General features: G+C 48.8%; 3 protein-coding genes across 11 annotated transcripts; 2 read left to right on the forward strand and 1 right to left on the reverse strand.

Moving 5' to 3' along the window:
* Positions 1 to 2,457: 2,457 nt before the first annotated feature.
* ADRA1A (adrenoceptor alpha 1A) lies at positions 2,458 to 19,930 on the reverse strand. Of its 7 annotated transcripts, XM_038160531.1 has the most exons (4): positions 19,653 to 19,930; positions 17,986 to 18,494; positions 16,873 to 17,601; positions 2,458 to 5,829 (listed from the first exon to the last, which is right to left on the reverse strand). In XM_038160531.1, the coding sequence occupies exons 3-4, from the start codon at positions 17,498 to 17,500 to the stop codon at positions 5,318 to 5,320; spliced, it is 1,140 nt and encodes a 379-aa protein (XP_038016459.1). In that variant the 5' UTR covers positions 17,501 to 17,601; positions 17,986 to 18,494; positions 19,653 to 19,930; the 3' UTR covers positions 2,458 to 5,317. The 7 variants fall into 7 exon arrangements, with proteins under 7 accessions (XP_038016459.1, XP_038016462.1, XP_038016460.1 ...); XM_038160534.1 differs by lacking the exon at positions 17,986 to 18,494 and having other exon boundaries at positions 16,873 to 17,505; XM_038160532.1 differs by lacking the exon at positions 17,986 to 18,494.
* A 22,664-nt stretch (positions 19,931 to 42,594) lies between these two features.
* On the forward strand, positions 42,595 to 43,365 carry LOC119710935 (peptidyl-prolyl cis-trans isomerase A-like). Its single transcript, XM_038160489.1, has 2 exons — positions 42,595 to 42,959; positions 43,063 to 43,365. The coding sequence occupies exons 1-2, from the start codon at positions 42,610 to 42,612 to the stop codon at positions 43,196 to 43,198; spliced, it is 486 nt and encodes a 161-aa protein (XP_038016417.1). The 5' UTR covers positions 42,595 to 42,609; the 3' UTR covers positions 43,199 to 43,365.
* Positions 43,366 to 48,197: 4,832 nt separating this feature from the next.
* LOC119710934 (steroid 21-hydroxylase-like) lies at positions 48,198 to 55,138 on the forward strand. Of its 3 annotated transcripts, XM_038160486.1 has the most exons (10): positions 48,198 to 48,522; positions 49,110 to 49,199; positions 49,715 to 49,866; positions 50,303 to 50,398; positions 50,672 to 50,779; positions 51,472 to 51,558; positions 51,924 to 52,109; positions 52,803 to 52,963; positions 53,607 to 53,710; positions 54,256 to 55,135. In XM_038160486.1, the coding sequence occupies exons 1-10, from the start codon at positions 48,324 to 48,326 to the stop codon at positions 54,501 to 54,503; spliced, it is 1,431 nt and encodes a 476-aa protein (XP_038016414.1). In that variant the 5' UTR covers positions 48,198 to 48,323; the 3' UTR covers positions 54,504 to 55,135. The 3 variants fall into 3 exon arrangements, with proteins under 3 accessions (XP_038016414.1, XP_038016416.1, XP_038016415.1); XM_038160488.1 differs by lacking the exon at positions 51,924 to 52,109 and having other exon boundaries at positions 54,256 to 55,138; XM_038160487.1 differs by lacking the exon at positions 50,303 to 50,398 and having other exon boundaries at positions 54,256 to 55,134.
* Positions 55,139 to 69,561: the final 14,423 nt, after the last annotated feature.

The raw sequence follows: 69,561 nt of genomic DNA on the forward strand, positions 1-69,561 counted from the left end.
TACCTCTGTAGTGTCTTGTGGTTTTTGTAGCACTGTCATATATGAAATACCTTCACAAATATTTGAGTGTGTGAGAGGTGCAGGCAGAGAGCAGATGCTGCTGTGAGAGTAGCTATCTCACGACCTGTTGGATTTTTTCTGTCAAAGGATAATACTGGTGCAGGTCCCAGATTTGCCTGGAGCTAAGCGCAGCCCTTTGATGACCAACTGGCTTTTCTCTTTGGCTCTGCTGTCAGAAGAGATCATCCAGGAAAAATTGGTGTCAGCAGCCCGTCCCCTCGAGTTCAACATTTCAACATCCCCTCGAGTTCCTTTCCTAACATCTTGCTTATCCAAACCATATTAAGACAGGAAAGAGGATCGAGGTATCTCTGGGTAGGATGTGTAGGTAATTACCCAGTATGGATTCAGCCTGGAACAGCTGAAACCTTGCTGGATGAATCACTGAGTTGCTCTGTGCCTCAGTATCTTTATTTTAAAATGTAGTGCTTAATAAAACCCCACTGAGCCATGAGCAACAGTAGCTCAAGGCCAACAGGCACACCTAGAACTGGGCACTTCCACTTCAGCAAAGAAGTAAGAGCTTTTTAAACTGACTTCAATCAGTATAAGGTGTTGTAGCCTGTCAGCGTTGCCTTTCAGAAAATTGAAAAAAGTCAGGCAGACAAATTTTGTAAAGAAGCCTTTTGAAATCCATTTTTGCTTACTCCAAGTAGAGAAGCAAGAAATATTCCTGCCTTAATCTTTCTTCTTTTCAGTGCTATGGATTTCCAGTACATTAAGGCCTGGCGAAGGCGACTATTCTTTTACACGATGAAAAATTTATCCTTGGAGTTGGCAGAGAGAAATAAAGAATATAAAAATAAGAAGACATTTATTTGGATGTAGGGCAGAACTTAAATATTTTGGATTTGAAAAATCTTGCAAAGTACACGAAGCCTCAAAAACATCAGATAGTATATCGGAATTGAATGTGAAAACTGGACTTACCCTGCCCTGGGATGAAGAGGGGTTGGTGATCTCCTTCACCTCAGGCTGTGCAAATTAGGAGTCATCTCTGTGATGCTCCAGCTCTCAACCCTTTGCAGCAGAGACTGTGCTCCACCCAACATGGAAATCTTGACTGTCACTCCCAACAGAAAACCCTGACCCGTGTCGTGGTTTGAGATGAAGAGAGTTTTTGGGAGGTGGTGGTCAAACCAATAGGTGCTCAGATGTGAATATTGGCACCTGGTTTGGCCATTGAGGATATGGATACGCCTCTGAGAACACAGGGGTTAAAAGCAAGGAACTCCCAGGGGAACTCTCTCTTGGTTCCAGTGGATGGAGAGGTCAGACCTCCCCTGCCCAGCTGCGGGCTGGGCGGGGGAGGGGAGGCCATGAGGCCGGAGGGAGGTAGGCCGGAGCCTTGGGCAAGGAAGGGAGGTGAAGGCCCCTGGCCCCGGCAGGACAAGAGTGAGTTCCCCACAGATTATCCAAGGGTGGAAGAACTCTGAGAGGCATCGGGCAGCCCCCCTTTCCCAGGAGGGAGAGATAGAGAGAGAGAGCTGCCAGTGCTACCTTGAAATTTGATAGCACTGGCCTGGCCGAGAAGGAGAAGGGGGGGGCGGCGAGAAGAGTGCCCGGCAGAGCCAGCGTGGGAGTTCTGAGTGAGTAGAGACTGTGTTTTTAACCCTTCTATGGGATGATGGAAACCTTGCAAATGCTGATCCTCCGGGAGTTGAAGGAGAAGAGAGACAGGGATAAAATAAGAGGAAATGCGCCAGTGTGATGCAAGCTGTGAAGGTGAAGAAGGACCGAGAGAAGTTGAGAAGAATTCTAGGTGGGAGGAGATGATGGAGTGGCTTTTGGCTGGACTCTTCTTGTATGGCCATGGACAGAACCTTTCCTGTAATACAGAGACTGCATTTTAGGGGGAGGCAATGGCTTGGTGCCAAAGGAGTGATGTGAGCGGAGACGACGGGTGATGAGGTGATGGTGCTCTCGAGACCCCTCGGCCCCAGCGGGTGAAATATTGGGGGGGACTAGTGTCCCAAAAAGGTGAGAGACTGTCATTTTCTCCTGGAACTGGGAGAAGCATCCTTGAAAAGGGAACCCTAAAAGCAGCTCTGGTCCATGTGCAGTGGTGAGAGCACTGGACATGGAAGGAAGAAGTCACGAAGGTGGTTGCTGAGGGACATGGAAACACAACTTGATTTGGCTGTGTTTCCAGGGGAAGCCTGTGGTGCAAGAGGGACTCCTCTCTCCTTGATGAAATGAGAGGTGATTGTCGGAAGGGTGGAGATGGACTGAGTTGATTATTTGAAGGGTGATGGACTGGTAAAAATCTAAGGTTTTGTTTTATGCTGTGGGAAATTGAGTGGGGGGAGGAGAAATGTTTGAAAGGTTTCCATTTTGCTCTGTGTGTTCATTTTATTATAGTTGTAAGATAATAAAGTTGTTTTTTTTCTTCTTGGTTCACAAGTGGAGGCCTGCTTTGCTCTGTCTCTGATCGCATCTCACAGCAGATACCAGGGAGGATATGTCTTCATGGGGGCACTGGCATTGCGCCAGCGCCAAACCATGACAACCTGACAGGATGGTGGGATGTCAGAGCCATCCCTCAGAGGTTTCAGGCAGGACACATCCACTGCCAGGTCAGTGTGGATTCTGGATGTGGCTTTGAGGGGAACTCCTGGCACTCCACTGTTCTCACTTCCCATCTGGCCACTCTCTGATCTCTACTCTGTGCCCCTGCAAAGTTTCACATGACAGAATCCTTACGCTGGGAAGGTTTTACAAATGATGATTGATGTCCAGCCTCTGGGAAAACCTCTTATCCTGTTCATGCTTTTAGACAGACAGATACATTCAGCCTCTGTGACTGCAGGTCTTTCACCAGTGCCAAGTTCACTTTAAATAACAGGAAAAATTTGTCTGCTTAAATCTACACTCCTTTTTTTTTTTCCTGTTTCCTAGAGCTCCTATGGTTTTTGAGACTTCTCAGTCCAAATATCCACCAAAATGATAAGTGCCAATGACCCTTCTTGCAACAAGGGAACAGGGCAGTTTTCCTGCAGAAATTCTCTGAGGCAGCCAAACAAATAATGTGTTTGTTGTTGCTGGCAAACCTGGCCGCAGCAGAGATTCGGCCGGGACCAGGCTTACCTGATGCTGAGGACCAGGAGCTTTTCAGAGTCCCTGGACACAGAGACATTCTTTAGAATCTGTTTGGTGACAAAGAAAAGGATGAAGATGAGACCAAGACTTCATTATTCCAACCTCTGTCTCTGCCACGCAGGAGAACTGTGCTACTTCCATGTCCATCCTGACACTGCCAGCAGCAGATTGACTTATTTATCTTCATCTTACAGGGTCAGATTATATTGCTGCATCAGAATTGCTCTCAAGTTTAATTAATCCAGTTGTGGAAGCCTCCATGTGTAGCTCCACAACAACTCCTTGCCTGACACCGTGAAACCTCAATAAATCTGAAATTACTGCAGCAACCCTGTGTTAATCTCCCAGCTCCAAAGAAGATACGGCAAAAAGGGTCCTTCTGGTCATAAAACAAGTATTGGTTGTAAAATAAAACAGGGTTGGGCACCAAGAGTGTGCAGTGAAGACTTTAAATCTTGCCAGTCTTGCTCAATTTAAGGAGTATTTTTTCAAAATGTTTCAAAATTCAGGTTTTGTCCAAATACACATCCCACATATCTGAACCCTGTGAGACTGGAAACCTTGGCAATGAGTCTCACATGACTTTCTTATGAGATTTCCAGCTTTTCTCCTTCTGCTCTTGGCTTGAAGCACCATGAGAATATTTTCTTACATGGTATTTCCACACTTTTAGCTTCAAATTCTAGGCCTGAAGAACCTTAAGTGTGAGGTGGATTTCTTATTTAAGCTAAAACTGGGATCACGTGACAGATTTGTGTTCTGTGAGTGCATAAATAAAAGACACAGAAGACAAATCTTCTTGACATTGGGGACTTAATACTGAGTGAGAGATAAATAAACAATGAATTCTCATCAACTCCACCAAGGTGTTGTTTCAAGACCCTGTCCTGTGATAATGACCCTTATCTTGAGTCGTTTCCCTTTCCAAGGCAGTGGATCTTCAGCACAGCAGCTGACACAGACAAGAGTAGGGGCTCATGTTGTTTCAAGGAGCTGAATTCTTACTTAGCAGGCTCAGGAGGAGTTATGTCAAAAGCGGCTTATTTCTAATATTGTACAGAGAATTCCTCCCACTATTTCTTCCAGATGCTGACCATCTCATTTATTTATTTACTTGGATTAGCTGTATTAAAATATAACATGCTTCCAAATGCTTTGCTCTCAAATTCCCAAGGGATGGCCCTTTCTCATGGGAATGGACATCCTTAAGCCTTTTAACATGTTTAACTCCCCCTGCTTAGAACAAGGAGAAAATTCCTGACTCCAGAGTACCAGGATCTCACAGAAAGCTTTGAGCACTTGGTCACTTCCCGACTTGAAGGAGTCGGGAAAAGGAATGTAGCAAAACACTGGGCAGGGAGACAGGAAAGATCTGTAGTTTTTCCAGTGACTGTGGCACTGATCTTTGCTCACTGATCAGAGCAAAGAATTACTGAGCCTTTCAGCAGGTTCCTGAGGGACTAAGAAGATGAAACACAAAAGGATGAATGCAAGTGAGTTCTTTGAGCTTTGTTTCATAAGGACTTACCTAGTTTTGAGTTTTATTAGACCTGCATCAAGGCACACGCCTGAACAAACCAGGTACAGATGCAAATTTTCATTTGGTATGGTGTGGAGATCAGGGAGGCTGATTGTACAAAAAGTTCTCCTCCTTGGTCTCTGAAGCTTGGTGAGGTGCAGTCACTTGGATCAAGTTTTCCTTGGCAATGGAGTTGACTGAAATCCACAGATGAGGTTTGGCTTTATAGGGAGGGGTGGAATCACAAAATGGCTCTGAAGGTGGAGCTGCCAGAGAGTGTCGAGGCTGAAATCAGCACAGGGTCTTTGTGGTTCTCGCTTTCTCCTCCACTGCCCCTAAATGAGAGCAGTGTGAACTTAAAAGGAGAAGAATGAAGGGATAAAGCTTTTAAATGCCAAGGAAACACCTGGCAGATGCTGGACTCTCAGAATAACATCCACTGAAGCCTATCTTTGCGCTATCTTTGAGGGGCTCCATTCATGCTCCCAGCACTCACAGACATCCTTCCTCTAAAGCTTTGGCCCTGTTTCACCTGTTCATACCTGGATCTGTTCAACTTTCATGCCTATTCCTACTTCCCCATAAAAAGAGTGGCATCCTATGAGGCCTCCAAGCTGCCAGCCTGGTGCACTCAGCTGGTTATACATCCTCCCCACTCTCGCTCAGGGAAATTGAGTGGATTTTAATGGTTGGCACTTTGCAGTTCTCATGGACGAGACTCCCTGAAGTGCCTGCACAGCAGCATTCCTGCAGGAACCCTTTGCTCTTGGCTTTGGCAGCTGTGCAGTCTCTGGAAACGGCATTTTTGGTGGGCACGCCCTGCACGGCGGAGAAGATCTTCCACTCGCAGACCCCGTCTGACTTGGAGATCTTGTAGAAGGTTTCTCCTGATCCCACAGGGATCCGGACCACCCCTTTGCCACTCTCCATACTCTGGCCTGCAGGATGGTTGAGGTTGAAGCTGGGGGTTTGCTTCATTGCTGGCTGCTTCCTCAGGAGGCACTGAGCTCTCAGGACGTTATGGAACGCTTTCTTGAACTCTTGACTTGAGCATGGATAGATGATGGGGTTGATGCAGCTGTTTAAATATCCCAGCCAAAATGTTATTTTAAAAAGTGTGTCCGGGGGTTTGATTGCAGGAAAGAAAGAGCCTAAAATGGAAAATACGCAGAGTGTTAGGGCAGAGGCAGTGAGGAATTGCAGGTAACCAAAGAAACTAAAACACTGGAAAAAATAAATAAGATTCTGTTCCGTCTTGAAAAAATTATGATTGGAAACACAATTCCTGCAGGAACAACTGTTTCAGGATCTGTGGTGTCATACAATTACATGGATGTTCCATCAGAAATCAAGTCAAGAGAGCTATTTTATAATTACAAGGATTATATTCCCATTTACAGCTAGAGAGGCATCCAGAGGGCTAATTCCAGGGATAGAGGAAAATTCCTTCCTCAGGGAGTCCTAATTCAAGATTAATTACCCAAATGACGGCAATATCATGGAGATCATCACAAGGGGCTTCAGATGGCAAGAAAATCCCATCATTTCAGAAGGGTTAGAGAAAAAAGGGATTAGAGTTGGCTGTGTTACAGCTAAAAGTCTTTGAAATTAGAAAGTATTGGGTACTGATATTCCCTGAAACCTTCAGAAAATCTAACTATCCACACCCTGCCTCATGGAATGCATCTAAAACTGAGAGAAATTAAAGGAAAGTTTCCTTCTCATATCAAGGAACAGTGGGGAGGGTCTTATAGGCAGCCATGAGATGTGTGTATATATTTTTTAATTTTAATTTTAATATTAATTTTAAGTTTTAGTTTATTTTTATTTTATTTTTGTTTTTATCTTTATTTTTATTTTTTAAAATTTATTTATGTACACACATATTCTGATATATACTTGCAATGTTACCTTCCAAAGATGATTCAAAGAGGAAGAGATTTCTTTACTACTTCCTTAGTAAAGAAAGTACTTTGGCATTTCTTTTTCTATAGAATGATGAGTTATCTGCTGATTTAAAATCTTGCAAATGTTTTTCCTGATGCCAAACCTTTGGTTTTATTAAAAAAAAAAAACACCAAACAAACCAAAAAACCTCCCAGAAACAAAATTGACTTGTTTTGGAATTTATATTCAAATTTATAATAGACAGGACGTTTAACACTGACAAATGCTTGTCTTCATGCTTCCCCTGGAAAAACTGTAAGCATGTGGAAAGAAATACTGTGGAAGGTTCAGACATTGATGCATCCATCATCCTCTGCAGTTTAACCATGTCTGGGAGCAGCTCCTAAGCTTTACGGGGATTGATCTGTTCCCTGGACCTCTCCTGGCTGAAGAAAAGCTGATAATGCCCTCTAAGGGTGTTCTGACTGAAATCTGAGAGCTGCTCAACTGCTCCAACCTTTTTCCTCAGTCTTTGTCAAACAAAACTGCAGCACTTGCAGCAAATGCTTTCGAGTGGCCACAGCAATTCTTAGGGTGGTTTTCCCTGTGTGGGAATGCGTCAAAATCCTGCCTGGGCCAGAGACACTCCTGGGGCAGGGTGATTAATAACCTGCTCATACTGCTGAACACAGGCTCTATGGGGAAATGTGGACGGAACTTGTGGTGGCAGCACCTTCTGCACCCTGAGCAGAGCCCAGGGACACTGCTGCCAGGGAGGGGACAGGACATGGGGCAGGGTGAGAAGCCTTGCAGGGGTCTCTGATCTCAGACCAGATGGTGTGTGTGTGCTACAGCAGCAGAGAAGTGACACCAAGTCAGGATCATCACAGGATGGTTTGGATTGGAGGGACCTTAAAACCCATCCAGTGCCACCCCCTGCCATGAGTAGGGACACTGTCCACTATCCCAGGGTGCTCCAGCCTGGCCTTGGACACTTCCAGTGATCCAGGGGCAGCCACAGCTGCTCTAGGAATTCTATCCCAGCCTCTGCCACCCTCACAGAGAGAAATGCCTTCCCAATATCCCCTCCATCCCTGCCCTCTGTCAGTTTGAAGCCATTCCCCCTTGCCCTGTCCCTCCAGGCCTTGTCCCAAGTCCCTCTCCAGCTCTCTTGGAGCCTCTTTAGAGGCACTAAGCCTTTCCCAAAGCTGTTTCTTCCCCAGGCAGTGCAGAACATGCCACAGGAGCTCTGTCTCTGTACTGGGGCAGCTGAACCTCTGATTGCAACCTCAGATATGACCTGGGCACCAAGCATGGGTCTCACTGCCTCCATGGTAGATTCTGGTTGCTCCAATCTGGCCCAGGTAGAGGAGTTTCATTATTACTTTCAATATCAACCGGATTTTAAGACCAAAAAGGTTTTGCTAAAGAAAACAAATGCTGTTTTGCAGTGAAGCACAAGCAAGCACACATACCTACAACCTAAATTTTTTCTCAGCAAATTTATGCTTCTCTCTTTTAGTGAAAAACAACTAAATAACATTCTCAAAGAACTTTCTGGCTGAAGTCATTGGCAGATGAAAAATAACAAAAGGCTTCTAAATGCCCAAATCATGCTCAATTTTTTGGTTTGTTTCCTCATTTAAGTGCAGTGTATCTGCTGCTTTCCCATTTTGTGGTGTGAGAAAAGGTGAACCGAATCCCGGTTCAGGGAATCAGCTGTGTGAGGCCAAGTGTAAAAATGGGTAAACAATAACAATTCCTGTTTGCTGCAACTCCTTGCTCTCTCCAGATGGAATGCAAGGGCTGTGCCAAAGTCTGATAAAAATAGAAAACAGCCAGTGTCAGAGTCTGTCCCTTGCTCTTTTTTTGGGGTGGGATCTGCATGTTAATTTATTAATGTAGCCTTTTTTGGTTCATCAGTGGAGACACTCGTTGTTGCCTTGGAATAACACACAGTGAAAGAAAATGAAGTAGCTTTAACAGCACAGAGGCAGTGTTATCTACAGATCCCACTACGCACTGGCGTTCAAATAATCATGGAACGGTTTGGATTGGAAGGGAAATGAAAGATCACCTAATTCCAGCCCTCTGCCATTGGCAGGGACACCTTCCACTATCCCAGGGTGCTCCAACCTGCCCATGGACCCTTTCAGGAATGCAGCAGCCACAGCTTCTGTGGGAAATCTATCCCAGTCCCTCACCACCCTTACAGGGAGGAATTTCTTTCCAATGTCTAATCCAAGTGTACCCTCCTTCACCCCAAAGCCATTCCTCCCTCTGTTGTCAGTGTATGCCCTGGTAAAAACTCCCCCTCTGGTCTCCCTGTAGAGTGTGTTTGACACTCAGGGGCCACTGAACTCTCTGCCCTTCTATTGCAGCCACACAGTTACCTCTGTAGCTCAGAAATACTCCATAACCTTTCCTGTTGGCTACCTGAGTATCTAGGAAAAGGGGAAAAATATCTTATTTTCCAAATCCTTGAGGAATGGAATCTCCTCCCCACAGAATCCTAAGAATGTGTCCCTTTCTTGCAAACCTTTAATATTCATTGATGTTGTTGTGATCAATCTCAGTGGCTGATGGATCTGGTAATGAGCAGGAGGCATTTTCAAACCTGGTGACAAAGTAGTTTGTTCAGTGCTGAGCTCTCAGAATGGACAGCTCAGGTCAGATGAACTCAAAGGAGAAATAAAACAAAGATTTTGTGGTTTTTTTTTTTTTTTTTAAACAATGACCATAATTAATCATGAGATTAAACAAGAGTGGTGAATTACCTCTTTTTTAGGGTGTATGGTACACGTTCCCTACAGAGCAGTGAGCACAGGGAAAGCAGGTGGAGCTGGGATGAGCATTTCCATTCAATCCTTGACCATTTGGTGACTGCCAATTCATGCCAGTTAAAGTTTGGACACCTGGACACCATAAGCCAGGGCTGAGAAAGCAGAAGTTTTGTACCTAATTCTCAGAGCATATTTTTCCAATCCTCTCACTCCAGACCAGCTGGAATCACAGGTGCCATCCAGGTGTCCTCTAGGAGAGCTGGAGGGTGAACAGTAGCTAATATATTAAGTTTTCACCCTTGAAATTAATTCTCTGTGCTATTCACTGGCCTTAATATCTTCCTTTGCGCACTGTCAGGAATTAAGTCGTAAGTAGCAGCAAACCTGATTAAAGTTTAAAGGCTTCACCTTACACTGTCCCCCTGCAGTCTGTGCTGGAGGAACAGTAAAGAAAGCTTCAAGGGGTCTTTTAATGCATTTTGAAACATGGATTGAGTAAATGATGCTGCAATTCCTGCTTTGTTTTCAAAAGGTTGAGGAGACTCAAGTGTCAGTAGCACAATACAATTGCTTCTTGTAAAAGTAAATAAAATAAAATGTACTATGAGCCTCCCGAGATCTTTTGCCATTAAGTATTTCATCACTCATCCTTGGAAATGTCAGGATTGCATTTTCTTCCCGCATCTTTTATTTTCCTGTTTGTCAGCTGGAAGTTTCTTCAGCTCTGAGAGGTAAGTTTGCCACGTCCCTCCTGGTGAGTAAGTGCTAATTCATTCTCAAAACTGTAATTTGACTTTGTCATTTGTCACAAGAGCTGCCTGATTATGGGTTGTTTAAAAACCAGCCCTGATGTTGTGCATCATTTCACTGATGGACAGCAGAGAGGGCTTTGGAACCTGCCAGACTGTAAAAAACTTGGGTTATTTACTCTGCATCATCACTGTCAGCACCACAGGAATCAGATCCCATATATTTCTGTGACCCATGAACCCTTTGTGGTGTTAAAAACCATCTCAGCTACAAACCCATCTCTGCTACAAATCCTTCTCAGCTGTAAATCCATCTCTACTACAAATCCATCTCTGCTACTGAATCTTGCAGCTCTGTTTAGGTTTGCTGCTTTTTTCCCCTCTTTTTATTTTGTGCAGCTTAAATATGGTGTCTGAGGCAGAGCACAGAGGTCAGGTGGGGGTGATGCTGCTGCAGTGTATGGGGGAGATCAGGGTTGTGTCCATAGAGAATCCCAGAATGGTTTGGGTAGGAAAGGACCTTAAATCCCATCCAGTGCCACCCCTTGCCATGGGCAGGGACACCTTCCACTATCCCAGGGTGCTCCAAGCCCTGTCCAACCTGGCCTTGGGCACTGCCAGGGATCTGGGGCAGCCACAGCTTCTCTGGGAATTCCCTCCCAGACCCTCCCCACCCTCCCAGGGAACAATTCTAATATCCCATCTAACCCTACCCTCTGGCATTGGGAAGCCATTTCCACTTGTTTTGTAATTCCCTTGTCCCAAGTCCCTCTCCAGCTCTTGAAGCCCCTTTAGGCTGGGAACAGGAAGAGAGCTCTGGTTATGGAGAAGCAAAGCTCAAAACTCGGATCCTGGGATCTGCCATGAAGCAGTCAGTCCAGAGGGCAACAGCTCTTCCAGAGCCATAAAGACGCAGAGGATGAAGCACAGAGGAGCAATGATATTCCAAAGGGAATTAACTGTGTACCATGGCCTCCCTAATCTCTCATGGCTCTACAAACATTGATAAATTAGCTACATTTTGTGTTCCCAAGCCCAGTGTTAGTGCTAAACTTTATTCCCTAAGTGTTCTATACTGCATCTCAGGTCATGATTCAATCCACCCTCTGGAAAGTGTATTCATAAAAATAAGCATATATAAAGTTTATATAAGATACAACACACACACACACACACACACATATATATATATATATATATATATGTTGCTGCAGACATTGAAAGCTGCCCCCTGTGCACACATGACCTCTCCTATATGCTCTCAGTTGGACAGTAGGAAATGATCCTGGACTCTGCACAATCCAATTAACACAACCAGTGCAGAAAAAAGCGGTGATGTGAGGAAGTCTTGCACTTTCCAGCTGTGCCTCCCCAGGGCCTGGAATATTGTGGTTATTTCTGAAGGAAAATGAGAGGGACTTTGTGCTTGGCTATCGCTGATGCATAATAAACAGACATAGAGGGAGGAGCGAGTTTGTTTTCCCTCCCAAACCCCTGAATTCACCTCTCTGCGGCACCATGAGGGTGTCTGGGCACAGGTGAGAGGTGAAAAGGTCAGGCAGCAGGAATGGGTCAGTCTGGGAACACTGCTCTGATGATTTGGATTATTTCAGACCTAATTTATGCTCTGTTTCATATTGTACCCACTTAGGATGGATGATATTTCTGGGAAATGTCTCAGCAAGCAACTATTTCCAGATTTGCTGTGGGCAGCTGCAGATTTAGAAAACTGATAAAAAACCATGGGAAGGTAAACTGAGGTTTTGTTACCCATGTGAACCCAAATAATCACATTGTATCACAAATCAATGTAATTGTCACTCCAATTCCAGTTCCCAAGCTCTTACTGCAGTGGAATGGGTCTGGATCCCATTGCTGACATTTTGGAGATATTTGATATTTTCCCTGAAGCCCTCACTCCTGAAGTCATTCACTTAAAATAAAACAATAATTTCCTTTAAAAATTAAAAAAACAAACAAACAAAACCCAACCAGAGAATAGTTTGAGAATCTGGGTCAGTCTCAGGCTGCCTCATGAGTTTGTTGTCTGTCATGATTTTGGAATCCTTGGAGTCAGAAACAAGAAATTATCTCCTTCAGCAAGAGCCAAGTACTTCTCCCATTATCCAAATTGCAGACAAATCCTGACATTTGCTCAGTGGGGTGGGAGAATCACTCACCACGGCCTTTCCATCACTCCCCAGCCCTGAATTGTGCTGTAGCATTTGAGAGAGAGTGAAAAATGTATCTCCTGCTTCCTTTACTCTGGGGATTTGAAGGTGGTGGCTGCATGACGAGGGATATTCTGAGACAAGGACGAGGCTCCTGTGACAGGTGACACACACAAGAGAGCCACGGGAGTGGCTCTCAAAGCAGAGCACAGCTAATCAAACTTCCCTCCTTTGTTTTTAGTATAAATGGTTTTTAATATTGATTCCTCCTCTCCTTTACTATGTTTTCAGTCACTGGGACACATTTCAGGATTTGGGAATGGTGGAGAAATGTTAGCCCAGCAATGTCCATGGGATCTTTGTCATTAGTTGAATTATCAACCCAGATCAACAGTGCCTTTCCAGTCTGTGATTATGAAAAATGCCCCTTGTGATCATCAAAAAACCTAAAAAAAACCCTGCTATGGAAATGTCTTGTCTGTTTATCTTCATGGCTGAAATTCTCCCCATTCAATGGTTTAGCTCACACACACACACTTGTGCTCCGTGACTCTAGGAGTGCGAGCATCCTTCCTCTCCCTCCTCTCCCTGAGCTGGGATCCAGAGAAAGAGCTGGGGCTTTATTCTGAGGGTTTTCTTCCACTTTTATATCTTTTTTTCTCTCACTGAGAGAACACTGAAGTATTAATGTGGGGAGTCTGTGTTGATGTGTGTTGCTACTCTGAGCCTTGTGACCCTCTGAGAAGTCATGTTGTGTCAACAGCAGAGACAGAAAAATGTGCCTTATTTTTCTGGTTTGTGTCTAATGAATGTAGAGTGGTCCTCTTTGACTCAGTTAAAAAAATTACCACAAAATAGTAAATAGAAACCATCTGCAGACAGGATTAGATGATTCCCTTGACAGTGTTTGTGTCAGTTCACAAGACTAATTTACTCCTAGACCACAAACACAGACACCCTCCAGCAGATCCTCTTTTTTGCTTTCTTAATCATGGGAATGATCGACAAATGCTAAAACCCTTCCTCTCCCTTGCACAGTTTAGTGTTTTTCCCCCTGTGGCCTCCTAGCTCTGACTTTCCCTTTTTATTTTTTCCAGCTTTGGAAAGCAACACCTACAAGTTGATCCACAGAAAATAGACCACAAGCAAAGCTCTGGGAACTTGTTCTCTTCTGAGAGTTTGTAAAGATAAATCATTAGTCCCAGGACTAATGATTTATCATTAGGATATCAAACAGGACTGTTTTTGCAACACCCTCAACCCCTTTTTCCATCAGTTCTGTGCATGTTTCACCTCAAAACAACCTCCAAGCACTGTCTTTTATCTTGCTGAAAGGAAACCTTTTGAAGAATTCCCAGAACAACATATCCAGTTACAGGACAAGATCTGTTCGATCACTTGTAACATGAAAATATTCCATCACTGGGGGCTTTCACTGATTTCTGGGCTCTTCCAACTCTGAGTCTTCCTATATCAGTCCATCTATCTACGTATATCCTATATCCCTTTCAGAAATTACAAGAGGAGAACAAAAAGCCAAAAATGCAGGTTGTGATAGGGCATGTCAGAGCCCAACATGCCCTGATTGCCCAGATGAAGCTGCATCTGAGCATCTCCCCACAAACCCCCTGCCCCTTGGCCCAGAAGCTGCAGATAAGCTCAGGCTCTTCTCCGTAACCCTCTCTGAGAGATGCAGACAAGCTCAAAGCTGCTTTTTCCTCTCTCTGTTTTGTTATTTTGTGTTTGTCTGGTGGTCACTGAACTGTCAGTTGAAGCTGTCACTGATGTCAGCTCTGCTTGGCTCTGCTCACAGGAATGAAAACCTGACTTCTATCAATGGAAACCAAAGCTCAGATGACCTTGTGTGTTACAGAAGTTTTGAAAAGCACATATTGCCCTCGCTTATTTTCCTGCAACAGGATTATAATTTCCTGGTTTTCCCCACAAACTTCAAGCCAATTGAGAAGATGTGTTGGATTATTGCGGTGAAGGATTTTGCACAGAACCTTTGGAATGAAACTTAATCCAAGATACTAAGAGAAAAAGCATTCCTTATACAGACTGCGACTGATACCTTTACACTCCAGTTTCAATTAAAATAATTTCTTATGGCAGGGATACTCCAGTTGTTTCTCCAGTTATTTTCAGCAGCATTAGCCAACATGGATATTGTGCCTTTCTCAATATCCTTCTATCCCTCTTGCCCTTCCCATACCTACACCTCAAAGGCTTCCACCTTGCTTTATGATACACTTTCGTAAACCTAATGTTTCTTGCTTGGATGCAGTTCTTGGCTGGTAAAGTGGATGCTAACAGATGTGGAAATCTTGAAGGTGCTGTAGATTACAGTGAAATTAATCTAGGTTTGGGGAAGTTGTGCTGCATGGAATGATGAGCACAGTTGTCTGAAGAGATTTCTGTAGCAGTTTAAGAGTGTCTGTTTTATGGGCAATCTGCATTGGGAGTGGTCTGACTGATGGAATCATGGAATTATAGGCATTTAGGTTGGAAAAGATCTCTTGGATCATTGATTCCAGCTGTCCAAGTCCACCTATAAACGATGTCCCTGCATGGCACCTCCACACCTCCACATCAGTCAGATCCCTCCAGAATTGGTTGATGGGACCATGTTTTGGTCTGTCCCATGGCCACAAAGCTGCAGAGCTGGTCAAGTTCTGGTTGCCCAGCCATGTATGCTATGAGCCTCCTCCAGGGTTTCAACAAGGAGGATTTTATACATCTGGAAAGTCAGACCTTGACAGGACCCCAAGACCCTGTCAGGATCACTTCCCTTCCTTATCCCAATTGGGTCTGGCTGGAGGACAGACCTGAAAGTGGTTGCTATCTTTTGGAAAGTGCCCTGCATCAAGATGAGTCCTTGGCTTTTCTGACGACTTTTTTAGTGCGACTTGTCTGTTTAATCCATATTTTTTTGTTCCTAAACAAAAGTAGCAAATAGGTTTTGAAAGCCCTATAATATATGCTTTAAAAAGACCCAGTAAACCCCCCCCCGCCAAAAAAAAAAAAAAAAAGAGAAAAAAACCCACCAGAGTTTCCTTACAAGGGATCAAAGGAAGATACAAAGCCATTCTGGAGCCCAGAAGATTTCTTAAATCCAAAGCAAATTAATTAACAAGAGCTCTGTGTGGGCAATCACATTTGCAGATGAAAAGTGTGTTTAATGCATTCTCTCAAAACCTTTTTGAGTATGTTTCAGTCATCTTGGCAAGCAGCATTCCAACATGCTGAGATCCTGGCCAGCATGAGCCAGGCCCTCGAGGGCTTCTCCTTAGGAAACAGTTCCAATCTAGCACTTCCCAGTATTGACAAAGAGGAAAAAATTCTGAATTTTTGTGTTTTTTCACATTAGCAACAGATTTTTTTTCTGTCTTCATAAATCTTGGTAAAGCCAGTAGGAGTTAATTGAAAGAGTTATTTATTAAGGTTTGTAAAAACAGAGTTTAAAACAAAACAAAACAAAACAAAACAAAACAAAACAAAACAAAACAAAAACAAAGGAAAATAAAATCCCCAAATCTTTCTTTTCATGTTTAGGTAAGGCTGTTTTACCTTTTCTGAATTGTCCATATTGTTGTCTTACTAACTAAAGCTTCCATAAAATCTTACTTTATTTTTCCTGTACAACATAAGCCCTTTCCATAAGAAAAGCCCTGAAATTGAGCAAGTCACACGTTTTAGTTTCCATGTTTGAAAAACCTAATATTTAATGACAGAGCCCAACCTACTGTGATGAGCCATGTCTCTCACCCTCAGCTATAGGTATGGAATTATATTCTGCTTTTCCATCCTGCAAGTGGATCCACGGTAACTGAGCAAGGTTTAATTAAAATTCTAATTACTTCTTTATATTCCAGCAAAGCAGAGCAAATCCCCAGCTTTGCTCCTCTCTGGAATGACAACTGGAGAATAAATATTCACCTCTAGCATGGTGGCTGAGGCAGTGTTTGGCCAGTGGGCTCAATTGGTTCCCAGAAAAGCTGCAATCCAGAGCAGTATAAAATTAGTTGGAAGGACCTTCACTGCTGTCTCCTGACTGATCATATGAAAAATTGGATAAAAATATTAACCTTGTTTGGAGTTATGGTATCTCACAGGATGAATTTCCTGATAGGAAGTGGGTATTTTTTTCCTTAGAGTGGGAATCATCAATGCTGAGCACTCCAGGAGATCTGTGAACAGCTACTTCAACCCTGAATGTATTTAATTATGATCTTTTACACGTTTAAGTCGCCTGACTGCAAACAAACCCCTAAAGATCCTGTTCCTATAGTAGAGATGGTCACAAATATCTGCTCTAGTTCACAAAAGAGAATTTTCTATGTGGAAAAAGTACAAGATTGCTTCCCTGGTTTTCAGAATTTTGTTTCTCATCACCAGAGACCAGATTTGGTCTAATTTAAGACTCGCGTTTTTTTTCACGGTCCCTGCTTTGTGGTAGTGAGTGTTTTTTTTTTTTTGACTGCTTTGCAGCACAAAATTTTTCCCTCAGAGCTTTTCTGATCAGTGTTAACACACTCAGCCACAAGCACAACCCTCCCTGCCCAGAAGGTGCTGGAAGACACACAGGGGTTAGCTCTACTTACCAAGAGGCATTACTACAAAAAATGGGAGCCAACAGAGGACGAAGCATCCCACAACTATTCCCAGGGTCTTGGCAGCTTTCTTCTCCCTGGAGAACTTGAGCAGGCGCACAGAGAAGTGGTGCTTGCTCTTGGGGTTGGGTGCAGAGCTGCTTGCACCAGGTATGTTTTTGCGGTGGATGCGGAGGGTCACCTCCTCGGAATGGGATTTCTCTGTCTTCAGCCCAGAGGTCAGCCCTTTGTTTTCCCTTTTGGCCACCACGTAGACCCGGCAGTACATCACCAGGATGATGATCAGGGGGAGGTAGAAGGAGCCCAGAGCTGAGAACAAGACGTAGCCAGGCTCCTCGGTGATCTGGCAGATAGTCTCATCCTCTGGGGCTGGCTCCTTCCAGCCGAAAAGGGGCCCAATAGAGATGACCAGGGACAGTGCCCAGACACACAACAGGGCCAGGAGGCCCCTCCTCTCTGTCACTATACTGGGGTACCTCAGTGGGTAGCTCACCCCGATGTATCGGTCGATGGAGATGATGCAGAGGCTCATGATGGAAGCAGTGCAGCAAAGCACGTCAACAGCTGCCCAGATGTTGCAGAAGATCCTCCCAAAGACCCAGTAGCCCAAAATCTCCATGGTAGCTGAGAAGGGCAGGACGGTAGAAGTCAGGAGGAGGTCAGCTACAGCCAGGTTGATGATGTAATAGTGGGTGACACTCTGGAGGTGTCTGTGGCAGGCTACGGACAGGATAACCAGGATATTACCCAAAACCCCAAAAACAATCAGCCCCCCTAGAATAACACCCAGTAAGATGGCCTTGGAAATGTTCACAGGCTCCACAGAGTGGGTGCAGTTGGAGCACTCGGAGGAGTTTCCAGGGAGGAAAGCCATGGCTGGTAATGTCCATGTGAGACTGCTGAACTTCACCCCCTTTCCAGGCAGGAACAGTGACAAGATCAGGAAGGTCCTATAGGCAACATTTGCTTAGCCTTGCTGGGGAAAAGAGTTTTGAAGAATGTTTTAGGACTGCAGCACCAGCAGCAATGAGAAAGATCCAGAAACATATTAGAAAACCTGCCCTTGCTCCTAAGCTTTCACCAGAATACATGGTCGATACTCACCAGCTCCGAGTCAAATTTAACTCCTTCTCGATTTTCCTTGGGGTGCATAAGTGGGGCTACAAAACCCGGAGGCTGTTTGTCCCACTTTCCAGGGCTATGTGATAAGAAATACTGGAGCTCCAGGTTAAAATAATTTCTGTCTTTTGGGGAAGGTTCTGTATTTAAGGAAAGTAAATATTCCAAAGGGTCTCCAATTTAGCTTCTCCTGAGAGGAAATCACTGATGCTTTTAATTGCCTGGTGTTAGTCCTGATTCTGTCTTAAAATTGGCTTAGAAACCTGACTGGGTGGAGGTTGCTGTGTCTGCTCAGCAATTTTGTTTGAGCACACCCCATCCAGGGTTTAGGCTGTCAGTCAGAGCTTTCCATATGTGGAGCACTCATCAGTCAAGGTCCTGGGCTTCAAATTAAAGCTCATATACATCAGCTCCTGGCTTGCTCTGAGGGGAAGAATGGAGTTTGCCGTGTGCACAGGGCCATGCTCTTGTGCTCTCTGCAGATCCTCACCCCCCTGGAGAAGACAAAAACAGGAACAATGCGATTCCCAGAAGCCACACTCGCTGCTAGGGTTCCCATATATGAATAGAGCAGGAGGCTATTTTAGGGTGCTTTCCTCAGGCTGGCTTCAGCCAGTGGAACCAACCTTTTCCAGCACTGTTTAACAGCAACTGAGAGATCCAAGTGGGTTTTCCTATCTGAATTTTCCCTTCTTTATGCGGCTAGGCATCAATCCTAATTATTAGCTCACCTGCAGAGACCAGTTCTAGGAAAGACAGAAGCCTGCAGGACACAATTCAGGACTATACAAACTGTGCGGCAGATTTAGAAGCCCAGAATTTAATCTCAGGTTTCTTTATTAAGCGAGACTTTTCCCCACTAAAGTGTTAGTCCAGCTGAGCTGCCAATCTTGAAAATCTATAAGGAAAAGCAACTCCAAAGCCAAGCAGAAAATGTTGCAAGGAGCAAGCGTCCTAGTGAGTGACACAACATTTCAGGGTATCTGGAAGCCAAGCTCAGCCTTTGCTGACTAAATATGGAGAAAAGGTACCTCAGATGGAAAAGTGAGGATTAGCCTGGGGACCAAGACCTGGGGGGCATGGAGAGGAGAGCTGCAAGTGGGAGCTGCAAAACCTTTCCCAGCATCTCCATGTGAATATAGAATTTCCATCCCAAATATTAATCAGAGGTGAAAAACCACCACTAAGACTGTGGCTGTAAAACCCCAGATGAGGAAGGACTCTCTAAGTGTCCTTTGGGATGAGTCCCTCAGATCGCGCTTTAAGCAGCAACAACTGTCCCATTTCCAAACCTTCATGCTGAACTTTCCTGCAGGCAAAAGCATTTCAAACTCTGAAGCCCCAAAATTCCCAGTTCACAGGCAAGGAGGGGGGAAGGGGGAGATGGATAGGTATCACACTGTGGGTATTTTACTTCAGTACACTAAAATGAAATTGGATCTTATTTTCTTTCCCACCAGATGGAACGAGTTGAGGAATAATCCCAAGAAAGAAAAGGACAGATTATCTAAGCACATACATGAAAAGTGAGTGTTGAATCGAGCATCTCTGAGCATTACAATTGTGATAATTACCAAATAATGCCCAGCCTGTGGAGATAGCTGATGCTGGGAAGAGCAGACTCCAAGCTGCTGTGTGTGCCCCACACCCACCTCTTCAGTCTTCAGAAGGCAGCACAGCTCCTGTGAGCATCTGGGAAGGAGATTCTCAGCACAGCAGGCTCCTCTTTCATGGAGGGATGGGGCTCCGTGCCTGGAAATCCTCTGCTTTGCTCCCTTTATTGCCCCACTGGTATTTCAGCAGCTGGCAGTGGGGCTGATTCCCTGGATCCCGCGACTGTGAGGGGTTGGCTCCAGGCTCCCTGGAGGGATCCGTGCCCTGTTCAGAGCTCAGCTCCACACTGCCAAGGAGCAGCAGGAACTTTGCTGCTCTGCTGTGTAGCAGAGCAGTAGTCTTACCATTACCATAATTCACTGCCACTCCCGTATTGCCCAGAAAGAAAGAGCACTCTCAAGTGTGGTTTTAAATCTTCCTTTTTTTTTTTTTTTTTTTTGTCCACTCAAACTCCTGCAGAGACCTGAGAGTGAAAGGCAGATAACAAACTGCTGTTCATAAGTTAACACAAAATTTTTGGGATCTAAAAAGAGAATTTCCAGCAGGACAAACGGAACAAGGAGATGAAGGCAGGACACACTTCCAGGGGATTCTGTATGGTGGGACAAAGCACAGCTGACTGGAGATGGGAGTTTAAGGAGGAAATTCCTCCAGCAGAATGTGATGTTGAAGGGAGATTGATTTTTCACATGGCTTTTAATTGCAGTTAAAAAAAATGTGTCCAAAGTCCCTGATAAAGAACAGATACAAAAGTGATGTCCTGAAGTGAAGGGGACACAGAGTGGATTTCATGGCCAAAGGCCAGCTAACCCTGTAGCCACAAGGAAGTAGATGAACCATGTGCCTATTCTTGCATGACAGACTCTCCACCTCCTCCTCCTGGGCAGTAACTTTGGAGGGAAATTTTGGGGTTGTGGGTTCAAGAGTTTCACAGACAGAGGTAAATTTGAGTGATGCTCAGATTCCCCCAGGAGAGTACTGAAAGCAAATCTGCACTTGTCAGCAGCAGGGATCCCTGGTCCAACAAATTCAGAGTGCCTGTTTGCTTCTGGGATAGCCATTGCTACTGGAGGAAAAATTTAAAAAGCAGCTCCCAGGAATGTGCAATTTGAGCAGGTTGGGCAAGGAGTTTGGGACATCATAGTCACCCTTGTGGCAGCTCCAGCTGCACCATTTGCTGTCTGTTAGAGAGTAAAATATCCCATGAGAAGAAACAGAAAAGTGAGGAGGCAAAAAAAGGAATAAAAAAAGAAAAGAATTCAAACTGATTTTGAGGAACTTGCAAACTGCAAAAATGAGCTGCTTTCTAAATGCTCAACTGCTGTTTCTCCATAGTTTTCTTGCCACATTCAGTGCCTGTTCTGTTGCACATCTAAAGAAGGTAGATGTTTTTTGGAGGCTGCTTGGAGCTTTCGTCCTTCCCTGAGTAACAAAGGCTGCTGGAAGAGAGCAAACCATAAATGGGTGAAGGGAATCCTGAGTTACTAAAGATGCTTAAAGGCTGTGATTCAGCAGGTTTATTTTAGATGCCTATCTTCAGATGAGGCAACTCTGTTTCCATCAATTCATTGGGAAATGAGTCTAAATGACTGAGGGGAGGGAAAGGAGCTGAACCCCACTCTGGGTTTTGTTTCTACTGGTACATAGACCTTGCCATACTGGTAGCGTACTCCAAGCTCTTAAATGCACCATGGAAATAAATACATTTTTATTCATTACTTTAGTCATTAATATACTTAATATATCAGCTCATCTGTGAGCAATACCCTTGTTAGGGGACATCTCTCCAGAGTGGAGCAAAACAGAAGGAAGAGACAGCAGATTTTGTCCTAAAATCCTCAGAGAAAAATGAATTTATGGCAGTGAAGAGCTTGTCCACCTGGAGACCACCAAGAGCCTGAGGTCAGGAGGGTCATTAAACACAGTGCAGAGTGTCTCCAGGCAGGGATGGATAGGGCTGGTTAGTGTCACATCAACCTTGATGAAGCAATTTTTGTGCTTGGCTCTGGCACGATGTGCTGGAATTGTCTGTGTCCAGTGTAAAATTTTGGGTTAATCAAAGTTTGGGAGAAAGCAGAGAGAGGGATGCAAGTCTAGAAAACAAAAGGAGAAGCAATTTAATCTCAAACATCGCACCTCTAAAGACAGATGAAAGCTTGTCCATGGTGTTCTGAGTATCCACCACTGGAACGTGGTAAGAACATATTAGGCAAGGATCCATAACAGGGTTTTACTCAGCTTTCATCCTCTATTGAGAAAGGATGAACTGTCCCCTGGTGTTCGCAGTGTCACTGAATGGTTTGGGTTGGATGGGACATTTAAAATCATCCAATTCCAACCCAAAGTTTTGTGCCACCCAAAATGATTTTCCAGACAGAGGTAGGTCTCTGAGTCATGTAAGGAAGGAACAAAGTCCTGGATAAGCTCCTCATTCCATCTTTGATCTTTGGCAGGTCCATTTCTGGGTGTATCTTTATCTGTGACATGGAGGAAATAGTGCTGAGTAATGTTTGTACCTGACTCTGCCCAGTTAGCATTCACAAACCAGACCCTATTGCTAATTATACTCATTAGCAAAAGAGGGTCTCTAGAGAGAGCTCCTGGCAATCCACAGCTGCTCAGCTGTTTATGAGCTAAAAAATGTTAAAATCAGAACCTTAAACCCTGAATTTTGGGCAGCAATTGTGTTTTCATCAAAAGGCCTGAATGCCATTGTTTGTGTGTCTGAAGGCATTTGATGAAGTGTCATTGGTAATCTGCTCAGCTCAGTGCCAGGCCATGCAGGCAGCTGGACCAGGAGTGGAAGAACATCTCTGAGGTGCTCCAGGCCTCGAAATGTCTATTTACTTGCCCAGAAAGATGTGAAAAGGGTTGCTTTGATGAATCCTCCCTCAGATTTTAGTGAGGCTTCGACTTCTGCTTGAATAAGAAAGAAGACCCACCCAAAGGCAAGAGATGTTAAATGTTGTCTATTAAACTTGAATCTGGACTCATTCCACTGTATTTTAGGACTAGGACAGCCTGAAGCTTTTAGCATGGCTGAGTTGAAGATAAACTGGAAAATTCTGAGTGTTTAGAAAGGAAAAAACCCAACCTAGCACAAGGATTCAGAGTGAGCATGCAAAATGTGGATTAAAATAAGCTTTGGAAATAAAAAAGCTGAAATTTTCAAACCAGGTAGATCTGTCTCTGATGTCATATTTAATTATAAGATGTCCAAGTATTAGAGGTTTCTTCATCTTGGGATTCATAAGGACTTTTTCACCATGTTCCTAAATCACTTAAGCACAGGCTGGCTAAACAAGATCCATGCTTTTGCATAAATCAAGGCAGCCTCATTAAAACCTCAGGGTACCTTCTTAATTCTCCACAGATGAAGATTTGGGCCACTGGATTTTGTGTACAGCTGCAGGTCTGGGAGGAGCTGTTAAATGCTTATTTCTAGGTAACTCACAACAAATTTCCTAGTTTGATTTATTACCTGGATGATCTGATAAAATCTGACCACATATGGAGGACAGGGCTCTTTTGTAGCCTCAGAAAGACTGATTTTACCTAGTGCTGAAATAAATCTACCCAGAGATGAGTGCTTGCCTCAGTTTTTATCCCTCCTAAGTCTTGCTGCATCCTTTCCCATCCTGGCACTGCTGCTTCCCTTGGGTGAGAGTTCACACCACTTTTCTGAGCTTTAGCTCAACATTCATCTTTAATATGTAAAATGGTTGGGGGAAATTGAAGATGTGTCTAAATCATGCCTTCTTGGACTCATTTACATCCTTCCTTCACTCTTTTATCTGCTGCCTGCCCACCTGTGAGAAGCCACAAGATCCAATGCACTGGAACACCTCCTTCATCCCATTGACTTGGTTTCATCACCAAAACATCTCTCTTCATCCCCCTTTCCCATTACAACTTTTGGCAAGGCAGAGTCCCCCCTAGGGCAGGAGCTCTGACTGTGTGTCCTGTGTGCACATCCAGCTCTTTGGGCAGTGGAGTTCATGATCCATTTAACAGAAATAAACCCAGAGTTCTGCTTTTATCTTTTCTGGGTGTGAGCTAGATTGAGGTCTGGTCCTGTGCCTCAGCACTCACCACAGGCCTGTAACATTTCCTTGCCATCCAGGGCACACAGTGCAGTAAATCTCTTAGGGAAACATGGCTCTGAAAAATCCCAGGGAAGAAATTCCATCTTTATTCTTATTCCAGAGGGGCTGGAATCCACTGTGAGTGTGTTGTGCCCTGTTTTGGCTGATTGTCCAGGGTCAGACCTCTCTTGCCATATGACTTTGTGTATAATTCTGTCGTCTCTGCTGAGTCTCCACCTCCCTCCTGTGCTTCCACTGCAGCTTGTGTTTAAAAACCCCTCCAGGCAGCTCAGCCCATAGTGATGCTATGTTTGATAGATGGAGCCTCTCATCTCCAAGGAGCTGTGGTACTTGGGGACTATAAATGCAGAGCTCATGTCACCCACTGCCATCCCCAGGCAGCAATTGTTAGAAAAAAAATTGTTTAGGGAAAGGATGGGAAAGAATGTGCTTTTAGTGATGTATCAGTCTTTCCATAGGCACATGTTTACCCATTATTTGCTTATCATCACATCTTGTCTGAGATCCCCTTGGAAGGAAAGGGGCCTGAGTCGATGACAGCAGAAGTCAGCAGCTTGGAAAGAAATGTGGCAGCAGAGTTCTTTTGGCTGTGTGTCCCAGGGAGCAGCACTGGCATGGGCAGGGAGGAGATCCAAAGCCCCCCAAAGTCAGAGTCAGCAGCTGGAGCTCCAGAAATGTGTCTGGTGAGCTCACTGTGCCCTGTCTTTCTCATGGATAGACACTGCCATGCCAGAACAAATCAGGCTAATTTAGGAGCCTGTCACACAGCAGGAAGCACAGGATGTTCCAGATGAAGACACATTTGCAAATCAAGACCACACAAGACCAGACAATCAACATTGTACCTGTGCAAGACCTCTGGAGCTGCTGCTTTAACCTTTCCCAGACCAACCTGGCACCCTGGCAGCCTCCTCAGCTGACCGGTTTGGCCAGACAGAGGACAAGCCACATCATTCCTGTCTCCTGCTGCACCCTTTGCTCCTTCACCCATCTGCTCTGCTGTGTCTCAAGCACAACCCTTTTTAGCCCAGCCCTGAACAGAACAGAGCACTCTTCGTTCCTAATTAAAATATTAAGGTATTGCCATGACACCAACAAAGAGCTGGGCTTTATTCTTTCTCACCTGATGGGTCTTTCCCTCAAGAACCTCAAATCATGAAAGGAGTTAGCAGCTTCCATGCCCCTTGTACTGCAACCAAAATCATTGTCCATTTCTTCCTTAATTTGCACCAATTGACCTAAATGAAGGCTGTCTGTAGAAATGTACACTTTTGTATAGTTGATAGGATGCCAGCAGACATAGGTGCTGGAAAGACACCAGACAGATTTTTATTCCCTTAAAGGAACAAGCTGGAGCTTTCTTCCAAAAGACGTGAGCATTTTAATGATATGTTTTCTTCTGTCTCTTTTTTTTTGTTTTCTTTCCTCACTCTCTGATGGTTATTACTAAAATACACACGCCAATAATTCCCTTCCTATGAGCCAGGCTCTCATGGCTGCAGAATGCAATTACCACAAATTAGCATCTTGGGAAAAACTAAGAGACAACAAAAAGCTCAAAAAACCCAAACAAACCCTCCCAGCTGCTTGGGACTCTCTTTAAAACTCTACTGAAAACACCAAACAGGCAAGGATGGTCATGAGATTTGCAAAGCAAAATTGTTTACATGTTAAAGAATTTAATTGAACACCACCAGGAGAAGGGATTCTCCTGCTCTGCCTTGCTCAGGTAAGACATCACCTGCAGAGCTACCTCCAGATCTGAGGTCCAACATAGGGAGGGTGTGGAGTGCTGGAGAGAGTCCAGAGGAAGCCTCAGAGATGCAGCCAGGCTGGGAGAGCTGAGAGTGCTCACCAGGAAAAGGGAAGCATCCAGGGAAAGCTCAGAGCCCCTTCCAGGGCCTAAAGGGGATCCAGGAGAGCTGCAGAGGGACTGAGGGCAAGGGATCGAGGGACAGGACACAGGGAATGGCTTCCCACTGCCAGAGGGCAGGGAGAGATGGGATATTGGGAAGGAATTCTTGTCTGTGAGGATAGTTATAAATACTAATTGAAAATGGGACAGGCATTGCAGACTGTTCCATGTGTATGGACAGGTTTCTGTCTAGAGGAACAGAAGGTTTCATGGCTGGGCAGTAGTGTTCAGGTTCTGATTTCCTGGCAGTGGAGAGTCAGCCTCAGGAGTTGTCTCCTGGGTTCTGTTCCCAGTTCCCCAGCTGACATTTATGTTGCCTGTGTTTTAAGATAGAATTTATTGTTAATGAAAACACTTTTTCTTAGCATTGCATGGTTGTCACTGTTCAGTAAATGCCTCCTTATTTTAGAGTTTAAGATGTCAGTAATTCCCTTGATACCTTTTACGGTCCCCCCATGGCCTCTGGTATTTTTCACAGCCTTTATATGTGTGGGGTTTTGGTTTTGTTTGTGTGGGTTTTTTGTTTTGGTTTGGTTTTTGCTGGGTTGGTTTTTTTTTTTTTTTTTTTTTTTTTTAATAAAGTGGTCTCTGAGTGCAGTGAGGAACTGGTTTGGGCATGTGGCAAAGTGATTGGTAGAAATGTTCCATGGTCCTTTGTAAGCTGACATATGGTTATTGATGTTCACACAGGACTGGGCTTTGAGTTAGGTGCTCTTGATCACTCTTGGAAAGATGACTAAAATACCAAGAGTCTTTGTCAAAGTCAAAGTTGGGTTGGAGCCTTTTCCCTGGTTTATGCTGGTCACTAGAGAGGGCCACTTCAAAGGCAGATGAGTCCTAATCATATCCTTGTGTCAGAAAATCCTCCTTCCCTGGAGTTTCAAAACCCACAAATGTGGAAATACGGATTTCTCAGGTTGTTCTGTACCTTGCAACTGTCCCCACCAATGCTCCCAGTCTGACTGGAGTCAGTGTTTTGGTCTTTATATACCAAAGAATGGACCCAAACCAAAGATTTTCTCTCCAAAAATTATTCAGACAAACAATGCACAGAATTCCTGTGACTCAGCTTGAGAGAAACCCATCTCAAGTGCTGGGTTTTGAAAATAAATCTTGTCCTAAAGTCAGTGCAACACAAGGAAGGGAAGGAAGTGGTCACATCTCTTATTTTTAATGCCTGGTTCTAGGCACAGTACTAAGTACCTGGAGGAAAGGACTAACCGTTGGCTTAAGTTCTTGTCTCATAAGCAAAAAATCCCTTGCAAAGGACAGTGATCCAGCAGAGGTTTGAGTTTACAAAGTGTCTGTGTGGATTTTCTGAGCCTGTCTAGGGAGGGTTGCTCCTTTTGCTGCTTATTTGACTGTTGGTTGATCAGGCTGAGGAGATGAAAAATATCCCTCTTGCCTAATATTTCAGCCTGGTTTGCTTAGGATTAATACTACCACTGCGGCTGCTGCTGCTGCTGCTGCTGCTGCTACTACTACTACCACCGCTACTACTACTACCACCACTACTACTACAACTACAACAATAGTGTTCCCAGTATCTAGGGACACACATTTTCTAAACCTTATCTCCAAAATCTGGGGCTCAAACACTGACTTATTTTAGCAAAGAGATACAGGGGAGAAAGTAGAAGCAGTTAAATAAACAAATGAATGAATGAATGAATGAATGAATGAATGAATGAATGAATGAACGAATGAACTAATTAATTGATAAGCCTGTTCATTCTTTCCCTTAATCAGATAAAGAACCTGTGATATCTCTCTCTGTGCTTTTCTGCATCTGAACTTCCTTACAAAACCAATACTCAGGATAATAAAAAAGGCCATGCTGATTTCCCAGTATGAGCACTGACCAAGTACTATTGCCCTGGGAAACATAAAAACTCATGTTAAATAATCTGATTTCAATTGAAAACAGCTGCATAACTGTATTTTTCTCCTTTTGTTCAGTATGATGAGGGAGACTGTCTCAGTGAAGTGAATTTTAAACATTTTGGTGATGGAAGAATCAGAAATCAATTGTTGTTCAGTGAATTTTTCCTTCCCACTGACCATGCCAGGACAGAAAAGTCCCAAGTCATCAAACCTGTCCAGAACTGCAGCAATCCTCTCAGAAACTGGGTGTCTGCAGTGATGCATGGTCTGGAGGAAAAACTTCTTTTAAAAACTCAAAAAAGGAACACCAGGCAGCAAATACAAAATTTTTTGCAATTCCAAGCCTGCATGAAGGGTAATGTAAGACACTTCAAAGATAAGGAAGAGAAGCAGGAAATCCTTAAGAAAGGAATCAGTCACTGAACTGGAACGATGGGCAGCATCCTTATGTTCCATACAGGGAAATTCAGCTAGGAAAGCTCTTGCCGGAGCGAGTTTACACCTCAGTGAGTCAGTGCTAGAGAAACCCCCGTTTCCATTAGTGCAGTGCCATCGCTCATAGGAGGGAAGCTATCCACTACCTGTGCAGCCTTCCAGCAGCTTCTTTTGTCCTAAAGGAATGTTCTGGATTATTGAAAGCTTTGCATTGACACCTGGCCATTGCTAAGGAGTAGCAGGAGAAGCAGGAATTCTCTCTTTAGAGACCTCAAATTGACCTGTGTGCCCTTCCTGACCTCTGGAAAAATGTTCTTATCAAAATCACAGAATCATTGAGGGTTGAAAAGACCTCTGGGACCATTGAGTTAAACCTGTGACTGAACCCCACCTTGTTGCCAGCTCAGAGTACGGAGTGCCACATTTAGGCCTTCCTTGGATACCTCCAGGGATGGGAATTCCAAACCTCCCTGGGCAGCCCCTTCCAGGACCCCTTTTTCTACTGAGGGAGGGTAAATCACCTTTGTTATAACTACTGAACTCCCAGATTTCATCTTCACCTCACATAAGAGCAGAAGGAAAAGCTCTCTTCAAAAGAGAAACATGCCAATCCTCTGACTTTGGGATTGCACCAATGTTCCCATGCAGGCCAAACCTTGCCTTAACTCCAGGTCCAGAAATACAACCCCAAAAAGCTCTGGATAACAGCTTCTGCTTGACAAAAACTGCTCAAACAAGAATATCACTGCATAGGAATTCACTGTCCATATTTCCTTGAGCTGAAAATGTTCTGAGAGCTGTAATTCATTCCCTACTTCCATTCCCCTTTGGAGCATCACTGCCACACAGTGCACTGCATGAACTCAGGACTAATTCTAAGCAGATGGACCTGATTTCTGTTGCACCATTTTTTTTCTTTTTCTTTTTTTTTCCCTGCCAGCTCCTCCATTTCAGTGCCAGCAAGAAAGCCAGCCACACTGAAAAACATCCTCCTTTCACTTCTATACAAGGCAAACCACCAAAGCATTTCTGCTGGGGCATCTCTTTTTTGGCCCCTGTAAACTAAATGGATGATTTCAACCAACAGCACAGCCTTAACTTTAGGTCAGTGTTCAACTGGTTCCCAAGCTTTTCTGCTGTCTCTCATTGAGCAAACAGTGGATTCCTATTTCCATGCTGAAAAAAGGTTTCCTGGCACTCACTGCTTTCAGTAGGATTGAGCTCTTAAGGGCAGACAAGTCTGGAAGTTCCTACTACACTGAGCTGAGAAGTCAAAGCACACACAGCAGAGTGGATCCAAACATTTGTGTTGGAAAGGAGGTTTTCTAGGGAAATTGCCAGGTTGGACATATTAAAACAATAATGGCAGCAAAATCAATGTGGAGAAGTTTCAAAGTGGAGAAGACCAAGGTTATTTCAAACTGCTTGGGCTGCAGAGAAGTTAACATGGCTGAAATAAAAATAAAACTTTTAGTACAATTAAAGGAAATGTTTCACTATATATTTTCACCTATGATTGAGTCCCTAAAACCCTTTGAATTTCGGGGTTTTTTGGTGACCTGGCTCTGGGGTTTGTGATGTGCAAGTTCCACACACTAAGGAAGAACAAATACCTCCAAATGGTCTGTCCCTGCATTGAGGGCAGAAGAGGGTACAGTTGCCACCAAAGCATTGCATCCTTGATGCCACCCCTTTTCCCTTCTTGAGATGTCTGTATTGAGGACACCTCTGCTGTGTCATGGTTTGAATTACTTTAATTTTCTGAGTGTGGTATAAGCACAGAAACCCACTCTTTTAGCCTAGAAAACATATCCTGCTCTTTGGACTGCAATTTTCTGTTTGTGCCCCAGCACCAGGATAGGAGTCCACATCATCCCAAACCTGCTGGCTTTCACTGCTCACTTGTATATGCTCAAATACTCTTGATTCATTGTTCTTCTTTGCAGGAGTTGGAGAGTTTCTGGAATAACTCTTGGAAGCCTCTGCTTTTTAAGCAGAGATCCAATTTTGGGGGTTAAAGATCCAGGGAACTGATGCTGAAATGCACAGTTGCCTTAATTTAACTTATATTTTGAAACTGTAAAAATCACACCCATTACTCATCTCTCTTGTGCCTTGCACGAAAATAACAAATGTCGTAAAACACTGGAGGCAGCTCCAGCTCTGGAATATCAGAGGCTCCTCAATATTAAGATAAACAGCCCCTATGAAATAAAATTTGACTGGGGAGTGGGGAAAACCTGAGATGGAGAGATTTAATAATGTCTTCCATGACCACCAAATTGACCCCAGACATCCCAAATAACCTTCTGCTCTGCCCTCTTGGCTTTTCCATTCTTGTTGGGGCCGCATATCTGAGCCAGCTGCAAAACTTCCACTGCTTTGAGTTCTCACCAAGACTCAGAGCTGGTCTGCCCAGAATAATGACCCTGTCACAGACAAATGTGGTGCCTTTAAATTCAGTGCTGGTGGCTCCTGGCAAGGTACAAGGGACAATTGACACTGGAATTACTCCTTGGATATCTTCCTGTATTTGTTTCTCCCCATATGCTACAGCATATTTCACAAATATGACATTTATTTGAGATCGAGGTAAAAATAGTGCAGGAGTTTGGGAAGAAAACGTTGAATCATAAAATGAATCATGGAGTGGTTTGGGTAGGAAACAACCTTCAGGATGATCTATTCCTATTCCCATGTCATGGGCAAGGACACCTCACCCTATCCCAGGGTGCTCCAAGTCCTGTCCAGCCTGGCCTTGGACACTTCCAGGGATCCAGGGGCAGCCACAGCTTCTCTGGGAATTCCATCCCAGCCCCTCACCATCCTCACAGGGAGGAATTTCTTCCCAATATCCCATCTATCTCTGCTCTCTGGCAGTGGGAAGCTCCTTGTTCCCTAATTCCCTTGTTCCCTAAGTCCCCAGGCCCTCTCCAGATCTCCTGGAACTCCTGTTGGCACTCCAGGAGAGGAAGGGGCAGTTTCTGTGAGTGTTCACTCAGGCTGAGGATTTGCTGACTTATTCCATGTGGTGTGGTATATTGGGAATATCTTTGTTTTAAACAAAGTTGCTGCCTTGCATTTAGCTCCATTCCAAGTCTTTAAGACCAGCTGCTCAATTGTGGTCAGCATAAATTTCACTGTAACTCCATTAGGAAAAGAAAAAAGCACAGAATGAGAAATAATTAAAGCCTTTCTAATGTGTTAAAGGAGGGTGTGTGAGGAGGAGTGGAATATCAGTGCGACCCCTTCCAGGTTTCAGATTAACTTTATTAATTGGTGCAAGTCAGAAGCCTGTCTTTAACAAATTCATTAGAGGTCCTGCTGATCCCTGGATTCCCTTGTGCTGGTGTGACTGCACTGCCTGGCTGTGGGAAACAACGAGCTCTGATTCCTCAGGTGTTCCCCACTGCCTGCAAAACATCCAAAGCCCATGGAAAGCAGCAGTGTAAGAAAATCAGGGTTTTTTTTTGTCCAAAGAATAATCCTGATGGGGGCACCATCAAAAACAGGACAGCTGCTGTTTTGTTCATAAAAACCTCAGATGGAGAATATCTCCCAGCTCTGCTTGCAGCATTCTTCCCTTTGACTAATCTTGATTTTGCTGATGTTTATAAAGCATTGCAAGAGGCAAGAGTTCAATGACTCCCACCTGAAATAAGACATTCCTCTTAATTCCCAGCTTAATTCCCCAAGATCCTAGGAATGCAGCCTGCACACCAAGGTAGCACATCTAACAACAAATCTCCTTCTCAGGAAGGCTGCTTCCTTTCCTGGTGCTCCAGAAGATTGCATTTCATCTGCAGGAGCTCTGGAAGCAGCATTTGGATATTACAGTAAATATCTCTGTGGGTGGAAAACAGTCCAAGCAAAATTTTTCCCTGTCTGCAGTCAAGCAGGGACTGGATCCCTTCATTTACCTCAAATTGCTCTGGTTTTGTAATGCAGGTTTTGCTGCAGGAACTAGGTAAAATGATATCCATGAGGCACATAGAAAAGTAATGTACACATTTTACATTTTCATGGATTTATTGCTAGTTAAAGATGCTCTCAGGATGCTGGTGTGGTGGGGAATTACGTTTTTTCTGGTTATCAGCCAGGCACAGCAGTGAGTTCGATCAGCCTGGCTTACCAGGGAGGGAGACTTTCATGATTATCCCAATTTTTTTTTCTGCATTCATAGATATTTCCCCACACCAACTCATTGGACTGGGAAGATGTCCAGGACTCCAAACATCAAGGTCAGGAAAGAACATGATGAAGATACTTGTCAAGACCTCCTGCCTGAGCTGGATTTGGCCAGGAACCCCCTAAATAAAGCAGCAAGATCTCATGAAACCAGGATAATTCCTACCTGCTCAGACCTGGCTCACACCTTGTGTAGTCAAAGTGGGTCCTGCTGATTGGCCAAGGGAGACGGGATGGGCAAAGCACTGCAGTTATAGATCTTCAGACCTGAGGGAAAAAAAACCTGGTTCCAAAGTTAACATAGAGATCCATCCCTTACCTGATTTTCTCCCACCCCAAGGACTCTTCCCTTGCATGGAGCATGGAGTGGCTCGGTTTTTATTAAAGTGAAACAGCAGGAAGGGATAACAGGGCTCAGGGGGCAGCAGGGACTGTTGAGTTGGCAACTTCAGGAGTTTTGAAAAGCCTGTGATTTAAGCCCAGATGAATTCACAATTTCTGAGTAATCTTCAAAGGCAATGCTTGTTGTCATGCAGCAGCAATGTTCCCAAATCCCACTCTTCCACAAGTACCAGTGACTGCTGCCCAGCTCTGCCTCAGCCAGACCCTCCAGGCTGCACCAAGACAAGGAGCAGAGCCTTGTTTTGGGAGAAAATCTGGAAATCCAGACAGCCTTGAAAATCCTAGGGGAGAGATCAGGCTCCATTGCAAAGAAAGGAGCAATCTGCAGAAAATAACTATAGATGTCTACAGCAACACTGCTTATTTCTCTTGTTCAAATCCACGGATTTAAGAGCTGCTGTGAAGGGAAAGGGAGCTGTGAAATCCTAAAGCTTTTTGCCTGCAGCAAATTTATAAATTTATCCAGAGGATACATTATATCCAGCGTTTCTTCCTTCAGATAATTGTTGGCAAAGCAAATGCAGCTTCAGCAACCTTGGACTTTTGTTCTCAGTAAAATAACTTGGCTGGTAGATCAGCCTTTGACTGTAAGTGTTCCTGTCATCCCTCCAAATATTTGAAATAAAAGGATGCTGGACCATGCTTTTAGAGTTGAGTCCAACAATCAGCTCTAAACCTGAGCAGTATCTGAGCTCTCAAGGGAAGGCCTGGCTTGGTCATACCTCAGATCTTTAAATCTTTCTGGGGCTGACTTGGTTTTCCCCGGTAGCTCCATGTGCTGATGCCAGCCAGGGAATTGTTTTTCTGTGAATGGTGATATGCTTTTGGTTGTAGAACCCAGTCCAGGGGAATTTTTACTGCAACAAAACCTTTTCACACAGTTTCTCCCAGGGAAAGGAAAATCTTCTTGAGCTCCAGGTGAGGGAAATGACATGGACAGTAACAGTCAATGACATGGACAAAGCCTGAAAAAGATTAAACCACACTGTGTTAACATGAATTGACAGTATTTTTAAGAGGAGGATGGGAAAGAATTATCTATTTTGAGGAAGAAATTATAAAAATACTTGGAAAAAGGGAGAAGGGGCATGGATTGCACTTGGTGATCTTTGAGGTCTCTTCAAACCTAGTCATTCTGTGAATTCTGTGGAAGTGTTTAATTGTATGTGTAATGTATGCAAATGTGCACGTGACACCAAGAATCAGATGAAGGAGAAACTGCACCCTCTTTAAACTCATAGGAATCCTGCTCTTGGAACTTCCCTGATCCACCCAAAAATAGACTGGGTTTGGAGGAGCACAGGAGAGAACAACACCACCCATTAAAGTTCTGTGTCACTGATTTCTGACAGGCTCTGAAATGTATCAATTGATCCACCACACACTGATTTGGAAAAAAGACTTGAACTGACAACAATTGAAAACTAAACCCAGTCATTTTGTATTTTGCTTAGTAATAGGATTTCTGGAATGGGCAACCTTGAGAGGGCCAGGATTAGGAACCTGCTCCCATGTAATTAAGCTGTAAAAATCCCTTTTGTCAGGACTGAAAGATGTTCCTTCCAAATCAACCTACACTAAGATCCTCTACAGCCCATCCCTCCCTGTCCCATCTAGGTGGGATCTGATCCTACATCCCCATTTGCTGCTGGGGCAAATCTTTACATCCTAATTGTTATGCTGTCAAACAATTACATTAATTAGTGCTCCTCACTCTCCTACCCTGTGTTCCTGGTAATTTTCCACTGATACTTTCAGCCCAATGTGTAGTGAAGTAAAAAAGGCAGCTCTGTGACAGAGAACAAGTCCTGTTGTGCACAGATTACATTTGCTGTAGATTTTTCTTTCCCAAACTGTCAGATAGCTACAAACTGTTTGTATTCAGGTTTTAATGAATAGGACAGCTCAGCTTTTAAAATGGCTACGTGATGATTTCAACCAGCCTATTTAAGGTGGGATCCCCCTTAAAAATTGGCCAAAGTTTCTAATAATTTCTAAGAGCAACTTCCTTTCTGTAAGCAAAGAGATCTATGTTTCTTCCAAACTCTTTCCATCAGTAGCTATTGATCACTTAACCAAGCCAGCCTTTCAGCTGTGAAAGGCCTTTGATTAAAATTTCCCTTGGCAGTGTCTTGGGTTAGATATTTTATCATCATCATGAATACTAAACCCCCATAATGTAAAAAAAGGAAATTAAATGAGGAGAAGTAACCTTATGAAAGCAGTGGAAAATTATGTATTAAATGCCAGACAAACTATTAGATGCTCCTGGCCCACTTTACATATTGTACAGTCAGTTAAAAGAAAATCTCAGGGCTGAAAAAATTCTATTTAATTTAAGCATTCTGAGTAGCACCTATAAATCTTACTGAGTTTGTTAAGAGGCTGCAGATTTTCTGCTGTGTTCTTGTGGTAATTGGAATTCTCTCTCTGCCTCAAAAAACTGGGAGTGTTTGAAAAGTGTCAGCTTTCTCCTTGTTTTTACAGAAAACTCCCCACCACACGGGTAGAGAGCTGGTATTCCAGATAAATCTCACTGCAGATGAGTCAGCTGCAGAGAAGGGGAGCACTGCTCAAGGGCCTTTCTGTAGAAAGAAAAAAAATCTCTTTCAGGATTCAACAAAAAGGCAGAAGGCAGCACTTTATTTAGCAGGGAGGCAGTGATGGTCAGAGCTGATTTTAGTGGTGGGGCAGCAGTGATGATCAGACATGAGGAAGGATGATGGGCTTTTTTTGTGTTATTACCAGGAAAACATTGTATCTATTGCAAGTGATCCATTCTGGCCCTGATAAAGTCTATCAGTGGCTGGTTTAACCCTTTCTTATGGTGTTATCTGTTTCAGCAAGGAACTCTTCGGAGGACAATCCCACTAATGTCACAGTGGGTTTGATTGTGTGTTTCTCCAAAACAATATCCATTTTTAAGTTAATGATGCAGAGTTGCAGCCACAGTCATTCTGAGAAAATGAAAGAGGAAGAGAAGCAGTGCTAAGACCAGGTGGTTTCAAACCCATGAGATTTAATGCTGATTTATATGTCCCCCTGGGCAGCAATAAGAAGCCAACAGCTGACTCAGAGTTACTTGCTAAGCAGGATTTGAGTACCTAATTCTCATATCTGTGGATAAAACTTTGTTGTAAAAGAAGAGGTCAAGGGATGCACGAGCCAGAATTTCCTATTTAATTCCACTGTAAGGTGGGCTTTAATTGGAATTGTGTCTGCAGAATGGCTGTGCCTAGGGACAGGGTATTTTTCAATCCCACTCCTAGCAAAATTACTCTCAGTGGGTTTCAAGACAGATGGATGGAGAGCTGTGCTGGCAGAACTACGCAGCTGAAAGGTTAAACCTGTCAGAATGCAACCTGAAACACAGAGCATTCACTCTGCCATTTATTGAGGTAAATATTTATTGGCCCCTGCAACAGTAACCTGCCCAGGGGGCTCCGAAATTCGTGCAGAAGATGTGGAAGCAGCAACAACTGCAGGAGCAGAAGCTGCCCAGACTTTCATTGGTTCCTCTTCACATTTCAGCTCCCAGTTTACAATGTCTTGATGATAGCCCAGCCACAAAGAAGCTGGCTGTTCAGCCAGCGTGAAATGATTTTTTGAATTTGTACCCATTATCTGAGGCAGAAAAAAACCCCACTCTCCTTGTTTACTGTGCCAGCAAAGAGCTTCCAGTAACACCAGGATGATTGGAAAAGAAAGCTGGGTCTGGCTTTGTTTTGCTAACTCTGTGGATCTGCTTTGCAGCTTCTTCAGGATGATTGTTGGCCTTATTTTCTTTCAGCTAATTACTTAGATATCATGGTCTTGCCTAAAGTATCAGATAAAAGAGTTTAGAACTCATTAACAACTGACATTCAATCGGATTGTGATTCCTTAGCAGGAAAACCAGAGGTGCTGCAGGAAAGAGCCAGTGGGGTTTTTCTATGCTTTTCAGACCTCAATATTCTTTGAGGCAGCAGATGCAATTCCTGCGGCCACATTCCAGCTGAAGAGACAACTAGCAGGTACTTCCATGTTTTTCCATCCATCCTGAATGGATGAGGTTGGAAGGGACCTCTGGTGGTCTGTAGTGCAACTGTCTGCTCCAGATCACATTTCTCAGATTTGTCACAGGAACCGTGGTACAGGACAAAGCCTGGGTAATGACGTCACACTGGTAGTGTCCACCTGAGATCAAAGAAGTCTTTAGACAAGGAATTGACTTTTCAAAAAAGTTCTTCAATTCTATTCTCTTCTGTTTAATTGCTGCTTGCACACAGATGAACTTCTGGTTAATTTTTAGTCCTGATGATGGCAGCTGAATAATTGCTCCCCCTTGGTGTGCGTGTGTGTGGAGACTTGTCCTTTGAGGTTAAAGCATTTCAGTGAGGCAACTATAACCAATTCTGTTTTAGTGGTTACTTTCAATTTTAAATGTAAAAAACCCTCTTCTTCTACTGATAATTCACTTAAAGGCAAGCCATAGGCAAACCCAATAATGCACAATGTAAATTAAAATAACTCTTTGATTTCCTTTATTGGAAAAGGTTGATCTAAACATGACATTTTAATCTTATTTAGAACTATGGATGAATTGATCCTGAAACTAAATCCTCTTACAACCTCATAATCCATCAGTAATCCATTCACCATTGACTTGCTATAGACCGGGAAATGCTGCAAAATGCCAGATGTTTGTGAAACTGCCAGAATCAGAAGACATTATCAGCCTTTAATAACAGAAATCTGAGAATCTCAGAACGGTTGGGGTGCGAAGGGATCTTAAAGCCCATCCAGTGCCACCCTATGCCATGGGCAGGGACACCTTCCAATGTCCCAGGTTGCTCCAAGCCCCATCCAACCCAGCCTTGGACACTTCCAGGGATGGGGCAGCCACAACCTGTTCCAGTAGTTCCCCCTGGATGGTTTGGTTGTGGAACAGGTTCTTTCCTGAAGATGGAGAAACCTAGGAACAGCCTCAACCCTCCTGCAGCAAAGCAGGAAGGAAAGTAAACTTCATCCCAAGTGCCACATTCTAATTTCCACAGTGTGCTGCTCCTCAGGATCCTCTGGGACCTCTCCTGGTGATATGAGAAGATGCCCAGAGCCCAGCTGGAGGCATTGATTCCTTTCACTGCTGACAATAATGAGATGAGCAATGCTTGTCCATTGTTTATAGGAAGGGCTTTTCCCAGAGCTCCTGTGGGACCAGCAGAAGCTTCCAAGCACTGAATGGCCACACCTGTCCCGTGTCCCTGGGTGCTGATCAGACCCCATCACTCTGGGAACAGCTGCCTGTGCTGGACCTGCAGGGGCTGGTGCCTGATAAACCAGCAGAGCCCAAATGATTCATGTCCTCTGAGCTGATACAGAACAAACACTGTCACCCACAGAGCCCTGCACCAACAAAAGGGTTTTTTCAGAGGCAAAGGACATCTGCTGTCAGTAGAGTGGGACACAGATGGGACGTATTGTACCCAGGCTGGCTGTTGCCGATTGCAGTGTGTGCTGTTCTCTTTACATCCAGATAAGCTGCCTTTTAGTGACAAACATTCAAAACCTCTTCCAAGGATCAGCGCTTCATTCTGTGGTTTTCACAGGGGTCCCACAAGCACAAAGTTCTGAAATAACCAGGGTTCACCCTGGCTCTGAGCATCCTGCAGAGGTGAAGCCCAGAGTGACTCTGCAGGGAGCCAGAAATTCAGAATTTACAATTATTTGAGATGGACTGCCTCTGCATTAGATATTTTAGCAATATGTGGTAAGAGCTCCTTGTTCTGGCAAGACTGAAACCTAAAGGAGAAGTCAGATGTTAATGCAGATTCCTATTATTTTTATTTTATTGTTATATTTTCATAATTATTTTGTATTATTCTCACCCCAGTCTCCGGATGCTTTGCAATAGGAGGAGCTGCACCCTCTTTTTTTCTACATTTTGTTCATTATATTCATAAAAGTGAGAAAAAACATTGATTTAACTAAGTCACTTCCATCTGTATCTCTGTACAGCTCCTCAAGGATATGCAATTTAACTTTCCATCGCTCCCAGGGATGGTGCAATGTTTCTTCTCCATTTCTACAAATTATTTGGCAAGTCTGAATGTAAACATATGAAGATGCTTTAATTATCTTCTCTGAAGCACCCTAGAGCTTCTCCTATTCCAGAGAGATGGAGGAAGCCCATTTTGAGAACAGTAATAGAACCAATTAATTTGCAGTTTGCACTTGTGGATCTTTGGGAACTGCAGTGTCTGGAAAATTCATTGCTTCATACAGAAAATTGGCAGGGAGATTTTCCTTGTTACTTAGAATAAATTGTTGACAAGATGAATATAAAAAAATCCATTAAAGATTCAAAACAAATTTGCAGTCCCACTTTTACCTCTGCACTTTGGTATGAGGCTAAAAAATTTCTGACATCATTTAAGAGTCATGGCTTAATTGGAGGCAGACTGAAGTTGAAAATGGAATTATTTATCTGCAGACTTAAATTGGACAATGTGGAGGAATCCTTCAAGTTGCAAAGAATTTAAAAAATGGAAGCAAATCCTGGCAAAAAAAAAACCCCAAAAAACAGACAAACAACAACCAAACAAACTTTTGAGGTGGGGAGGGAGAGCAGGCAGGAATCCTTTCCAATAGTGTTTGAGGAGGGATGTGCTTATGGTAAAGTAACTGCAAGACATTGCAAAAGACAATTACAGGAGCTATTTTTGTATCTCCCATTTCAAAATCTCCACCACAGCACAACCCATTGATGTATCTGTATGGTGAAATGCTCTCAAAGTCACCTCACTGTGTTTCCCTAAAGGGCCTGAGTAGAGGTGCTGTGAATGCAGTGGATCAAGGCTCTGCTGTGGGGATTGGGAGAGATTAAAGGATGGGCTGGACTTTACTTGAGAGAGCAAAGAAAGAGCTCTTTGGCAGGTATTTACAGCACACTGATGTCTTTTTAGTGGGAAGAGGTTTAAGTAAACATAAATGCACTTTGTGATTCTTTAATGCTGCCAGTGTATAGAAAATGTGGAAGAGCTGCAGGGAGAGACTGAATATGTTCAAACGGGGAAAAATGAGACAATTCTTTTTTCTCCCTACTCCACCAAACAAAGGTCACTCACCTGTTCTGATCCAGTTTCCCATTTTGCTCTTAGACTGCAGCGTGTTCCTCCTATGGTCTCCAACCCACCTCCAACCCCTTCTAGGGAGGCCTAATTTAGTTTTTTGCAGTCTGACCCGAAACAAGCCCAAGTTGAAATCTTTTCTCTTTGTCTTCAGTAAGTACTCCATGAGATCCTTCAAACCCAGACATCCTCGCAGTTCTGCTGCACTGATGGAAATTCATAGACTGCAGTGGAGTTGGGATAATGATGCTGTTGTAAAATAAGAATTAAATCAAGGCATCAGTGATGAAACTGAAAAAATAAACTTTGGTTTCAAAGTCCACTTCAGCCAGGGGTTGTGCAAACATTCTCACAAAAAGCAAAGCATGAAGGGAACAAGGAAAACAAACTCTCTAGCAGTTGTTCCAGCAGTTTCAGGCACTGGGTCCTGTGATTCCATGAATGACAGGGAGCCAAAAATATTTACTCAACTCATTTTGAAGTATTTAATTATGTTCAGCTGTGATTTAAAGAGAACATGCTGGCATGTAATTTCTCATGGAGAGAAAAATCTAATCTTTATGTCACCAGCAGGTATTTTATTTTACTCCCCTGAACCCCGTGTCAGCAGCACGAAGGCATTTCTGATCCACAGAAATTCCCAGGAGAAGTTAGTGACACAAACAGCGGGAGCCTGGGCAGCAGCAGGAGTAGGAGAGCAGCGTGCTCTTCCCACATTCCATTGGTGGCTCTGATGACAAGTCTTTGGCATCCTGGGACACTCATTGGAGCCAAAAGACCATGGGCAAACTTTACCATTTCTATTTCTGTGATCTGTAGTTTTTTGGAGCTTTTTTTTTTTTTTTAACAATTTCATGCTCCTTTTTCTGATGGACCAAAGCTTTGGTTTTTTTCTAGTCAGACTTTCCTTGTCTGTTTTCTGGAACCTGACATGGCTCAGGCAGATCCAAGTGCTTACAATGTGAGCTCCATTATTTACCATAAAACAAGAGGAAGAGCACATGTGACATCCCCATTACCATGGCTGTTCTGGCATCAAGGGAACCACAGATAAATTATCAGCCCTCCTGACTGCCTGACAGTAAAGTTCTCAAGAATTACCTTCTCCAATAAATTATTGAAATGTGAATTTTATTTGCTATAATCTCAGAATGCCTTGGCATTGCAATATAAAATTTAATAGTAATTCCTTGCACTTTCTGTTCTGTGGATGAGAGATGCTTTGTAAATATAAAAGGACATTTATTTCCAAAGATCGCCATGTGATGAGTGCAAGGCACCTCTCAGGCTGGAGGGCCCTAGATGCACGTTTCTTTTCCTTCTGTGGCAAATATATTTTCAGATTCTCCTGTATCTTTGTTTGAAAGACAGGTGTCTGCCAAGGAAGGCGGGAACCTCTCTTGAAATGGAAAAAGGGACCCCCTTCCTTCCAAATTATTATAACTCTGAAATTAAGGGACTTTCAGGCAAAGATATGGGAAAAGGAATAAGAGTTCTATACTAATATATATATATATATGTATAACAAGGCAAAAAAACCCAACAAATACGGCATTAACAACAAACAGAACACACAGCCAGCACCAGCTGTGCTCATTCTGCTGATGAACACCCAACAGAACACACAGCCAGCTCCAGCTGTGCTCATTCTTCTGCTGATGAACACCCAACAGAACACACAGCCAGCACCAGCTGTGCTCATTCTTCTGCTGATGAACACCCAACAGAACACAGCCAGCACCAGCTGTGCTCATTCTTCTGCTGATGAACACCCAACAGAACACACAGCCAGCTCCAGCTGTGCTCATTCTTCTGCTGATGAACACCCAACAGAACACACAGCCAGCTCCAGCTGTGCTCATTCTTCTGCTGATGAACACCCAACAGAACACACAGCCAGCTCCAGCTGTGCTCATTCTTCTGCTGATGAACACCCAACAGAACACACAGCCAGCTCCAGCTGTGCTCATTCTTCTGCTGATGAACACCCAACAGAACACACAGCCAGCACCAGCTGTGCTCATTCTTCTGCTGATAAACACCCAACAGAACACAGCCAGCACCAGCTGTGCTCATTCTTCTGCTGATGAACACCCAACAGAACACACAGCCAGCACCAGCTGTGCTCATTCTTCTGCTGATGAACACCCAACAGAACACACAGCCAGCACCAGCTGTGCTCATTCTTCTGCTGATAAACACCCAACAGAACACAGCCAGCACCAGCTGTGCTCATTCTTCTGCTGATGAACACCCAACAGAACACACAGCCAGCACCAGCCCTCTCCCGGCCGCAGGCACTTTCCTCTCTGGTTCAGTTCCGGGCACAACCGCCAGGGGCGCTGGCGGCTCCCGGCTGAGTAGGGCGGCTGCCATGATTCCCCCGTGACTGCAGGGGCCGCTGTGGCGCGATGTCGGCCGCCTCTCTGCACGTGGGTAATGGTGGGCGAGATGGCGGGGGAGATGAAGAAGGGGCTTCTTTTACAAAGCCACTGGGGCAGCTGGTCCCGGTAACCGTCTGGATGGTGAGATGGGCTGTAGCAGGAACGTCAGAGCAGCGGCTGGAACAGCAGAGGCAGGCACACCCAGGACACCAAACGAAGTGTAGCAAGGACTCCAGACCCGTGCCAGGAGCCGCAGGGACTCGGGCAGACACGGGGTATTACGGTGTGGAGTTAAAGTGTAGCAAAAAGCTCTGAAGCAGAGGCAGAAAACAGTGGGGCTGGGCGGGGCATGGCTCCTTTGGACAGCCCACCGGCAATGGCTGTTCCCAGGGCAGGCCGCTGCGCGGAGGGGAGCACTCCAGGCGCAGCACACGCCGGTCCTGGGTTCCCGAGCAGCAGAGCAGCACGGAAGCAAGCTGGCAAGCCCCAATCACAGTGCCAGTGGTAAAAGAAAAGAAAGACACAGGCAAAACCCACAGGACAACAGTATTTCTGTCAGACTCCCACGCTACATGGCTCTTGACCCGATCACCCACAGGAAGGAAGCAGCAGCCTCTGGCCTCCAGCCCTCGCAGGGTCCTAGGCTGCCCCTCACCCATTACCATACTCCTGCACCCAGGGGAGACAGTGACCATGCTGGACACAAAAGAAAAACAAAAAAAATGGACATGGGACATAAATCATTACCAAGGCATCCTGTTCCTGATTTCACATTTGTTGCCATTTCCACGATCTATGGGGAGAAGTTCCCAGATGAGAACTTCATCCTGAAGCACACGGGTCCTGGTATCCTGTCAATGGCCAATGCCGGCCCCAACACGAATGGTTCCCAGTTCTTCATCTGCACTGCCAAGACCGAGTGGTGAGCCGTGGGCTGTGGGAGGGCAAGCTTGGGGGTCTGCATCTGGGAGATGTCCTCTCTTGGGGATATCAGGGACCGGCTGTGACTGGTGCTTCTCTGGCAGGCTGGATGGCAAGCACGTCGTTTTCGGCCACGTCAAGGAGGGGATGAACGTGGTGGAGGCCATGGAGCGCTGTGGCTCCAAAGATGGCAAAACAAGCAAGAAGATCACCATCACCGACTGCGGGCAGCTCTCGTAAACCCTTCTCTCGCCGACTGACGATTCCTCGGGCAGCCTGGGCACCGCAGCCCGCTGCAGCTCACCCGCTCCCACCCCAGTTCTGATGTACTGCTGCGTTTCTACTGGGTCACGGTCCCACTGGGCCGCAGTTAACCTTTGAGTCTAAATAAAACAAGTTAAACTACATACACCATAGCAGTTCCCTTCTGTCACCACCTGGGGAGGGCAGGGTTTGGCACTGGTGGGGGAGGAAAAAGAAGGTGTTGAGGGGGCGGGAGGAACCCTGCCAGTGGGGTGGTTACACCAGGCACCCCAGTAGGATCCAGAGTGAAGAGAGCAAGCTGGTCTGGGCACTGAACTGACCCATGGGGTCCTTAGTGTTTCAGCTGGGGAAGGGTTCTGGAGGGGCAGTGACACCCACCTTGGCATGCCTTGTAGGTCTCATTCAACAGGTGACATTGGTCAGAGCTGGTGTGGGTTGTCCTGAGATTCCAGTTTTTCCAGGGAGAGTTCCAGTCTGCAATCTTGCTGTTAAGGTAACCTGGTTTGAAGGTGGTTCTCTGTCACATGTATCCCAGTGGTCCTTGTTGGAGGATGCTGGTCCCAGCCTGGGGGTGCCCAGCTCTTAAAATTCAGTGTTTTCCACAGTTGCAGTTGGCAAGTGGGTGATGGGTGCACCCAGTTCAAGGGTGGGTGCCCAGTTCCAGGGTGATTCCAGTGCTTCCAGTTTGAAGGTGTGGGTCCAGCAAGGCAAGCTCTGGCCCCTTGCCCCCTTTTGCAGCACACCTGCAGTACCTGAAGGATGCCAAACTCCCCTCCCCTGTACCGGCACCACCACATCCCACATGGGCTCTGCCCTGGATGGGACACTGGTGTCGCTGAGGTGACCCCACAGTTCTGGGGGTGCAGCCCTCAGGGTCCGAGGGGAAGATGAAGCCAGCAGCAGCTTCTGCCCCATCTCACCTGTCCGGGAGTCTCCAGGGCTGGGTGACCCCAGACTGCAGAGCAGAAGAGGCGTGGGGGGGCTTTTGGTGCCTCACTGAGACAAGGCAGGGGCAATTTCCCTGCGAGGCACCGAGGCAGTGCGGGGAAGCTTTTCTGTGATGCAGCGGGCAGACCTGCAGTTTCCCCGTGGGGTCTGGAGCGTTGTCCCTGCACGGCCCCGTGCCCCCCTCCAGCTCCTGCCTCAGCCCCGCAGTGCTCCGGGCCCTTGGCCTCCCTCGGGCCCAGGCACCCCCACAGGGCTTTCCACCCAGGCTGGCCTGGAGCGCAGGGAAGGCTCCCCGCAGCTCCTGCTCTTCACTGGCACCTCCTTCACTCTGGCAGCCCCCACTGACAGTCTCTGGGGGATTAGGGAGGTCTAGGACGGGGGAGGACACCCACCTGTTGCCTCACAACACTTCTCCACACCTGGGGCACACCTCAGTGCTGTAGTCTGCCACCACAGCCATGCCAGGGCTCCCTGGGAAGGGGCATGCCAGCGTCACAGAGCTTTGTCTCCCCAGCAGCAAGACCAAGGATGACCTCTGGCCCATAGCAGTGAGTCATGGCCACTGGAGCCACATTCAGGCCCAGTTCTTCTGCTCTTGCATTTTCTTCATGAGATGAACAGCTCTCCTTTGGATGGAGACTATAGTTGCAGCTCTAAAGGAAAAGAATATTGAGCAGCAGCATTAAATGCATGAAAACATGAGACTGGGAGAAAGTGCTGCAAAACATGACCAGAAACTGAAGTTGTTTGGCCAAGGCCCTAGGATGGGTGTCAGCTTAAGCAGAGGTGAACACGGAGCACTGCCGTGCTCAGCCTGGGGACCCTCCTCAGCCTGCCTGGCTCCAATCTCATCCTCATACCAGAGTGCCCAGTATTTTGTGTCCCACACACCCTGCTGCTGTCACTCCCAGTATCCACATCCCCCACCTCACACAAGAACTGGTAAGATCCTGGGTTTGCTGTCCTTACAACCCAGATGATTGTGCTCCTGATCTGTGTTTATCATTCTGCCTTCATTCTGAAACCACTAATGGCCCCCTGAAGCCGTCCAAGAGTGGGCTCTGTTTCTCTGAGGGCTGAAGGGCTCTGGGCTGGTCCTGCAGTGCACACCTGGTTGAGTTGGGCAGCTGTGGGGATCAGGTGGAAGTAGATGAGTTATTTGCCTACCTAGGCTGGGAAGGGTTCCCTGGTGCTCTGTGGGAGATGGACTGGTTTTCCAGGCACAGGTAATGACTGTTGGTTCGTGGCCCAGCTCTGAAAGGTGCTGGGGCAAGCAGCCCAGCGGTTCAGGCACGAGGGAGGGCTGCCAGTGTCCAAATGGTTCGCACCTTCTCCATCCCACCTTGAGGAAGAAAGGATGCCTGCTGATAGCTGAGATTCTGGTCCATGTGGGTGGGGGCAGGACATTCCTCTGGGATGCTGAATTGGGGAATTGCTGGAACTCCCAGGACAGTTTCTCTACAGCCAATACAAGGGAGGAAGAGAGATTCTCTTTGTGTTCCTGAAACAGGTGAGGTACTCCACCATCAATGCCCCTCTGTCTGTCTCTGTCTGTCTGCAGACCACCACTGCCAGTGAACTGGGAAATGAACTGGGAAGTGAATCTTATGCCCTCTATGAGGTTCCTCCATGTGGATCATGTGCATCGAGCTTTGTCTGGATCTCTGGGTGACTGTGCCTCATGAGGCTGACCCCTTGACACGTGTCTGGGGTTTTTGTTCACTCTGATGAGAATTTACACAGAATTTACCACCCCTGACTGGTGGATTGTGACACCTGCCTTCCTTTCCCACTCCCCTCACCCTGGAACCCCTCAATATCCCCCTCCCAAGTTCCCCTGGGACTTCACAGATCTTCCAAGAAGCTCCCCAAATCCATTCTGGGAACCCTCCCAAACAGCTCCTGGAACCCTTCCAAATCCACCCTAGGACTCCCAATGTTCCCCAGGATGCCCTTGAATCTCCCCAATCCTCCCGGGATGCCTTGGGTACCCTCCAACAGCCCCTCAGGAGTCCCTCAAATCCATCTTGGGACCCTCAACATCCATCAGGACCCCCCTCCAGCCCCTATCACCCTCCCTGGTCCCCCAAATCTACCCAGGGTCCCCCAAAATCAGCTCTGGTACCCAAAATCCCCATCACCCCCAACATCTCGTGGGACACTGTAGCCTCCTAAACCCCCAAAATCCACCCTGCACCCCCCAAATCAACACCGGGATCCTCACAAACAACCTCTGGGACATTCCAAATCCACTCAAGGACATCCTGACCCCTCAAATTCACCACAAGACCCCCCACCCAGACACCCTCTACTCCCTCGGACCCCTCTGGCAGCCCCCAAATGTAACGTGGAAACCTCTCCCTCCCAGGAATCCCCCAAACACCTACTGGGACCCTCCAAACCCCTCTAGACTGCCCTCCCCGCAGTCTACCCAGGAACACCAAATTCCACCTTCAGAATCCCCACAAACACTCTCTGGAACCCTCCAACCCCCTCCAGACCCCCTAAATCCACTCTAGTACACCCCAGGGTGACTAGGAACCCCACCTCCCTGGGACCCTCCAAGCCCTATCAGGTGCCCCTAAATCCACCCCAGGATCCTCCCTGGGGTCCCTCACCACCCTCTGGATCCCCCAAATCCACCCTGAGATGCACAAACATCTGCTGAGAAGCCCCTGGGACCACCCAAATCCACCCTGGGACCCCCCTTAAGACTCCCTGGAACCCCCTGGGACCACCCCTACACAAAGGCCCCCCCTCCACACTGTTCCAGCCCCACCATGTCCTTGCCTTCCCCCCAGCACATGGCCTTGTCCTCCCTCAGTGTCCTTGTGTGCCTCCTGATGTCCTTGTGTCCACCCATCCCCCAGAGGCCTCCCAGCCTGGATGTCCCCTGTGCCCCCTTCCCCTGTGGTGGCACCGTCTCCCTGTCCCATTAGGGGGTCCCTAGAGCGCTGTGTCCATGCCCCCAGGCTATCACTGTGTCCCCTTTCCCCACAGGGGATGTCCCCAGGGGGGTGCCCTCCAAGTCTCCATGCTCAGGATATCCCCAGGATGTCACCCCCTTGTCCTCCTACCTGGGGTGTCCCCAGGGTGTCCCCATCCAGTGTGTCCCTGTCCCTGGGGTGTCCCCACAGTGTCCCCAGGGTGACAACCAGGGTATTCCCACGCTCCTGGCATGTCCCCAAGGTCTCCCCAGGGTGATGTGGCCCCAGGCCAGGATGTCCCCATGTCTTCCCACATCCTGATGTCTCCCACAGCCCCTCTCCATATCCCCTGTGCCCATCCACATCATTCCCACTCCTGTGCCTTCCACGACCCCGATGTCTCCACGTCCCCCATATCCCCCTCATGCCGCCATGGCTCTACGTGTCCTGCCATGTCACCACATCCCCCATGTCCCCCAGCATTCCCCGTGTCCCCCTGTGTCTGCTGGCACTGCAGGAGGTGATGGTGAGGGGCCAAGGGTGGTCCAGGGGGGATCCTCTGTGGGAGCTGAGGGAGGGGGGCTGGGAGGGTTCTGCGGGCACGTGGAGGGGAGCTGTGGGTACTTAGGGGCTGGGGGTGTCCAGGGGGGCTGTGGCAGATCCTGGGGGCTCTGTGGGTGTCTTTGGGGGCTTAGGGAGGTCTAGGAGGATCTCTGTGGGTGCTAAGGGGATGTTGCTGGGGTTCAGGGAGAGGCCATGGGGGCTGAGAGGTTTGTAGGGGAGGGTTCTTATGGGACCTGAGGGGGGAGCCTATGCCCTCCATGGATAGGGGGCTGGCGGGAAGTGCTATGGGGGGGGGACTCTGGGTCTGTTTTATAGAGGATATAGAGGATGGGGAGGATGGGGAGAATGGGGGGCTGCCTCCAGGGGCGGGGGGCAGGGCTCCCCTTTATAAAGGCAGAGCGACCGGTGAGGGGCAGGCGTTGATGAGAGACGGGGCTTTGAGCCTCCTGTATAAGGGCCGAGCCTCATGGGGTGGGGTTTTAAGAGACCCTCTTTATGGGGCTGGGCTTGGGGTCCACTTTTATACTTACGGGGTGGGGGGGGTCGTGGTGAGGCGCGTGTGCGCCATCTGCGAGGGGCAGGACTTGAGGGATGGGGCTCCATGGGGCGTGGTTTCGGGGTGCCCCAATATAGGGGCTCTGCGGGCGGCCCCCCCGCGGGCCATGGCGGCTGCGTCGCTGCTGTGCCTGCTGCTGCTGTCGCTGTCGCTGCTGTCGCTGCTGGCGCGGCTGGCGCGGCGCGGCGAGGGGCGCGGCCCGCGCTGGGGCGCGCTGCACCTGCTGCACCCGCAGGGGGCGCTGCACCTGAGCCGGCTGGCGCGCCGGCACGGGCCCGTACTGCGCCTGCGCGCGGGGGGCTGCGGTGAGTGCGAGGCGCCCCAAAACCGAACCGGGACCCCAGGGCCCCCCGAACCCAAACCACCGGGACCCCAGAGCCCCCCGAAACCGAACCGCCCGGGACCCCAGAACCCCCCGAACCCACCGGGACCCCAGAGGCCCCCGAACAGCCCGGGACCCCAGAGCCCCCCGAACCCGAACCCACCGGGACCCCAGAGCCCCCCGAAACCGAACCGCCCGGGCCCCCAGAGCCGCCCCGAAACCGAACCGCCCGGGCCCCCAGAACCCCCCGAACCCGAACCCACCGGGACCCCAGAGCCCCCCGAACCGCCCGGGACCCCAGAGCCCCCCGAACCCGAATCCACTGGGACCCCAGAGCCCCCCGAACCCCCCTCGCTCTGCTCCTCAGGGACTCTCCGAACTTCCACCCCTGCCCTTTCCCCCTGCCGCGGGGACCTCCCCAAACTTCAGACCTCTCCCCGAACCCCCCAAATCTTTTCTGGGACCCCAATCCCCCGATGCTCCCCCCAAAATCCCGCGCCAGGACTCTCCACTTGGTTTGGGAACTCCCCCAGTTTTGGAGTACCCCCCAGCGCCTCCTCTTCCCTCCAGAAGTGCTGGTGCCGAGCTCAGTGGCGACCATCCGCGAGGCGCTGGTCCGGCACTGGGGGGACTGGCTGGGGCGCCCCCCCAGTTATCTGGGTATGGCGCGGGGGAGCCTGGGTGGGCTATGCGGGGGTTCCTGTGGGGTTTGGGGAGTATCCTGTGTGTAGTGAAGCCCTTCGAAGGGAGTCACTATGGGGTTTGTGGGGTTCTCTGTGGGGCTTGGGGGGGGTTACTAAGGGTTTGGGGGGGCCCATGGGATGGCAAGTCCTTATAGGTTTTGAGGGCGTTCCTATGTGATTGAAGGGGTTGTTACGGGATTTGGAGGGGGTCCCTATGGGGCTGGGAAGGTGGGTATTGGGAGGGGGTGGGGGCAGTTCTGGAGGGGTGGGTTGCCTGTAAGGGCAGTTTCTAGAGGTCTCTGCCCCACCAGACACACCCTTCAGCTTCCAGGGTGGGATTAGGGGGGTCCTATGGAGGAGGCAGCTATGGGGTTGATGGAGGCTTTATGAGGTAGAGGGGCCCTGTAGAACACCCCTGATGTATTGGAGGTGGGTTCCTATAGGGGCTGGGGGGATTTCTGGGGGTCCCTGACTCCTCCTGCCCAACGCCAGGGTCGCTGGTGTCACGGGGGGGCCGGGACCTGGCACTGGGAGGCCCCTGCCCTGGCTGGCGGCGGCAGCGGGGAGCAGTACGGGGGGCACTGGCACGGGCTGGGGGGCGTCTCGGGCCCCTCCTTTGGCTGCAGGGCCGGGAGTTGTGTGAGGTGAGACCCTGAAACCGACCTCTCCCCAAACTGATCCTCCCTGCATTCCAAAACAGATCCCCACACAATACTGACCAGCAAAACCCTGCCCCATGCACCCCAAAACCGATACCTTAAACCCCACTCCCTTCACCCAAACCCCACCCGTGCACCTTAACCATGTCCCCTGCATCTGAAAACTGTCCCCCAGACCCTGCCCCCTGCACTCAACCCCCAATCTCTGCATCCCAAACCTGATCCTGAAACCCTACACCCACACCACTGTCCCCCAAAACTGACCCATCCAAACCTCACCCTCTGCACCCCAAAAGGGCACTATGCCTGTGAGTCCCCAAAACTCCCTTAGAGCTCTGCACTTCTCTTGTGCGATCCCCTAAGCCAGCCTTAGACTCCCCTTTATTTCCCCAGGGCTCTCTCTAACCCTCTCTTTCCCCAGGAGCTGCGTTCCCATGGGGAGGCCCCCCTGGACCCCTTTGAGGTGTTCACCTTCCATACCTGCAGCACCATCGCACGCCTCCTCTTTGGGGACCTGGTGGGGATTTGGGGGGCAGCCAGGATGGAGACAGGGGTTTGGAGGAGGACCCCAGTTTTTATGGGGTCCCAGGGGCTTGGGGGGGATCCAGGAATTTGTGGAGGGAACATCCAGCTGTTTGGGGGGACTAAGCAACTTGCGGGTGGGTGGCAGGGCTTTGGGGGCACACAGGAGTTTGAGGGGACCCTAGTGTCTGAAATTATGCTGGGAGTGTTCTGGGGGATCCAGGGAGAACTTGAGTACTGGACAGTACACCGGAGTGTCCTCCTCCAGGTGCCCCCTCCGGGGGAGCTCCGGGCCTTCTCCCGCTGCCTGGGGGAGCTGCTGCAGGTCTGGGGGCACAGCAGTGTCCGGGCGCTTGACGTGCTGCCCCTGCTGCGGGTGAGCCTGGCAGTCCTGTGGGTGGCCTTGGGGCTGTGGCCTCTTTGCTGCATCAGGGTCTATGGAGCCCAGGGCTATAGAGCCCTGAGGGGGCAGTGAGGGAATTGTGGGGGGCTGCAGGGGGGCTGTGGGCCTTTGCAGAGGGGCTTAGGGCCCTGGGAAGGGCTATGAGTCTCATGGGGGTTATGTGGCCCGTGGGAGGGATATGGGGCTGGTGGGGTTATATGGGGTTGGGAGTGAGGGTATAGGATCTGTGTGGGACTGGAGAAGGGTATGGGGGGCTGACAGGGAGCTTATAGGGTTCATAGGGAGCTTGGGTGGTGTCTATGGCACTGGGAAGGGACTGTATAACCCTAGGAGGGGAATTATGGGGTCTCTACGGGGCTGGACAGGGGTTATAGTGTCTGTGTGGGGCTAGGGGGAGTGTTACAGGGTCTGTATGGTGTTGAGGAGCTCTGTGGGCCTGGGAGCGGCAGTTGTGGGGGCTCTGTAGGGCTGTGGTGGTGTAAAGTGTCTCTGTGGAGCTGAGGGTGCCTGTAGGACATTGGAGGGGTCTGTATGGCCTAGGGGAACAGCCATAGGGTTTCCCTGGGGCTCAGGAGACTTACGCAGCATCTCTGGGGGAGGGGGTATCTCTCTGAGGTGAAAGGTTTCTTGGGGGTTGAGGGTCCCTATGGAGTCCCTGTGCCCAGGCCCTGCCCAACCCGGGGTTGCGGAAGCTGCTGCGGCTCGTCCGGCACCGTGACGCCTTTGTGGAGGCCCAGATCCAGCGGCACCAGGTGGGGAGGCCCGGGGAGCTGGGGGGCAGCCGGGGGTCAGGAGCGGTGTGGTTGGAACACAGGAGACCCAGGGCTTTGGAAAACACCTGGGGGTCTGGAAGGGCCCAGGTTCTGGGTGGAAACCAGGAGTTTGGGGGGTACCCAGGGGCTTGGGGGCACTCACATATTTTGGGGGAAACAGAGGTTTGGGGGACCCAAGGGGACAGGAGGAGCTGGGGGCCTGGAGGGGATGTGGGGCTGGGGAGTTTAAGGCTTGGGGGAGGAACCAGGGGTTTAGGTGGACTTCGGGGTTTGGAGGGGACTCCCGTGTTTGGGGGCAGCTGGGGATCAGGAGAAACCCACAACATGTGTCATCCCTTTACCAGGCGTGCCCCTCCCCTCCCCCAGACACCGTTTTGGGGGCACTGCTGGGGCGTAGCTCTGCGTCACGGGGGGGCCCCCTGAGCCCCCCCCGGCTGCACATGGCACTGGTTGACCTGTTCATCGGGGGCACCGAGACCACAGCGGCTGCTCTGGGCTGGGCTGTGGCCTTCTTGCTGCACCGCCCTGAGGTGACATGCATGTCCCTCCATGTCTTCCATGCGGCCCTGGAGGGTCCTGTGTGTCCCCAGGGGTCCTATGTCCCCCCCCCCACATCCTATATGTGTTCTATATGTCCCTGATGTTCCCTTCTCCATGGGTTTCCTGCTGCTCTGCCCCCAGATGACGTGTGGCACCCTGTGTCCCCTGTATAGTGCCAAGGCTCCATGTGTGGGTCCCATATCTCCATGTCCTACAGGTCCCCCATGTCCTCCTCTCCATGGCTGACACTGTGCCCTTGCACCACCCTGAGGTGCCACATGGATGTCACAGACATTTCAGAGCTGTGTCTGTGTACCCATGTGGCTCCTTGATTTGGGTGGGCCATGGAGAGGTGGCTCAGGGTCTGGGGATAGAGGGTCCCAAGAGACAGATCTGCGGGCTCAGGGGTGTCCCCAAGGAGGAGGGAGGAGCTGGTTTGGGGGGGGTTGGGTCCCAGGGCAGGTTTGGGGGTTTGTAGGGGGGGTCCCCAAGGGAGGTCCCCAAGGGAGAGGGCCAGGCTTGGGGATGGTTTGGGGCCCCAGGGGCAGGTTTGTGAGTTCAGGAGGGTCTGGGGTTCTGGGGAGTTGCCCCGTCATCCCATTGCCACCGCGTGCCCCCTGGGATGCGCCCCCTCCCCTGATAGCCCATGGCAGACATGGCACACCTGTGCTCCACCTGTGCAGCTGCAGGCGCGGCTGCGGGCGGAGCTGGAGGGGGCACAGGCACCACCCGGGCCAGGGGACATGGGGCGCCTGCCCCTCCTTCAGGCCACCGTCAGCGAGACCCTGCGGCTGCGACCCCCTGCGCCACTGGCGCTGCCCCACTGCGCCCTGCGCCACACCAGGTACAGCGCGGAGCAGGGCCAGGGGCAGCGCTGGCAGGAACCGCTGCCAACTGCTCTGGGTGAGGGGGAGCTGGGGGAACCTCTACACACCAGTAAGGGACCGCCTGGCATCATCAGTAGGGCCCATTAGAGAACCCAGAGGAGAACCCAGCAGAGCCCATTAGACCCCAGTGAGTCCCACTAAGACCCATCAGGTCCCAGAATGGCCCCAGTAAGACCCGAATATGCCACTAGGTACCAGTAAATCCCAGGAGGGCGCAGTAGGAGTAGGGCCACAGTAGACTCCAATAGACCAGTACGGCCTGGTAAGTCCCTGTAGGACCCAGTAGGCTTCAACAGAACCCCAGTAAATCTCAGTAAGACTCATTAGGTCCCAGTAAGGCTCCAGTAGGCCCCAGTATAACCCCAGTATGTCCCACTAGGCCCCAACAGGTTCTGGAATGACCCCAGAAGACCCTAACAGACACCCAGTAACTCCCAGTATCACGTACCAGATCTCAGTATGGACCCTGTAGACCCAAACAGACATTCAGTCATACCCAGTAGCCCCCAGAGAGCCTCAGTAGGTCCCAGTACGGCCCACGTAGCTTTCAGGAGTCCCCAGCAGACCCCAGTCTATCTCCATGCACTTGTCCCCTTCCAGTCTTGGGGGGCTCCCCGTGGTGGCCGGCACTGTCCTGGTCCCCAACCTGCTGGCAGCCCAACAGGACCCTGACATCTGGCAGCACCCTGAGGTCTTCCTGCCCGGTATGTGGGTATGCCTGCACTCTGAGTGCCCCCCGAACTCCTGGGGTTTCCTCAAACATCAAAGTGGGTTCCCCCAGCCATGGGGTTTTCCCTGATTCCTGGGTATCCTGGGAACACCTTGGTGTCATGAGTGCCCCCCCGATGCCTGAACCACCCCAAACCCACACCCCCTCTCCCAAACCTGTCCCCATTAGTCCCCCCATATATCTGTGTCCCCCCCAAAACCTGTGGGTCCCTCTGTTCCTCCCCTCTATCCCCCCCCACCCCCAAACCCCTGAGACTCCCCTCAGGTGTCTAAACCCTCCCCAAACATGTGAATCCCCTCTGTCATCCTGGGGTCTCCCCCGAGCCTTAGAGTCCCTCCGAGCCCCTGGGTCACCCCAAACCCCCATGTCTCCCTTCTGAACCCCGGGGTCCAACCTGGGGAACTCCCACCAAACTTGTGGAAGTCTGCCCCTAAGTCTCGGGTCCCCGCATGGCGCCCGCTCCCTCAAAAGCCAGTGGGTGCCCCGGGACCCCCCAAAGCTGAGCCGCCGCTCCCCCAGAGCGGTTCCTGGCCCCGGGCGCCCCGTCGCGGTCGCTGCTGCCGTTCGGCTGCGGGGCGCGATCGTGCCCGGGGGAGGGCCTGGCGCGGGCCGAGCTCTTCGTGTTCCTGGGGCTGATCCTGCGGGAATTCCGTCTGGAGCCGGGCCCGGCGGGACTGCCGGGGCTGAGGGGGTCACCGGGCACGGTGCTGCGCTGCCCCCCCTTTCGTCTGCGTATGGTGCCCTGCCAGCCCCCGGGCTCACCCTGACCCTGGCCTGACTCCACTTGACCACTTTATTACTTTTCTGAACACTCTGTGACTCACCTGAGTCTTTTTGACCCTTCCTGAATACACCTGACTTCACCTGACCCTGTGTGACACTGCCTTAGCCTGGCTGACCGTGACCCCCTGATTGACCCCACCTGACCTCGGCCTCACCCCTGCCAACCCTATGTCTCCCCTTGACACCGGCTATGACCCCAGCTGTGACCCTACCTAACCCCATCTGACGCTGCTTGAACCCTGCGTGACTCCATCCCAACTCCCTGGCACCTGATTCCACCTGATCCCTGGGTGCCCCCATTCAGCACCCCGGATGCCTGGGTCTCCCCCCGATGCCAGGGCCAATGCAGTGTGGGAGGGCCCCATTTACCTCCTCCTAATAAAATTTGTAATTTTGACCTCACCCCGCAAGTCCCGGCTCTTCCTGGGACCCCCTAAACCTCTGTAACGCTCGAAGCCCAGCCTTCCCCCACCCTGACCGGCTACTCTCGGCACCCGCCACAGCCGCAACCCTCGGACAGCATCAGGGGATGGCGGTCGGGGTGATTTGCACTCCCCGCTCCGCAGAGCCGCTCCCTGGGGAGGCTGCGGTGCGAGGCACGGCCGGGCTGCCGCTGGTGCGTGCGGGGCGCTGCTCTGCCGCTCCGCCTGGCAACGGGTGACTCGAAGCAGGAAGCGCTCTGATTGGCCGAGGGCTGGTGTGCCTGGCAACCGATACATCTGATTGGCTTAGAGCTACTGAGGGCGGGAGGGGAGTGGAGCGCCGCCCCAGCGCGACGCCCCGAGGGAGCGGGAGGCGAGGAGCGAGCGGGCGGGCGCGGCGGGGTGGAGTGCCCGCTCCGAACGGTCGAGGGAGCGGGAGGCGAGGAGCGCTGCTCTCGACGCGCAAAAGCACGAGGGAGAGAACAGACGAGACCGCCCGCGCCCCCGAGTCATATGTCCAAATGGGGACGACGGCAAGGGAGGGGTAGGCCAGGCAAGGGTACGGGAGGGTTGGTGGGTGAGGAAAGGCAAAGGAGGGATAGGCAATTCAAGGGGCCAGCAATACAAGGCAAGGCAAGCGTGGGTAGGTAAGGCAAGGAAAGTGAAGGGTAAGAAACGCTATGCAAGGGGGCGTTAAACAAGGCAAAACCACGGAGGGGAAGGCAAGATGAGGGAAGGGAGGGTTGGTAAAGGCAATACGAGGAAAGGGAGGGGCAGGCAAGGGAAAGCAAGGCAAGGCAAGGGAGGCAGTGGAAGCCAAGATGAGGAAAGGAAATGGAGGGGTAGGCCAGGTAAGGCAGTGCAAGGCAACGGAGGGGTTGTTACCTGAACTATCCAGCTGCAGGATAGATGTTCAAAATAAACATTGGACCCTTAAGGGAAGAGTCTGTCACCCTCTGTAAAACCCAAGGGGAGAGCAAGGCTCAAAAAGGCAGCTCTCCATGCTGCCGGCACCTGCTGCTGGAAGCTGCGTCGCGGGGCGCGCTGCGGTGTACACGCGGGTGCGCAGGGGTGGAACCGCAGCCCGCGGTGCCGCACTTGTCCCGGGGCCCCCACAGCCCCCGCGGGTGCCGCCCGCGGCTCTCGCTCCATCATCCCTACAGCCCCGCGCTCTCTGCGCCCCGGTGACATGACTCAGGTTTCCCAAAGGGTCCTCGTAATTTGCGGAAAAAACTCCACGACGAGTAAAAGTCGTGAAGTTGGTATGTATCTTTACTCAGCATCAGACGCATGCAGGATAGCTCGTTAAAGAGCATGCGCCTTCCGAGAGTCCAAACTGCCCTTTGTCCCCCAGCCAATTGCATATTCATTGAGTTTCGCAATAGGTTTATGCATATTTATCTCGTTTCAATTAGTTCATATCAGTCCTTGAGCAGAGAGCTCTCTGGTTGTCCGTTGTTTCCTGAAGCCTCAGTTTTGGCTTGCTTCCTATTTCAAGGTCCAAGGGGCTCCTCTTATCTTCCTCTAGCTTGGGAACTCACATTCCTTTCACCTTGTTTGAGTCAGTTTTGTGAGCTACAGGCTTTTTTGAACACAGCAAATTTAACAGACTAAACAAGTTAAACAAATTGAAACAGTACACTCCACCTAAGTCTGAAATGGATTTCTAACCCAAGTTAATTCCTAACCCCATGTCTCACTCGGCAGGAGATTAGGGATTTTTTAGGGCCTATTTTTTTTAGGATTTATTGAGGGTAATTTTAGGACTTTTTTATGAGTAGGGTATTTTTAGGGTTTTTGAGGGAATTTTTAGGGGGTTTTTTGGGTCTTAACGGGGCATTTTAATGATTTTTGGAGTAGAAGGAAAGGAAAGTCTAGCACCCCATTGTTTAAGGGGCAGACAAAGGGCTGTGTAGGGGAGGGAACTCCCCTCAGGACTTTTCTTCACCTCATGCCCCAGTCCAAGGTGTAGCAGCACCCGGTGTGAGTAGCTGCTTTCAGAGGGTTACCCGGGCACACCCGCACAGGGTATCCCAAGCATCCCTCCAGGAGCTATGGTTGGAGCATCCAGCAGGGACTGGGGAGCAGCCGGACCCAGCTGGGCATGGAGCATCGCTTTGAGAAAATGCCAAGGGAAGAACCCTCTCTCCAAGGGGCAGCACCTGAGCAGGCCGGGCAGCATGTGTGGTTCTAGGGGAGAGCTTTCAACTTTCCACTTTTGCTGTGTCTCACTCTGCCCTTCACCCCTCTTTCGCCTGGCCCTGCCCCGTCTCTCATCCCTTGCTCTCCCCACCGGCCGCCTGTGACTCCCTGCAAGCAGCACGTGGGAGCCCGAACACGGGGGACAGCGCGGCTCTCGCAGCGGGACAACCCCCGACTAAAACAGGCAGGGACAGCGTCCATGGGCTGCAGGGTGTCACAGGGGGCTGGAGAGTGACACAGGGGGCTGCGGGGTGTCACAGGGGGCTGCGGGCTGAGAGAAAGGGGCAGCAGGGTGACACGGAGCATGGGGGCAGCTGGGAGGCAGAAGGGGTCTTTAGGAGCAAAGGGGGGGCTCCAGGGTGGCACAGAGACTCGGAGAGGCTGCAGTGGGGAACTTGAGGGTGACACAAAGAGGCTGAGGGGCAGGGGATGCCTGAGGGGCAAAGTGGGGGGTGCCTGAGGGGGACAGGTGAACCAGCCCTCACACCACCCCTAACCTCACCCTAAAATCCACCCCTGACCAGGTGGAGGGTGCACGGGGGAGGTCAGGGGGCCAAGGTACAATGTCGGGGGGCTTGGGGTGACACACAGACAATGTAGGCTGGGGGGCAGGTAGAGAGCTGACACTGAGGGTTAGGGGGACAAAGGACACAGGGTACCAGGTGGGGTTAGGGTGCAGGTGCAGCAGCCCTCACCCTAAACAGCTCCCCTAGAACACCAGCACAAGGCAGTGACCCTGATGGTGGGACAGCCTCAGGACCTTCCCAGCAGGTGCAGGTGATCACTCTGATGGTGGGACAGCCCCAGAAGCCTCTGGTGCACCCCCAGCAGGTGCAGGCTGTTGCCCCAGTCAGAAGGTCGGGATGGTGCTTGGAGGCTGCAGAGTCACAGGTACGGACTGAGCAGTTTTTAATGGTTATTTTTAGGGTTTTTTTCAAGGCTTTTTAAGGATATTTTAGGGTTTTTTTTCTGCAGGTGGTTTTTAGGATTGTCTGGGAATGTTTAAGATACCTTTGGGGCTTTTTTAAAATAAATTTTTAGGGTGTTTCAAGGGCTTTCTTACTACTAAATAGAGTTTTTAGGGTTTTTTTTTGGTGGTATCCTTGGGGCTTTTTTCAGACTGTTTAAAAATTTTTGTCTCACTCTGTGAGACAAATATGAGGCTGAGCAGGTTTTTTTTCAGGGTTTTTCCAAAACTTCTAAGGATATATAGGGGATTCTAAAAGGTTTCTCAGTTTTATTTTGTGTTTATTTTGTGTAGGGCTCTTCGAGAACTATTGAGGGTATGTGGAGAATTTTGTTAGGACTAGGGTATTTCTAGGGTTTTGAGAGAATTTTTGAGGGATTTTGGGGTATTTTTATGATATTTGGGTTATTTTAGAGGTCTTTTAGGAATATTTAGGGATTTTTTTAAAGGTTGTTTGGGGATTTTTAGAGGTGTTTGAGGGTTTTTTAAAAAACATTTTTAATAGGGTATTTTTTAATTTAAAATTTATATTGTTTTAAAATAGAAATGAATGACTTAAATAAAAATATAAAAATTCAATATATTAAAATTAACTTTATTAATTAAATATGGATTAAATATACCAATAATAAAATTAAATTTAAAAAAATTGAACATTGAAAATTTTTAAATAAAATTATTTGCAATAAAAATAATATTAAAATTTACTATGTATATTAAAATTAAAGATATTAACGAATTTGATATTAATTAAATATGTTAATATTGAAATCAAAACTAAAAATAATAAATATTGAAAAATTAAATAATAATTTTAATAAAGATATTAAAATAAGTTAAAATAATAAAATTGAATGTATTAATTAAATTTATATAAACTAGATATATTTTTATTAAAATTAATGTTAAATATTGAAAAAATTAAATAACAATTATTTTTATTAAAATAATTTTACTATCAGGTTTATATATTAAAATTTAATACAATAATTAAATTGATAATTAATATGTATCTTAGTAATAAAATTAAAAATAAAAGTAATACTAAATATTGAATAAATTTTAATAGCATTTAATTATTTTTTAATAAAATATAAATACCCTTATTAAAAGGGTGTTTTTATTGATTTTAAGGGTGCTCTGAGGCTGTTTAGGTTTTCGTGGGGTTTTTAGGAAGTTTTAAAGATTCTAGCTTTTCTAGGGACTTCAGAGGGCTTTTCAGGGTCCTTTCAGGGCACGACACAGGCTGATGGGCAGCTTGAGGGGCACTGTGGAGGCTCGAGGGTGACAGAGGAGCAGAGAGAGGGGACAGTGGGTGACACACGGAGATGCTGAGGGTGGCAGGGGCAGCTGGGGGGTGACACAGTGGAGCTGGGGGCTGAGGGGCAAAGGAGAGGGCGTGAGGGTCACACACAGGAGCTGGGGGGCTCGAGGGGCACAGGAGAGGCATTCAGGGTGACACACAGAGCCTGAGGGGGGCTCGAGGGGCGCAGGAGAGGCATTCAGGGTGACACACAGAGCCTGAGGGCTGGGGGGCAGAGGGAGAGGGCTTGAGGGCCGGGCAGTCCAGTGGAGATCTGGGCTACAGGGGACAGCTTAGGAGGCAAGTTAGGGCACAGGTGCCCCACCTGTCCCCCCAGCCCTCACCTCACCCTAAGCAGCCCCCCCAACAACAGCCTGTGCCCCCTACAGCAGCACAACACAGCAACCCCAACAGCGAGAGCACAACGGAACCCTCCCGGGGGGACAGGACAGCAGCCCTCACACCGGGACAAGGACAGAACCCTCAGGGGACAACAGAGCCACTGCACAAAGGTAGGGAAGGCGTCTGAGGGTTGGAGAGCAACAGATGGGGCTGGGAGGCTGAGCAGGTTTTTCTTCAGGGTTTTTCCAAAACTTCTAAGGATATATAGGGGATTCTAAAAGGTTTCTCAGTTTTATTTTGTGTTTTAGAGATTTGTCAGGGGTTTCTCAGTGCTATTTCAGGATTTCTGGGAGTATTTTCAGGGTCAGGATCAGACGGGATGCTCGATGAAAATGCAGAGTTTTAGAACAGCAGTGGAGAGGATGTGAAAAGGGCCGGTGGTGACAGAGTGGGTTTGGTAAGACATGGCCGGGACATAGGTTGTGAGTGCTGGGCCCAGTGGAGTCATTGTGGCCAGGGTCAGATGCTAGCAGCTTTGAAGGGGAGAAATTTTAGACATCAAACTCACCAGAGCAGCAGGTTCCCACAGGAAAATGGAGACCTGGGAGCTTGAGTGGAGAGATTTGTTTCCAAGGGACAAGGCCTGCAAAGTGGCCTGGGGCCGGGGCAGCCGGCTGCCTGCTGGAATTGAACAATAATCAAGACGCCGCCAAGGGACAAGCTGCCACCTGTGCAAACTCGGGCTGCTTTGAGAGTGCCCATGGAGCTCTGCAAACTGAGACCAGGAATATGAGGAGGTGAGTTTTGTTTCCCTGGGTAGAAGCCTGCACAGTTACTTGAAGGCCCTCAGCCCTTAGGGGCCGTTTGCCTGCTGGATTTCCACAAATATCAAGATGCCGCCCAGGGACAAGCTGCCACCTGTGCCAACTCGGGCTGCTTTGACAGTGCGCATGGAGCTCTGCAAACTGAGACCAGGAAGGTGAGGTGGTGAGTTTTGTTTCCCTGGGCAGAAGCCAGCACAATGCCTGGGTGGCCCTTTGGCCCCCAGGGGCCAGCTACCTAAAGGATTTCCACATTAATCAAGATGCCGCCCAGTGACAAGCTGCCGCCTGTGCGAACTCGGGCTGCTTTGACAGTGCCCAAGGAGCTATGCAATCTGAGACCAGGAACGTGAGGAGGTGAGTTTTCTTTCTCTGGGATAAAGCCTGCACATTTCCTGGGATGCCCATGATCCGCTGGGGCCCGCTGGCTGCTGAAATTCTGTGGTGATGAATATGCCGACAAGGGACAAGCTGCCACCTTTGCCATCTGGGGCTGCTTAGACAATGCCCATGGAGCTCTGCAAACTGAGACCAGGAACATGAGGTGGTGAGTTTTGTTCCTCTGAGGATAAGCCCTTACAATTTCTGGGCAGATCTTGGCCCGCAGGGGCCCGCTGGCTGCTGAAATTCCGCATAGATCAAGATGCCGCCCAGGGACAAGCTGCCACCTGTGCCAACTCGGGCTGCTTTGAGAGTGCCCATGGAGCTCTGCAAACTGAGATCAGGAAGGTGAGGTGGTGAGTTTTGTTTCTCTGGGAAAAATCCTGCAGAGCTCCAGAGAGGCTATTGGCCCACAGGCAGTCTGTACCATCTGAAATTCCGCAAATACCAAGATGCCGCCCAGGGACAAGCTGCCACCTGTACCACCTCGGGCTGCTTTCCATGTGCCCATGGAACTCACCAATCTGAGGCCTGGAACGTGAGGTTGTGTCTTTTCTTTCCCTGGGCAGAAGCCTGCACAGTACATGGGAGGCACTTTGGCCCGCAGGGGCAGGCTGGCTGCTGAAATTCCACAAAAATCAAGATGCTGACCAGGGACAGGCTGCCGCCTGTGCCAGCTGGGGCTTCTTTGAGAGTGCCCATGGAGCTCTGCAAACTGAGACCAGGAATGTGAAGTGGTGAGTTTTGTTTCTCTGGGAATAAGCCCGTACATTTTCTCAGCAGACCTTAGCCCTCAGGAGCTGTCTGCCTGCTTCATTTCTGCAATAATCAAGATGCCGCCCACGAACAAGCTGCCACCTGTGCCAACTCCATCTGCATTGACAGTGCCCATGGAGCTCTGCAATCTGAGACCAGGAACGTGAGGAGGTGAGTTTTCTTTCTCTGGAGAAAAGCCCACACATTTCCTGGGATTCCCATGATCCGCAGGGGCCAGCTGGCTGCTGAAATTCTGTACTGATGAAGATGCTGCCCAGGGACAAGCTGCCGCCTGTACCACCTCGGGCTGCTTTGAGAGTGCCCATGGAGCTCTGCAAACTGAGACCAGGAACATGAGGTGGTGAGTTTTGTTTCCGTGGCCAGAAGCCTGCACAGTACCTGGGAGAACCTCAGCCCGCAGGGGCTGGCTGCCTGCAGGATTCCTACAATAATCAAGATGCCGCCCAGGGACAAGCTGCCACCTGTGCCAACTCGTGCGGCTTTCACTGTGCACAAGGAGCTCTGCAAACTGAGACCAGGAAGGTGAGGTGGTGGTTTTTGTTTCCCTGGCAATAAGCTGTAGTATTTTCTGTAAAGACCTTGCCCGTAGGTGCCGGCTGCCTGCTGAAATTCCACTATAATCAAGATGCTGCCCAGGGACAAGCTACCATCCGTGCCAACCAGGGCTGCTTTGAGAGTGCCCATGGAGCTCTGCAAACTGAGACCAGGAAGGTAAGGTGGTGAGTTTTGTTTCTCTGGGCAGAAGCCTGCACAATACCTGGGAGGCCCTTTGGCCGCTAGGGGCCGTTTGCCTGCAGGATTTCTGCAAATATCAAGATGCCGCCCAGGGACAAGCTGCCACCTCTGCAAATAGGGTCCTAGGCATCAGATGAAACCCGGCTTTCAGGGCTTTAACCACCTTCAGGCCCCCTGTCGCTGCCGACATTCGTTATGGTGAAATCCAACAATATTTGCCAATTGCTGGCTAAGAGCGCCTCTTAAAGGTGAGGCGAGTGGCCGAAATGGTGGCCGTTTTCTGTGGGAAAAAGGCATCATCCCCCCAGGGTCCTGGTTATCAGTTGAAAGATGGGTTTCGTAGCTCTAAGCGCCTGCAAAGCCCTCATTGCTGCTGGCTTTCATTTTTGAGAAATCCGGCAGCATTTGCCAACTGCTGGCTCAGAGTGTCTGCTAGAGGTGGGATGACTGGCCTCAGATGGTGGCCATTTTCCGCAGGAAAAGAGTTCCACCCTCCCAGGGTCCTGGGTATCAGATGAAAGCTGGCTTTCTTGCCTTTAACTCCCTTTTGGCCCCTCGTCGCGGCCGACATTCGTTTTAGCGAAATCCGGCCATGTTTGCAATTTGCTGGCTCAGAGCGCCGCCTACAGGCAAGGAGAGTGGCCGTAAATGGCGGCCATTTCTTCAGGAAAAAAGTTCCATCTCCCCAGGTTCCTGGGTATCAGATGAAAGCTTGCATTCAGGGGTTTACCATCCCTGTTTTCCCCTCATCGATGCTGTCTTTAGTTTAGGAGAAATATGGCAAAGTTAGCCAATTTCTGACTCAGAATGCCACACACATGCAAGGCAAGAAGCCGCACATAGCGGCCATTTTCTGCATGTATGGAAAAAGTTCCATCCCCCTAGGGTCCTGGGATTTAGATTAAAGCTGGCTTTCATGGCTTTTAGCTCCTGCAGGCCCTTCATTGCTGCCAGCTTTCGTTTTGGAGAAATCCGATAAAATTTGCAAATTTCTGGCTCAGAGCGTCCCCTACAGGAGGAGCGATTGGCTGCAAATGACAGCCAGTATGCGGAAGGAAAAGGTGCCATCCCCCCCAGGGTCCTGGGTATCAGAAGAAAGTTTTCTTTTGCGTCTTATATCACCTTTAGGCCACTCATCGCTGCCGGATTTCATTTTGGACAAATCCGGTAAAGTTTGCCACTTGCTGGCTAAGAGCGCCCCCTACTGGCAGAGGTCAGGAGCTGAAAATGGCGGCCATTTAGCACGGGAAAAAGGCGCCCTCCCCCCAGGGACATGGGTATCAGATGAAAGCTGGCTTTCGGGGTTTAATGACTCTCAGGCCCCTCATCGCTGCTGGATTTTGTTATAGGGAAATCCAGCAAAGTTTGCCAATTGCTGGTTTTGAGAGCCCCCTGCTGGCAGTAAGGAACAGCACATGGCAACCATTTAGCGCGGTAAAAAGGCGCCATCCTCCCAGGGTCCTGGGTATCAGATGAAAGCTGGCTTTCGGGCCTTTAACCACCTGCATGCCCCTTGTCACTGCTGGCTTTCGTTTTGGAGAAATGCAGCAAAGTTTGCCAATTGCTGGCTAAGAGCGCCCCCTACAGGAGAGGCGAGTGCCCTAAAATAGTAGCTATATTCAGGGGAAAAAGGCGCAATTCCCCCAGGGTTTTGGGTATCAGATGAAAGCTGGCTTTCGGGGTTTCAAAACTTGCAGGCCCCGCATTGCTGCCGGCTTTTGCTTTGAAGAAACCTAGCAGTTTGCCAACTGCTGGCTCAGAGCGTCCCCTGCTGGCAGAGTCAGTAGCTGCACATGGCGGCCATTTTCAGGGGAAAAATGCGCCATCCCCCCAGGATCCTGGGTACCAGATGAAAGCTGGCTTTTGGGGTTTAACGACTTGTAGGGCCCCTTATCGCTGCCGGCTTTTTTTATGGGGAAATCCAGCAGAGTTTGCCAATAGATGGCTCAGAGCACTCCCTAGTGGCGGAGTCAGGAAGTGCAAATGGCGTCATTTTTGCTCGGGAAAAGGGCACCATCCTCCCAGGGTACTGGTTATCAGATGAAAGTTTGCTTTCGGGGCTTTTAGCTCCTGCAGGCCCCTCATTGCTGCCAGCGTTCGTTTTGGAGAAATCCGGTAAAGTTTGCAATTTCTGGCTCAGAGCGTCCCCTACAGGAGGAGCGAGTCACTGCAAATGGCGGCCACTATTACAAGGAAAAGGTGCCATCCCCCCCAGGGTCCTGGGTGTCAGATGAAAGCTGGCTTTTGAGGTTTAATGACCTACAGGCCACGGGTCACTACTAGCTTTCGTTTTGGAGAAATCCGCAATAGTTTGCAAATTGCTGGCTCAGACCGCCCCCTACAGGCAGAGTCAGGAACTGCACATGGCAACCATTTAGTGCGGGGAAAAAGGCACCATCCTCCCAGGGACATGGGTATCAGATGAAAGATAACTTTGCGGCCTTTAACTACCTGCATGCCCCTTGTGGCTGCCGACTTTTGTTTTGGAGAAATCTGTCAGAGTTTGATGATTGCTGACTCAGAGCGCCTATTCTAGGCGGGGCAAGTGGCCAGAAATGGTGTCCATTTTCTGCAAGAAAAAGGCGCCATCCCCCCAGGGTCCTGGGTATCAGATGAAAGCTGGCTTTTGAGGCTTTACCTCCTGCAGGGCCCTCGTGGCTGCCGGCTTTTGTATGGGAGAAATCTTTCAGATTTTTCCAAATGCTGCATCCAAGTTCCTCTTCCAGACGGAGCGAGTGGCCAGAAATGGCGTCGATTTTCTACAAGGAAAAGGCGCCATTCCCCCAGGGTCCTGGGTATCAGACAAAAGCCGGCTTTTGGAGCTTTAACCACCTGCAGGCCCCGCGTGGCTGCAGGCTTTTGTTTTGGAGAAATCTGGTAGAGTTTGAGAATTGGTGGCTCAGAGCACCTATTCCAGGCAGGGCGAGTGGCCACAAATGGTGTCCATTTTCTGCAAGAAAAAGGCACCATCTCCCCAGGTCCTGGGTATCAGACGAAAGCTGGCTTATGGGGCTTTAACCACCTGCAGGCCCCTCGTGGCTGCCAGCTTTTGTTTTGAAGTAATCCGGTCAAGTTTGACAACAGCTGGCTCAGAGCAACCCCTATAGGCAGTGCGAGTGGCCACAAATGGCGGCAGGTTTCTGCAAGGAAAAGGCGCCATCCCCCCAGGGTCCTGGGTATCAGACAAAAGCTGGCTTTTGGAGCTTTAACAACCTGCAGGCCCCGCGTGGCTGCAGGCTTTTGTTTTGGAGAAATTTGGCAGAGTTTGAGAATTGGTGGCTCAGAGCGCCTATTCCAGGCAGGGCGAGTGGCCACAAATGGCGGCCATTTTCTACATGAAAAAGGCACCATCTCCCCAGGCTCCTGGGTATCAGATGAAAGGTAACTTTCGGGCCTTTAAACACCTGCAGGGCCCTCGTGGCTGCCGGATTTTGTTTTGGAGAAATGCGGACGAGTTTTACAATTGCTGCCTCAATGCGCCTATTCTAGGCGGGGCGAGTTGTTGTAAAATGGCGTCCATTTTCTGCAAGAAAAAGGCACCATCCTCCCAGGGTCGTGGGAGTCAGACGAAAGCTATCTTTTTGGGCTTTAGCCACCTGCAGGCCCCTTGTGGCTGCCGGCTTTTGTTTTGGAGAAATCCGGCAGGGTTTGACAATTGCTGCCTCAGAGCACCTATTCCAGGCGGCGCAAGTGGCCAGAAATGGCATCCATTTTCTGCAAGAAAAAGGCGCCATCCCCCCAGGGTCCTGGGTATCAGATGAAAGCTGGCTTTTGAGGCTTTAATCTCCTGCAGGCCCCTCGTGGCTGCCGGCTTTTGTATGGGAGAAATCTTTCAGATTTTTCCAAATGCTGCATCCGTGTTCCTCTTCCAGGCGGAGCGAGTGGCCAGAAATGGAGTCCATTTTGTGCAAAAAAAAGGTGCCATCTCCCAGGGTCCTGGGTATCAGACGAAAGCTGGCTTTCGGGACCTTAAACACCTGCAAGCCACTCGTGGCTCCCAGCTTTTGTTTTGGAGTAATCTGGTCAAGTTTGACAATTGGTGGCTCAGAGCAACCTCTACAGGCTTTGTGACAGTTCGCAAATGGCTGCCATTTTATGCAAGTAAAGTCACCTTCCCCCCAGGGTCCTGGGTATCAGACCAAATCTGGCTTTCCGGGCTTTAACCACCTGCAAGCCACCCGTGGCTGCTAGCTTTTGTTTTGGAGTAATTCGGCAGAGTTTGACAATTGCTGGCTCAGAGCAACCTCTACAGGCTTTGTGACTGTTCGCAAATGGCTGCCATTTTATGCAAGTAAAGTCACCATCGCCCCCGGGTCCTGGGTATCAGACCAAAGCTGGCTTTCCGGGCTTTAACCACCTGCAGGCCCCACCGGGCTGCAGGCTTTTGTTTTGGAGAAATCTGGTAAAGTTTGACAATTTCTGCCTCACAGCGACTATTCCAGGCAGGGTGAGTGGCCACAAATGGTGTCCATTTTCTGCATGACAAAGGCGCCATCCCCCCAGGGCCTGGGTATCAGACGAAAGCTGGCTTATGGGGCTTTAACCACCTGCAGGCCCCGTGTGGCTGCCAGCTTTTGTTTTGAAGTAATCTGGTCAAGTTTGACAACAGCTGGCTCAGAGCAACCCCTATAGGCAGTGCGAGTGGCCACAAATGGCGGCAGGTTTCTGCAAGGAAAAGGCGCCATCCCCCCAGGGTCCTGGGTATCAGACAAAAGCTGGCTTTTGGAGCTTTAACAACCTGCAGGCCCCGCGTGGCTGCAGGCTTTTGTTTTGGAGAAATTTGGCAGAGTTTGAGAATTGGTGGCTCAGAGCGCCTATTCCAGGCAGGGCGAGTGGCCACAAATGGTGTCCATTTTCTGCAAGAAAAAGGCACCATCTCCCCAGGCTCCTGGGTATCAGATGAAAGGTAACTTTCGGGCCTTTAAACACCTGCAGGGCCCTCGTGGCTGCCGGATTTTGTTTTGGAGAAATGCGGGCGAGTTTTACAATTGCTGCCTCAATGCGCCTATTCTAGGCGGGGCGAGTTGTTGTAAAATGGCGTCCATTTTCTGCAAGAAAAAGGCACCATCCTCCCAGGGTCGTGGGAGTCAGACGAAAGCTATCTTTTTGGGCTTTAGCCACCTGCAGGCCCCTTGTGGCTGCCGGCTTTTGTTTTGGAGAAATCCGGCAGGGTTTGACAATTGCTGCCTCAGAGCACCTATTCCAGGCGGCACAAGTGGCCAGAAATGGCATCCATTTTCTGCAAGAAAAAGGCGCCATCCCCCCGGGGTCCTGGGTATCAGATGAAAGCTGGCTTTTGAGGCTTTAATCTCCTGCAGGCCCCTCGTGGCTGCCGGCTTTTGTATGGGAGAAATCTTTCAGATTTTTCCAAATGCTGCATCCGTGTTCCTCTTCCAGGCGGAGCGAGTGGCCAGAAATGGAGTCCATTTTGTGCAAAAAAAAGGCGCCATTTCCCAGGGTCCTGGGTATCAGACGAAAGCTGGCTTTCGGGACCTTAAACACCTGCAAGCCACTCGTGGCTCCCAGCTTTTGTTTTGGAGTAATCTGGTCAAGTTTGACAATTGGTGGCTCAGAGCAACCTCTACAGGCTTTGTGACAGTTCGCAAATGGCTGCCATTTTATGCAAGGAAAAGGCTCCATCCTCCCAGGGTCCTGGGTATCAGACCAAAGCTGGCTTTCGGGCCCTTAACCAGCTGTAGGCACTTCGTGGTCTCCGGCTTTTGTTTTGGAGAAATCCGGTAGAGTTTGACAATTCCTGCCTCAGAGCGCCTATTACAGGCAGGGCGAGTGGCCACAAAGGGCGGCCACTTTCTGCATGAAAAAGGCGCCATCCCCCCAGGTCCTGGGTATCAGACAAAAGCTGGCTTTCGGGCCCTTAAGCACCTGCAGGCCCATCGTGGCTGCCAGCTTTTGTTTTGAAGTAATCCGGTCAAGTTTGACAATAGCTGGCTCAGAGCAACCCCTACAGGCAGGGTGAGTGCCCACAAATGGCGGCCATTTTCTGCAAGAAAAAGGCACCATCCCCCCAGTGTCCTGGGTATCAGATGAAAGCTAACTTTCGGGCCTTTAACCACCTCCATGCCCCGCGTGGCTGCAGGCTTTTGTTTTGGAGAAATCTGGTAGAGTTTGAGAATTGGTGGCTCAGAGCAACCTCAACAGGCGAGCCGAGTGGCCACAAATGGCGGCCACTTTTATGAAGGAAAAGGCGCAATCCCCCGAGGGTCCTGGGTATCAGACGAAAGCTGGCTTTCGGGCCCTTAACCACCTGTAGGCCCCTCGTGGCTGCCGGCTTTTGTTAGGGAGTAATCTGGTCAAGTTTGACAATAGCTGGCTCAGAGCAACCTCTACAGGCGAGGCGAGTGGCCACATATGGCGTCCATTTTCTGCAAGAAAAAGGCACCATCCCCCCAGGGTCCTGGGTATCAGATGAAAGCTGGCTGTTGGGGCTTTAACCACCTGCAGGCCCCTCATTGCTGCCGACTTTTGTTTTGGAGAAATCCGGTCAAGTTTGACAATTGCTGGCTTAGAGCGCCTATCACAGGCAGAGCGAGTGGCCACATATGGCATCCATTTTCTGCAAGAACAAGGCGCCTTCCTCCCAGGGTCCTGGGTATCAGACGAAAGCTGGCTTTTGGGTCTTTAGCCACCTGCAGGACCCTCGTGGCTGCCGGCTCTTGTCTTAGGGAAATGCATCCAAGGTTGACGATTGCTGCCTCAGAGGGCCTATTCCTGGCGGCGCTGGTGGCCACAAATGGCGGCCAGTTTCCGCATGAAAAAAGGGCCATCCCCCGAGGGTCCTGTGTATCAGATGAAAGCAAACTTTCGGGCCTTCAACCACCTGCAAGCCCCTCGTGTCTGCCGGCTTTGGTTTTGGAGGAATCCGGCAGAGTTTGGAAATTGCTGCCTCAGAGCGCCTATTACCGACAGAGCGAGTGGCCACATATGGCGTCCATTTTCTACAAGAAAAAGGTGCCATCCTCCCAGGGTCCTGGCTATCAGATGAAAGGTATCTTTCGGGCCGATAACCACGTGCAAGCCCCTCATGGCTGCCGGCTTTTGTTTTGGAGAAATGCAGCCGAGTTTGATGATTGC

Source organism: Motacilla alba, chromosome 22, assembly GCF_015832195.1.
Source record: "Motacilla alba alba isolate MOTALB_02 chromosome 22, Motacilla_alba_V1.0_pri, whole genome shotgun sequence".
In the NCBI taxonomy this organism is placed as follows: Eukaryota; Metazoa; Chordata; class Aves; order Passeriformes; family Motacillidae; genus Motacilla; species Motacilla alba.

Bases quoted from the DNA above. Each gene is read 5' to 3' on its own strand.
- ADRA1A (XM_038160527.1), bottom strand. From the start codon at position 17,755: ATGGCTTTCCTCCCTGGAAACTCCTCCGAGTGCTCCAACTGCACCCAC. The intron at 5,830-16,872 runs GTAAGTAGAGCT...TTTCCATTTTAG, and splicing joins TTTTGTAGTAATGCCTCTTG to GCTCTTTCTTTCCTGCAATC.
- LOC119710935 (XM_038160489.1), top strand. From the start codon at position 42,610: ATGGCTCTTGACCCGATCACCCACAGGAAGGAAGCAGCAGCCTCTGGC. The intron at 42,960-43,062 runs GTGAGCCGTGGG...CTTCTCTGGCAG, and splicing joins TGCACTGCCAAGACCGAGTG to GCTGGATGGCAAGCACGTCG.
- LOC119710934 (XM_038160486.1), top strand. From the start codon at position 48,324: ATGGCGGCTGCGTCGCTGCTGTGCCTGCTGCTGCTGTCGCTGTCGCTG. The intron at 50,399-50,671 runs GTGGGGATTTGG...GTCCTCCTCCAG, and splicing joins GCCTCCTCTTTGGGGACCTG to GTGCCCCCTCCGGGGGAGCT. The intron at 51,559-51,923 runs GTGGGGAGGCCC...TCCCTTTACCAG, and splicing joins CCCAGATCCAGCGGCACCAG to GCGTGCCCCTCCCCTCCCCC.